The sequence below is a fragment of the Lampris incognitus genome, chromosome 11, assembly GCF_029633865.1.
Source record: "Lampris incognitus isolate fLamInc1 chromosome 11, fLamInc1.hap2, whole genome shotgun sequence".
NCBI classification, from domain to species: domain Eukaryota; kingdom Metazoa; phylum Chordata; class Actinopteri; order Lampriformes; family Lampridae; genus Lampris; species Lampris incognitus.
This window is the reverse complement of record NC_079221.1, coordinates 36,501,963-36,574,051: the sequence shown is the minus strand read 5'-3', so window position 1 is coordinate 36,574,051 and position 72,089 is coordinate 36,501,963. Positions and strand designations below refer to the sequence as shown.

Below are 72,089 nucleotides of genomic sequence, written 5' to 3'. Positions count from 1 at the left end.
TGGATAGAGAGGTTGCTAAGGCTAGTCTAGTCAGCACAAGCCAGTCGCTGTGAGAAATGGTGTGAAGGAGCAGTAATGGACTGTGGGTTCGCGACCTCTGTATGGAAGCAATTTAGTAAAGGGCTGAAAGTGTGCCGTAAGTGCCACTGTGTCTATTCAAATGTCGTTTAAGAGACAAATTAATCCTTAACGGAAACGAGATACATCCTCTAAAAACAAGCCATTTACACCACGAGTCTTTCATTATTCTCAAACTTTGCTGGTTACGTTGTGCACTCGTAGTTGTGGGCTGGTCGTACAGTCCACACCTGTAGTGCATTAAAAATGTTCATCAGTGCTTGGTTATTTATGTATTTATTTATTTATTCATCTTCTCATCCAGCAGTCTAACACAAATGGATCATTCAGTGATCATAGCACATTTCACTTTGCCTATGAAAAACACATGGCCCTGAGACGTCTTTGTTTTGATTGATTTGCAACAACCAAGAATCTGGAAAACAGATTAAGAAATAGGTTCTCTGCAAAACATGTATTTGTTTTGGTTGTATTTTGTTTAAGCGTCTGTTTAGTGTTGTATGTCTGTCATCCGTGTTGTGTTTCCTAGCTTGCTTTCCTTTTCAATTGAATGTGATTCAAGCCATGGCCCTTTGCCCCCCAAATTTCATTCAAAATCAGAATGCAAGAAAGCAAGACAATATTATCCATTAGCCTTTAAAATCAGTATTTTACACCAACATTAGCAAATGACAATATTATGAACAATAATAATAACAATAATAATAATAATGACAATATAATAATATTTTGATAATTATAATAATTAAAACAACAATAATAATAATAGTAATAATAATAATAATTGTTTTGATAATTACAATAATAATGGTAATAATATTTACGATAGCAATAATATTAATAATAATAATAATAACGATGATAATAATAAGAATAGTAATAATAATTGTTATTATGATTATGATATAATAATAGTAATAATAATTATTATTATATTACAATGACAATAATAATATAATAATGATGATAACAACAATAATAATCATCATATTGATAATAATAACAATAATAACAATAATAATAATGACGATAATGATACTACTACTAATAATAATAATAATCATTATGATAATAATAATAATAATAATAATAATAATAATATTCATGATGATGATGATGTAATGGACCGTTACTGTTTCATTAATATTACCAAATGCAGGCCTAGTAGCTGTGCATAGCAGACTTGCATATCTAAACAGCGTTTCTCTTATTACGTCATGATTATTTTGGTGGTTCGTCACTTCTTGGTTATGACAGACTGACAGTCTCCTGAAAGCATTTCAACAAGTCGGCCGTAGAGAAACTGCTCCCCGTCTGGGCCTGCATGTCAAAAGACACACAGCTTTGATTTTGGATCATTAATCCGAGTGGAGACCTTGTCCATCCAATCGACCCCTTTTTCTCTCTCTCTCGCTGACAAAATGGCTGAACATTTTGGGAACAGATTGACTCAGCTGAACACACTATTTAAATTAGTTCTCGTTCCCGTCACGTGCTCCCGTTTGCATTATTTTGCCGAGTGGTTTCATATACAATATAAACAGGGTTCTATGTGTGATTTATTGTGAGTTTGGAGCTTCCTCAGTAAATCTCTGGCGTTGTTTCTGCCAACACCGGAGGCTTAATATGTTGTTAATGCATTATATCAGTGCAAGCCAATGCAGCCATTTCTAAAGCCGCTGGGGGGGAAAATAGCATGCAATTTGCTTTTATGTGTGTGTTTTCCCCCCAGATCATTTGTTAGAAGGTCTTAAATAACATATTTGAAAACAAACGTCTTAAACCACCGTGATTTGCAGCGGCAGGCTACAAAACGTGAACAAGTTCATTTTTAAAATTGTCTCGCGTCTCTTTTGGTATAGGTTATAAGCCTTGTCTCCGCTGAATATGTCCCTGTAGCTATGTTTATTACCAGGCCGATATTCTCATGTGTGCACTTTGATGGTCAAATGTATTCGCTTTTTGGGGTTTCTTTTTGTGCAGAGGGATATTTATACAGAGGAGACTCAGTAGGCGTCATGTGGGTTGTGTTATGAGCAAAATGTCTTCTTAGCAAAAGCATGTTTGGCTAAAACACCCTGGATGTGAATCAGCTTCTGGTTCCGATCCACGCGTGTTCTGGATCGCCTGTCCCGTTTCACGTGTATGAAATCCCCAACGGAGCTCAGGCATCAACGCCGACGGTGCGATATTAGACTACAGTAGAGTAACAGGCTTCTATTTAAGCATGGCCTCTGCGCATAATAACGTTCAACAAGGCTCCAGAGTTTGCACCTCTGTTCTGCCTTCGTTCATCCACCCACCCACTTCTGCATTCTTTCTATCCTCCGCCACATAGCCGCGCTGTTTGCACAAATGATGCCTCGGGTTGTCTCTAGCGCGTGTGTTGTGTGTGTGTGTGTGTGTGTGTGTGTGTGTGTGTAAAAGAGAGAAAATGCATGAGTGTGGGCTTGCGTCTCCTGTGTGTGTGTATGTGTGTATGTGCGTGTGTGTGTTGTGTGTGTGTATGTGTGTGTGTGTTGTGTGTATGTGTGTGTGTATGTGTGTGTATGTGTGTGTGTTGTGTGTGTGTATGTGTGTATGTGTGTGTGTGTTGTGTGTGTGTGTAAAAGAGAGAAAATGCATGAGTGTGGGCTTGCGTCTCCTGTGTGTGTGTGTGTGTATGTGTGTGTGTGTTGTGCGTGTGTGTGTGTGTGCGTGTGTATGTGTGTGTGTTGTGTGTGTGTATGTGTGTATGTGTGTGTGTGTTGTGTGTGTGTGTAAAAGAGAGAAAATGCATGAGTGTGGGCTTGCGTCTCCTGTGTGTGTGTGTGTGTGTATGTGTGTGTGTGTGTTGTGCGTGTGTGTGTGTGTGCGTGTGTGTGTGTGTGTGTGTGTAAAAGAGAGAAAATGCATACGAGTGTGCGCTTACGTCTTTGAGTGTGCGTGTGTGCGCGCGCGTGTATGTGCGTGTGTGCGTGCGTGCGTGCGCGCGCGTGTGTGAAAAAACGGTGTAATAAAGGGTTTGTTCGTTGCCCGAACCCGAGCCTTATATATTTGCTTACCATTACCGTGTTTTGGTTGACACACGCCAGATGCATCTTCTCTGCATTATTCTGCTGACTTCTTGAAATTTAAATGCGCTTTGTGCCGTAGGTGCGCTCTGCGTACCATCACCCAATCACCTCCTATGAATGGGCCCGGCCCTCCGATGTGAAAGGAATAAACGCATGTTATTCTTATTTAGGGGCTGCTGGACGCACGAGGCTCCCCGGTGCTCAAAGATGACATGCGAAGACCAGTCCGCCGGTCCAACACACGACGCCCGTTTATTCTCCCTAAACACCCCCCCCTCACCCCCCTCCCCGTGTTCAGCTCTTGCCTCTTATCCTATTACCTCGGATACGCACACGTGCGAACCCACGCGCGCACTCATACCCGGTCTCTCCGCAGGAGGCTTTATTCTCAATAAATCTTAAACGCCTCCTAATTACTATCGGCTTGCTTTAACTCACAATTAGTATCATGTTGCGCTAAAGCGTTACGGATATAGTTTTATTTCAATTATTTACAGCGGACCCCTGAATTTGTGTTCCCATGGGACTACTGTAGGGATCCATTTTTTATTTGTTTCGGGGCATTGTGGAGCTTTCCGCTTGTTCGAGCACACGGGCCCGGGGGCTGCTGAGCTGCCTCCGAGCAGCACGCACTCACACGAGCCCGATCCCACGTTTCCCCGAGAAATGCAAAATACATAGATAGATGAATGACGTAGCTGAGGGATGCGGTGGGGAAAAAAGGCATTGGGGCCAAAGGATTCCCCCAACCGGGCTTTAATTTTTTAACAAGGCCTTGCTGCACGCGGAGGTGAGACGCATCTGATGCAGGATGAGCAAAACAATTTCTTGAATAAATATATTCCATAACCCCGCATACATGACTCCCCCCCCCTCGTCCCACGGCCTTTCATTCCCCTGCAGGAAAAGGTCAAATGTGTGGGCGCAGGTTGCCTATACTATATCCCTCAGCTCTGAAACGGAAGTTATAATGTCGTGTACTGAGAAAATTAGTCCAGTGGGTCCAATACAATTGTATATCATTTTTTAATTAATTATGGAGTTCATGGAGTGTGTGTGTGTGTGTGTGTGTGTGTGTGTGTGTGTGTGTGTGTGTGTGTGTGTGTGTGTGTGTGTGTGTGTGTGTGTGTGAAGGTTATATTTTGATTCTCTTTATTGAGGTCTGCGGCTCCAACAGACCTAATGACTCCGCTGTCAGTGTGAACTGTTTATATTGAAACAAAGGGGGACTATGTGTAGGCCTGCGAGGACTTGAAGACGAGGACATACGTCATAACTTTTACCTGAGCATTTTATAACCTAAAGCGAAACTCCAGACTGGTCTTGCTTGTGAGCGTTTCTTAAAATAATGGCGGAACGAGGCACCTCGGTGAGGTCCCTGCACGTCCAGGACACTGGGTATGGGTCACATCGAATTTCATATTGTGCTACAATTAATATGACCATAATTTTCGATCCCCCACCCCCCACTTACACCAACCGCTAGGTGCTTTATTTTAGCGGCGCTAAAAATGTACTTTCAAAATAATGTGTGTGTGTGTGTGGGGGGGGGGGTGAAACGAAAAGCTGCCCTTTGAAAACAACCAACCACTCGGTGCTTAATGCCGCAAAACACACAACGCGTGGCTATAGAAAGCTTTACTTATTCTGGGTCTTTATAGGGGGCCTTTTGTGTTGGGATTCGAACAATACGCCGTGCCAAAGAGACGCCACACACCTGCAATTAACCGCTCCCCAAAATGTACCCGCACGCACGGACGCACGCAGGCCGCAACGCCGCTGTGAAGCGGGGCATTGCGCCATGGGTTCAGATGCCAACACAACACCAGGCAACACCACGTTACAGCCTACCGCTCCCCGCGTGCCCCGCGCCCTCAGCCAGGCGCAGTGACATCCTCATCCCCATGGTCACGCGTGTGGTAACGTATTGAGTAGCGAGTACAGGACTGACCCCGTCCCGGCCGTGTTGACTCTAACGAGAGCAGTACCATAGCCGGCTCATGTCGGCGTCCCGGTCCTGCCGATGGGCCTTTATCAGAAGGGCACAAGGTAAATTGACGTTGACACATGACAAACAGCACATCTCTCAGCAGTCTGTTTGGATCTGGGGGTTTGTCGAAACTGGAAACGTCACGCCTGCTGACAAAACTCTAGAAATGAAATTGTGTCGCGGTGACTGAGCGTAATATCAGCCGGCCTCGTCTCAGAACAAGGTCATCTGCAGGCTGTTTTTGCAGGGACTCACTTCGACAGCAATTGATGAAAAATTAAAGGACTGCGCAGCAGGCATGTTCTCCTTTACGGAGGTACAATTGAAGTAAAGGCACCTCTTTTCCACCGCTATCCTTTATGGTTTATTTTCTTTTCTTCCCCCCCCCCCCGACCGACGCATGGACCAGTACACACTTGGAACAGATCCAGCACTTTCCACCGGCCCCTGTTTGTTCTCCATCAGCGTGTTGACCACGTAGCTACAAGGCAACGTGAGCTGCAAACCATCCTTCTCTTTCACCGTAGTTGCCATTATTTCCCACTATGAGCTAATTACTGCGCTGGAGAGGAATAGTAGATACCAAGCACAGACTCGTTTCTGCAAGTCAGATCCACTGCACAGGTCGCAGACCAGTCTCTTTAATTGTGTTGCGCATGACATACTGTTTAAACGAGGCTCCATTAGGGGTTCCGTTTTCCCATTCCGAGGCTACAGATGCGAATTTTATCTATACGGACACCAACAAGGATGCAGCAGAAGACTCGTGGAGATAATGGCTGTTCTATGTAGTCGGTAAACACCTTTAAAATCGAACAACTCAAACGATTGAGCACGAAGGATAGCCGGACTCAAACTACTATTAGGCTGCATGCTGCTCCCCGCTGCCATTTGACCGGGCTGCGTTATCTGTTCGGTACATTGCAGTGACATCTGTCTATCAAGTCACAGGTTTATCATTAACTGATATCGCCCAGCAGTGCACTGCCGTCGTATTGACTCAGGGTACCTAATAACGACGGTGCGAGAGAGAGAGAGAGAGAGAGAGAGATGAGAGAGAGACGAGAGAGAGAGAGAGAGAGAGAGAGCGAGAGAGAGAGAGAGAGAGAGAGAGAGAGAGAGAGAGAGAGAGATCATCCTGAACTTCTTATTAAGCTACTGATTAACATATATCATGGACTTCAGCTTGGGCGTATTGATACAGGCATGTCCGAGGCCTACTGGTTATTATTAGAAGGAAGCCGCAACAGTGATAATAGCAACGCGATAAGTTATTGCTGCACGAAACAGACAATACTCTGTGTGTGTGTGTGTGTGTGTGTGTGTGTGTGTGTGTGTGTGTGTGTGTGTGTGTGTGTGTGTGTGTGTGTGTGTGTGTGTGTGTGTGTGTGTGTGTGTGTGTGTGAGTGTGTGTGTGTGTGTGTGTGTGTGTGTGTGTGTGTGTGTGTGTGTGTGTGTGTGAGTGTGTGCGGGGGGGGGGGGTATTACCAGTCCCTGTGTGCACGCTACAGTGAATAGACTCCCATTTGAGGCCAACACATATCGACGTTTCTATCTGCAGTGCGCGAGATTAGCCTCCACACACCACAAAACGTTTGCACGGGTCAGATTAGTTGTGAAGTCCCTGTAACCCCCCCTCCTTTCCTCTCTCCTCCCCTGTTTCCTCCCCTCCTTCCTTCTCTCCTCCCCTGTTTCCTCCCCCCCCCTTCCTTCTCTCCTCCCTCCGTCGCACACCCGCTGTCAGTCAGCGCGCTCGTTGGCACGAGCGAGATTGAAAGTGACGTGCTGCTGCGCGCGGGAAACCGTTAACATTCACGCCGATCAGCCGGGGTTTTTTAACGGACACTTGGTGTTTTATGGACGCGGCTTGGTTCGTTCGTTTGTTTTGTTTTGATTTCTTTGTCTTCCTCTTCTTCGTCTTCTTCTCGCTTTTCATTCCGACGTCCGCATCGCGTCGTGCGCTCGTCCCCGGTGTAGTCCCGTCGGCGAAGACGATGAGTTCTCAGGACAGACTGGTTGTAGGCTAGCGCCGCCGTGTTTCAGGTAGATATATTATATATATATATTTATATATATATATATATTTAAAGAAAAGAAAGGACCGGGGGACCAGAAAGACACGAACAAAGAAAGACAGAAAGAAGAAAAAGAAACGAAGAGCTTTCAAGTCCGCTCATCACACCAGCGCAGCGAGAGTCTCCGCTACCGCTCAGTCTCTCTCTCTCTCTCTCTCTCTCTCTCTCTCTCTCTCTCTCTCTCTCTCTCTCTCTCTCTCTCTCTCTCTCTCTCTCTCTCTCTCTCTCTCTCTCTCTCTCTCTCTCTCTCTCTCTCTCTCACACACACACACACACACGCTCGCCACTTTTCCACAGACGGAAAACACACACGCGCGTCCCCTGTCCGTCCCTCGGTTCTTGCGGCACTCGGGTCGAGCGACGACAAAGTTGCGGTGCCGAGCCGCGGTCCGACTCCCCGCCGTCCCCCCTGCACAGTGTTCCGTCCCGGAGCCGAACCAGCCCAGCCCTGGAGTCACTACTGCTGATCAATGGACAGAGCCTCCTCAACGGCCAGCAGCACTACAGACACGCCGTAAACAGTGAGTACGAGGGCGAGAGAGAGAGAGAGAGAGAGAGAGAGAGCGGCTGCCAGCCTTCCCTCCATTCACCGTGTTTTCCCACAGCTTGACACGCCGCCGCAGGTCCGAGGCTTCACGCTCCTCCGCAGCGGCCCGCTGCTTAGCGGCAGTGCTGGTCAAAACAAAGCCATTTAGATTTCACTGTACAATTACATGCTGTACCAGCCTGCAGCAGACACGCCATTTACTGGAGCTAATTAGCCTTCGATTGGATGAAATTGTCATCATCATCATTATTTTTATTATTATAACTGATAATTTAGGGTTAACGTTATCCTATTTAATTTTTTGTTTTACTTTGACTTAATTGCCAAAAGTTTACTTTCCTGCTGATTGGTTGTAAAGTTATTGCAAAGAGCCGCCACTCGAGTCAATACAAAAATGTGGTTTCTCTCAGCACTCTGCGTTATTGGCTGAAGCCTATTTCTATTTAAATTAGCTTTACAAAACAACATGACACCATTAGTGCGCGTTGCTACACATATTATTAAGGTTTTTAATAACAGGGTTACGGTTTAATAATATTACGGTGATTACGGTTCTGGTTTTGCTGTTAACCTTTTATGTCTGAGCACTTTTAGAGCAACGTGTTTTATGAGTTATGGTTTTAACGCACACGTCAGCCGCAATAGCTCGCACACTAAATATTGAATAGCCTGACTAGGAATTTGGATTTGGAAATACTTTCTCCCTCGTTTTTCTGTTGGGTCTGCGTGTGTGTGTGTGTGTGTGTGTGTGTGTGTGTGTGTGTGTGTGTGTGTGTGTGTGTGTGTGTGTGTGTGTGTGTGTGTGTGTGTGTGTGTGTGTGTGTGTGTGTGTGGCAGACAGATTTCAAGAGCTGAACCCATTCAAGAAAATACCCGTTTGTCGTCAAAGACACTAATACAAGAAAATGGGAATCGAAAAAAAACAGCAACAAAAAAAAACAAACAAACAAGGTAGTTAGTGCAAAAAACACAATTTTTGTCCACTGTTTAACTTTTTAAATAATTACCGAACCGTTGAGAGGAGTTATTAATTAACACTTTCTGAGTTCGTTTTGGGCGAGAAATAACATCCTTTAATTGTACACTGCAGGAAAACGTATATCCATCACCAGATTATATAGCGAAATTCACATTTAGAGAATTAAAAGATTTATATATGTCTTTTTCAAGCGTTAACCACGCGCCACGGCAAGGCCTCTTACAATGGGAATATATAAAACAGGCATTAATCAAAAACACTGATTGGAAAAAACCCCACCGTGGAAATGATTCGATCGTTGCAATGTTAAGATGCTATAATATTTCAAAGGACACAGAAATGCTCGTGCTCAGGTCTAACCTCCTCTCAGGTTGGGGCTGAGGGGGTCGGAGCCCACTGCCAGAGAGCAGAAGCACGGGTCCGAGGAGGCAATTTGGAGAAGTTGTGTACGTAAAAAAAAAAGTGGGGGGGGGGGGGACCTCAGTCTGATCAATACAAACTGAAGCCAAATACGTTTGCTGAAATGAGAAACAGCCGTTCCCCGGCCGTCACGTCAGAAGCACTAGTTTGGAGCGGGCTAAATTGTGAAAGCTATTTTTAGCAGAGATGAAATTCTCCGGTAAACAGCGAGTTAAAGACACGCACAACTTCGCTCGAGTAACACGAAACCTGCACGAGGCATGTTGCAGGTCCACGGGCGACCCCAGAAGAAGAACGGCTCGCTCTCGAGTCGACCGTCTTCTTCTTCTTCTTCTCCTCCACATTACAGGCTGCGTCGCTGACCCCGCGGCGAATCCCGGTTAAGTTGCGCGCCAAACGAGGGGGGGGATGAAATCGCTTCAGTATGATGGGATGGGGAGGAGGGGGGGGGGGGTCCTTCATTTACACAAGATCTCTCTATTATACAAGTTCCCTTAGAAGTAAGGAAGTAAGGGCACAACGCAGGCACTTCGTTTGTACCTGAAGAGATTGGCCTCTTACAAGGAGAGAAAACGCCGTTATTTTCACGTTTTGTACCTCCGTTTCTTCAACCCTCCCCTTCAGGTTGAAGTCTGAAACATTAATCCATGAATCTTATGCACATCATCTATGGTTGGCCATTTCCTACACCTCATAAGGACCTTGTAAAGACCACCCGTTAGGCCATGCCGTTGAACTTCGCAGATAATAATCATCTCAATTTCTAAATATTGTAAAATGAGATGAGATATATGTAGGCTGTTTTCCATAAATAAATTAATCTAACGCCAAATAAAGCCATTAGTTTCAATTCACACGTTAATTTGTAGGTCCACACTCTTAGTCCAAAGCAAATCCTTTCCAAATATCTATTCATTCAAAAACCGATATCTGTGTGAAGGTCCTAGCTCCCTTCTCCCATCCTTCTGTCCCATCCTTGATTTCTCGTGTGGACCTAGTTGTCTGTTCACACATATGGAGGGTGTGTCTCCTCTATTAGACTGCAGAATAGATAGTGGACAAGGCCTGTGGGGATAGAGAGGGCTCACTGGTGATACTCTACTATCTGGCTGGTGGTCCCATCCCACTCCACTTCTCAGATTACCATAATCTGACGTCTATTAAAATGTGTCTTTATGCATGCTCAATAATCCAGGTAAGAAAATCATAAAAGCTTGGCTTAGCTCATCTGGATACAGATGTGTTTCATCATTGTTCTAAGTGACCTCTTCAGTCTAAACTGACTGCAGGTATCCCCACCCTTATAAACAACACAGTGGCATAACGACCGAAACCAACGACAGATTAACTCTTAGCTGCCCCCCCCCCCCTTTCAAGGATGAGGATGTGCACATCCTTGACAGGGAGGAACGCTGGTTTGAACGGGGAATCAAAAAGGCCGTCAATGTGAGGAGGGACCATCCCTGCACCAAGGGGGGGGGGGTCTAAGAGTACATCCCTTGTCATTTTACAATGCTGTGATTGCAACCATTCCCCAATCCTCTGTAAATAGTACACATGACCCTTGTAACTCTAGTTAATGGTCACGGTGATTGGCATATGAAACTGATCGCTGGTTTCTGTCGTTATGCCGCTGTAAGGGTGGGATACCCGCAGTCGGTTGAGACTGAAGAGGTCACTTAGATGAGTGAGGAAACGTTTCTCTCTCAATAAACGTTGTGTTCAGATGAACTGATTCAACTTTTATTTGATTTATTAAGATTTGTGTGTATTTGACTCCATGCCTGCTGGGTTGCAGTGTACACTAATGGCGATTTCATGTTCTATAATGGCTATTGTAACGGAGGACTACAGTATGGGGAGGGATATAAAACCTGACTCTTTTTTATTATATGTTCTTGGAGTTGGTTCCACCTCTCTCTCTCTCTCGCTCCCTCTCGCTCTCTCTCGCTTGCTCTCTCTCGCTTGCTCTCTCTCGCTTGCTCTCTCTTTCTAACACACACACACACATGCACACGCACACTCAAACACAGCAAATCCCACTATGTTGAGGCTACAGTGTAAATTGAGGCAAGGTTTAGTAACCATCTATACTCATACACATGTCTGTGTGTGTGTATATATATATATATATATATATATATATATATATGTGTGTGTGTGTGTGTGTGTGTGGTGGATATGCAATTTACCCCAGATTTGTTGTTGAGCTTCTTGTGTAGTGGCCATTTTTAACTCAGCAGCACATAATCTCCAAAATATCCAATGGGCTATTCCTTAAACCTGGGCTGTGTGTTTGCAAAGTGTGCATATAACATGTGTGCATGTGTGTGTGTCTGTGTGCGCATGCACATCTCCGCGTATGTTCACATGTGTTTGTCTCTCAAGGTCTTATTTGCCTCTTATGTGTGTGACAGTGTCGTGAGTCAGTGTGTGGTCCCTGGAAGTGTCGAAGCAGAGTCTGTGTAGTGTGCTGGCTGTGGTTTGTGTGGCTGAGTGTCTGTCTGTGTCTTTGTGTGAGTGTGTTTGTGTTTGTGTGAGTGCACTTAAGTATGCGTGTGCATCCTTTAGCTGGAGGGGTGAGGCTATAAAGCCCCACTGTTGACTCCTCATCCTGTATTATCAAATGAGATGTTTACGAGAGAAAAATATCTTCCCCAGAAGGCCTCTCTTTCGCCCCCTCACACTTCCCTGTGTGTGTGTGCGTGTGTGTGTGTGTGTGTGTGTGTGTGTATGTGTGTGTGTGTGTGTGTGTGTGTGTGCGTGCGTGTGTGTGAGGGAGTCTTTCAGCCTGCACACGTTCTAAAGCACAAAAGTTGCCCAATCATATTACGTAGTGTGCATGTGTGTTTGGCATAAAGGTCCCCCTCATCTCTTACCCATTTCACCACATCACAACTCTCTCTCAGAAACACATCTGATGGCCATAAACAACAAATTCCACAATAATGTAACCTTCCCTTTGAGCAATTATTTTCCTCATAAACAGGCACATAAAAAAAAGTTTAATTTTGTCCTCCATTTTGTATTTGAGACGTTTTAATTCCATGACCCACAAATGGGAGCCAATTTGCTTTGCGACGCTTTCCTGCCATTTTGAGTGAAGGTGCGACGCGTCACACAGACACAGAGCTCAGCGGGCATCCGTTAAGTCAAGGCGAGTTTCGCGCTAACGCTCACGTCACAGTTGCAGTCTCGGAGGGCTTTGCATTCACACAATGAAAAACAGGTGGATCAAGTAGACGACTATAGCGGACTCCCCCCGTCCTTGGACCCCTGATCAGTTGTTAGGGTACATGTGGGGGCGTGTAAATGTGCAGCATTGAAAGTGGTCTAAAGGAGATTGTAAGGATGAGTTGTTATTTAATGCTCAGAAATACTCCTTTGTTTCTGCACACGTGTGGGTTTGTGCACACGTGTGTGTTTCTGCGTGCCTATTATCTGCGTCGTAGGGCCAAGCGTTAGCCAGTAGCTTGGCAGCCCTGTTGCAGAAACGGACCTTCAGTGGCAACACAGCAGCCACTCTGTGGACATTTTCCTACGGGCGACGCTTCTCCCATTCTCCCCTCTTATCAGTGTTAATAATGTGCACAAAGGCATATCTCATCTTTCTGGTTTGCATTTTTAAGGCACGGCCTTTTATTAGCGGCGCCGTATCACAACGGTTAAGGGAAATACTGAGCTAGCCAGCTGAGCTGCAGTTGGGGCAAGACAGACCACCGCAAGGCTTCAGGGGTGTAAGTTTGGCTGTATTTATCCCTTTGTTTACACCCGCCCTTTATTCTAGGCTTACTGCAGGCCTTTGTAAAGAGAGGTTGATTTTTTCTTTTTCTTTTGAGGACATTATATATCTGATAGCTTATATTAAATTACTCTTTGCTTGATTATGCATTGTACATTGTATGGGTCGGCCATCAGCACTCCTTGTGATCTGCATATTTGTGGTGTATTTCCGCCTAGTATCCCTACCCTTCTTATTCTGTTCTCTGTCCTTCATCAGCTCTGTGTTAATGTTGACAGGTCACTCCGGCACACAGTTTCACTCTCCTTAACGGATCGTGCACCTACACTTCACAGCAGTAGCAGGAGTGCGGGTGTGTACAGCTGCGTGTCCGTGTGCAGTTGCTGGGAAGGTGTGTGTGTGTGTGTGTGTGTGTGTGTGTGTGTGGTGGGGGTGGGGGGTTATCGTCTCAGTTGCCTCTTAAAACTGATTATGCATCGATGACTAGGGCACATATTGTTTTACTAATCTTGAGTCAATGGCCCATTGTCATACCTTAACGGTTATAGCGTGTCATTTATCTGACTCGCCTCATTGAACACAGACTATTAAAGCCATCGAATACCAACTCACTGTGGAGTCATCCTTCTTTTCTTTTTTTCAAACTGGAAATCCGGATTTGGAGAAAACAGGAAAGATGGGAGGGGGGGGGGAGAAACTGGTGGCACCATATATAATAAAAGAAAAGAAAGAAAAAGTGAAACGTTGACAGCTTTCGCAGACCCTGCCAAATTCTTCAGCGTACTGGCCTGATTGCAGACATCTTGACAACAGTCTTCATTCTGGATGGGACTACCGATCAGTGTTTGTCAGCCGTCTGATTTGTGGAGTTTAGACTGGCTCAGAATTACATGTTAGCCTCTGTGTGTGTGTGTCTGTGTGTGTGTGTGTGTGTGTGTGTGTGTGTGTGTGTGTGTGTGTGTGTGTGTGTGTGTGTGTGTGTGTGTGTGTTGACATCTTTGAGAAGCGACACGTTGTTTATAGGTGTATTTGTCCTACTCTTCCATTTCCTTGGGTGTGTCCGCATGTTCCCTCCACAGTCTCCTCTTTGGCCCTCACTGTGTATTTGTTATGTCTAAAACGCATGTATGTAATAATGCGGAATATGGTGGTATCTTATCTTCACATCTTAGATAATGACGTAGCATCAGAGAGAGACGTTGGGAAAAACAAAACCCTGGGAGAGTGTTTTAGTGTTTGTCTGTGAAATGGGATCCGTGGTCACAGCAGAAATGACATGTATACGAGGGGTGTGCTCCTACCAATTATTATCACAGGGGCAATGAGCGCGCAATAACGCACGACGCGATAGCGTTATCTCCCGATCTCGTCGATAACAGCTTTATATCAAAGTAAATTGCAGGATAAAAAAAAAAGAAACAGTGAGACTTTTTTACTGTTTCTCCGATAAGTGTAACGTTTGCCCCGCGGTGCATAATGCTGGGAAATGTGACATTGTCCTTGTGTTATCAAACAAACAAAAAATGGTATTGAATTTGTTCTTGTCTTCGGGGCACTAATGTAGCCACTCTTCCCATCAGCTCATCTATTAGCGGCCTGTATACCACCCCCGGCCCCGGCCCCGGCCCCGGCCAGACAGCCCTGTAACGTGGATGTGCTGTGGGGCATCAGTGATGGTTGGAGCTGATAACGAGGCTTGTGATTGAACAAACTGCCGCTGATAACTGCGCGTTGCTTAACCAATTACTTTAGTTGTCACCAGAGCCGCTGATGTACGATGCACAGTGTCTGGAGAGCAGCAGCTCCCACTTGACGACAGCGTGTCTTTGCAGTGAAAGGGGTCGCTGCTGAAAATACCCACCAGGACTCTGGGTTGCGATTGGTTCTGCACAAATCCAGACTTGCGTCATCCCAGACGAAGGAGGTCCACACCCCATCGGTTAGTTACACGGAAACAACACCCCCTCCCCCCCTTTTTTTTCTCCCTAATTGTACTTGGCCAATTACCCCACTCTTCCAAGTGCAGCCCTGCAGCCCTCCCGGACTACCACATGCCTCCTCTGATACATGTGGAGCCGCCATCCGCTTCTTTTCACCTGACAGTGAGGAGTTTCCCCAGGGGGACGTAGCGCGTGGGAGGATCACGCTATTCCCCTCAGTTCCCCCTCCCGCCCTGAACAGGCGCCCCGACCGACCAGAGGAGGCGCTAGTGCAGCGACCAGGACACATGCCCACATCCGGCTTCCCACCCACAGACACAGTCAGTTGTGTCTGTAGGGACGCCCGACCAAGCCGGAGGTGACACGGGGATTCGAACCGGCGATCCCCGTGTTGGTAGACAACGGAATAGACCGCTATGCTACCCGGACGCCGGAAACAACACTCTTGATGTGCCCCAAAACTCAGATGGTGAGAGAAAGAAAGAAAGAAAGAAAGAAAGAAGCCATTAATAGTTTACACTAATTTGTACTTGAGGGCAAACTAGAAGATATGCTGATGGGGTGGAGGACATCCTAGTTGCAGGGAGAGACAGGCCCTGTAAGCCCCGGCCTTGTATCTGCAGCCAGAGAGACAGGACCCGGCCATTGTAGAGACGACAGTAAGAGATCAGGACATCCTTCGAGCTTGCTCTCGAGACTACGAGAGGCTGTTGTCTCCCTCATCCACAGGCTGGCTCATCACATCGTCTGGATCCCTCTTTAATATTTAATTACTGCTGCATTCCCACATTCCACATGCTCTTCACCAAAACACAATGCCTCACTGTCCAAAAGAGACTTATGTTGCGAGAATTTAAGTTAAAGGCCGTCTTCTTTTGTTTTGTTTTTTTCTCCCAAGGATGAAAATAAATGACACTTTTAGGATGGTCGTGGAACAAATAGTAAGTTTAATCACCGAGGATGATGAAAATGGAGAACTACGTGGTAAAAAAAGAAGAATACATGTCGTCCTAGATGACATTACCTCATCCGATTGAATTTCAAAACAGCGGGCCGGTGAGAGGGGGTACGAGGGGTGAAAACAGCAACGTCCTGATACCACCCACGATAGAGAGATGAAAATACGCAACCTTAAACTTGATTTATCTTTGTTCGAATACCAAAATGTACGACTTGTGGATCGTACACCGTGCTGAAAGATTACAAGACGCCCATAAATCATGCATATACACACATATGCATGTTTGTGTGTTTGCATGCATATGTGCGTGCGTGTGTATGCGTGCGTCTCTGATGAGATAGCAAGATGTCGGCAGGCCTTGATAGGGATCGTCAGTAGCGGGAGCATTGCAAGGGCTCAGGTTAGGACCTGTTGGGGAGCAGATAGATCCTCCTAGATGAACCCGGTCCCTCAGATGTTCGGACATGAGCTAATGGAGGAGGTTGAAAGCCCTGTGATGCTGAGCTCTCAGATTAGCGTTGTGGGACCTCATCAGATAGCTTTGCTGCAGGCTTCTCACACTCTTCTTTAGCTCATTGGGTGAAATGGTGCTGAACAGATGGCTATCAGGCCTTGGCAGAAGACGTTTCCTCACATTTTTTTTACATCATAAAGACAAGAGGCTTAAGATTCGTTCACTGACTGTAAATGCCACTTTTGCTGTCGCAAGTGGCCGTTTTATTTATTTTCGTGTTTCATTGTATTGCTGAAGCTACACTACCGTTAGTGCTTGGATTTATATGCAAAGGCTGCCTAGTCCCTTGCAAGCAGCACACTGTGAATTATCGCTAACCCTGCACGCGCACTCAAACACATTTTGTGCCACTCTTATTAAAGTCTGTCGCTCGCTTTTTGGCCTCTGCCTCCCATACTTTTTAATCACACCAATGCCGATGTTTTTAATTTACCATTCATTTTGAAATGTGGCCCGAGCTCTTAATTCTTCTCAGATTTTTAAGACAGTTTTTTTTTTTACTTTTAATACTGGAAGGTGATTTTGAGCCGAGCAAAAGTGGAGAAAAATGAGGTCGATGCGCTATCGGCAAGATGGAGGCAGTGAAATGGAGCGAGGGGGAGAGAGAGAGCAGGGGAGAGAGAGGGAGAACGGGGAACGAGGAGCGACAGAGAGGGAGGCCGCAGTGTGAAAAATGTCTTTTTGTGGGGACTCGTAGCTGCAGAAGCTATTTGGGACTCCAACCGAGCGCTGTGGAATACGCCACACTCAAACAACAACCACCGACTCCTCCTCGTTTGTTCTGGTGAAATGCAGTCAGTCAGTAAACTGACCCTCTGTGTTTTTCCATTTGAGAAGCTGCTCTCCAACTCAATTTCCATACTCTAATATAAAAAACCTTCCTTACCTCCTCGCCCCTCCTCTCCCCCCTTCACCAGTTTCCACTTTACGTCTTTCTCGCTTTTTTTCTCATTCTTTTTCTCTACACACCCCCTCTTTGTTTAGGGTCACACATTCTGGCGATGGTGTGTTCTGGTGACTAGTGTATAAATAAGAGAGGTCCATTTGGCCTGGGTGAGCAGGCTGCTCTTTGATACTTGGCAAGTGTCGTCCATCTAGCCTGGCATGCATTCTAATGGCATTACCTTTATTAGATATTTGGCCGACGATCTCTTATCAAGGGACAGTAGCACTTCTGGGCCACACGGGTTAGTGTGCTCTACTACCTTACACGAGTGTGTGTGTGTATGTGCGTGTCCATACAAGACTAGCACAGATATGTGTGCACAAAAACACATGCTCACGTATGCCAACATAGACACCGAACGTTAATATGCAACCGTAGTTTCCACGACGCACACATCCAACCCAACAACACCCCCACCGCGCCGTCATTGCCGAGTTTACATTCCCCATTAACAACGATGCAGAACTTGCTCTCTTCCACTCTGCCCGTGTCTCCCGGTGATTCATCCCCGGCGTTTGTTGACAACCGCGCTCCTCTTACACCAGATTTTTAGGGTAGGTTGAATCGACCCGCCGTTGCTTTGTTTATCTGCCGATCATCTCTAAATGGGTTTGTAGCTTCTTGGACGTATATGTAGATGCTGTGAAGCTGGAGCCATGTTCCACTTTACCAGTCTTCGATAGATACCATCTATGTACACCTTCTGCCTCTGAGCAGAAGCAGAGAAGGGCCTTCAAGCAGCAGTTTACAAGTGAGAGGCCATGTGTAGCCCCTCACAATCCCCCTTTAACAACCTCTTCCTTTTTGTCCCTCCTTGTTTTTCCCCGTCCCTTTCATCCCAATTCCACACCTTTATCTCTCGTTCTCTTTCTCCCTTTTCCTTCCCAATCTCTCTCTTCCTTTCTTCTGTATATCCGTACAGACTCATTCCCTCTGGCTGGAGCGCCCCCAGGTGTTTGGAGGGGGATGGAGCGCGGAGGGGAGAGCCCCGTCATGCAGGACAGTCCTGAGAGGAGGGGGAGCAGCCCGGACCTCGGCAACCTCCCGCCACCTGGAAAGAAGGGCCGCTTGGAGCTCAACGGGAGCCCCACGGGGCCACGCCCGCGCCACAATGGAGCTCTGCAGAGGCCCCATGGAGGTAAAGAGACACGCTCTGGCGGGGGCACACACGTACATGTGGTCCGGATTCGGAACATATATCACTTTCCATGTTGTCCTGGGGATGGGAACATAAGCTCCCGATTGTCTGAGGGGCAACGAAAGCCTGTTGCTGTTTTTATTCATCACGGCAGACATCGATCCTTACAAAGCGAAAAAATTAAAAACACACAAAAAGATAATGCTGCTAGACTCTACCAGCATTGCAGACTATCATTCAGACTGAGAGCAATCCAAAATCTGCTATAAAACGATGAAATGTATAAGGATGCCTTTATCTGCATTCTCAGACATATAGAGCCACGACAATCAGGCAGTTGCTCTCTCGATCACATGTGCTGCCTGTATCGAAAAGAGAAATATACCACGCTTACGAGTGGTGCCTAATAATGCTAAGTATTAATACACCAATGCAGGCCAAATCCTGACCTTTGACAGTGGCTGGATTCAACTGCATGTGGCGTTTGCTGCATGTCCGCCCCGGTGCCGCTAACCCACAGCACTGATGAGAGACGTAGACTTATTTATACACTATGTGGTATATTGTTATAATCTACAGGTCTAGTGGGAACTGTATAACACTCGGCTTACCAAATTAAGGAGCTTGCGCCATATAAACGTGATTTATGCTGCTCACTTTAAGCTATCGATCTCCGCATTTATTGTGAAAGTGTGTTTGTTGTCTGAGAGCGTCTGCATGTGTGTGTGCTTCTAAACAACGCACACGCACAAGGATTAATATCTGTACCCTCGTCTATCACGGTGTCAGGGGTCTTTTGGCAGGGCTTTGTTGCTGAGGATCTCTGGTTTCTACCAAGGGGTGAGAGAAGGAGAGAGAGAGAGAGAGAGTCTGAATGAATTGAAGATGAATAGAAGCCCTTGGGGGGGGGTGTAAAAAGTGAAACACCTATGTGAATCAAGTGGGGGGGGGGGTCAGCAAAGAGGTGGTGAGGAGAGTTGGGGGTTGGGGGGCAGGGATTTTGATGTTCTCTGCTGAGCGGAGGGGGTGGATGGCTGGCCTGTAATAACAACGGGTTGACTTTGAGGAGCGGAAACTCAACGTGTCTCCTCCAAACCACACCGCAGCCGTGAGGAGGGAGGATGCAGGGGAAGGGGGGTGGCCACACACATACATGCAAATGCTAACAGGCACAAGGATGTGGACACACACACACACACACACACACGGCAGAGCCCCTCACATGTGCACACATGCATGAAGGTGCACAACCACACACACACACACACACACACACGCTCACACACATAAGCACACACACACAATCACACATACGCACAACCACACGCATGCCCACAACACACAGTCTCACTCTAATAACCTCATTCACTCTTCTCCATCCATATAAGAGGGATTAGAGGTTTGAGGGAACATCATATCATCCAAGCCCTCCCAAAGTCAGCAAGTAAGTCAGAAAACGCTGGATGTAAACGAAGAGAGACTGAGAGAGAGAGAGAGAGAGAGAGAGAGAGAGAGAGAGAGAGAGAGAGAGAGAGAGAGAGAGAGAGAGAGAGAGAGAGAGAGAGAGAGAGAGAGAGAGAGAGAGAGAGAGAGAGAGAGAGAGAGAGAGAGAGAGAGAGAGAGAGAGAGAGCTGGTCTGAGGGAGTCGCTGTCTGTGTTGACAGTTATATTTCCCTGTTGGGGGAAATTCACTTACTTGAATTGGCACAGTGCTCCAGTGTGTAATTCACTCCATGAGAGCCAGGAGGACTGGGAGTGGGGTGATTAATGAGGAGGAAATAGAAATATAGGAATTGACTGATTAAAACTGTGGGGGGCTGGGGTTGGGGTGAGAGTGTAGCGCTGCTGAATGAATGTGTTCAAACTCTGGTTTGTGTGTGTGTGTGTGTGTGTGTGTGTGTGTGTGTGTGTGTGTGTGTGTGTGTGTGTGTGTGTGTGTGTGTGTGTGTGTGTGTTTATTTGGTATTGTCTGGTATGCATGTGGTGTTGCACATTGCTGTGCTCTGTATTATTAGTGCTGGGACGCTGCCTAATGCTCTCAGTCCATCATTTCTTTGGAGGGCCTTAATTAATTGCCAGTCGACAGGTGGCCCAAAACCAAAAGCCTTTTAGGAAAAAAGGCTGATAGTGGAGAGGAGAGTTGCTGCAGGGAGCCAAAAGGGTATGAAGCCTGGAGTGGAATTTTGGGAATGGTGCCCATGGATACTTTGATACTCTTTATAAATATCGAGAAGGAACAAGAGGTCGTCCCCATCTAAAATGTGTGCAGCCTCGTTTTAACAGCCTTTATTATCTTGTGTTTTAGGAAGTGAGTGGGTTACCTTATACAGTTCCAGGTCTTTACTGTCACCGAGTCACCGTTTTATTTTGTTTGCCAGTAACCTTAGACTTGGGTTACCATTGCCACAGGGAATGGAGTCGCCCTTCTGTGGGAAATCGACTCAGCAAGATGCAGATAAAAAGATAGTCAGTAAAAAGTTCAAATAATGGAAAAGACAATTTCCATGTAAACAAAATAATGCAAAAATCATAATTGTGCTGGGGAAATATCACGTCGAAAGGTTTTCAGTACTATGTGAAGGAACAGGGGCAGCACGGTGGCTTGGTGGTTAGCACTGTTGTTTTACACGATGAGTCCTGGGTTTGATTCCAGCCCATCTGTGTTCTTGTGCGTTTCCTCCGGGTACTCTGGTTTCTTCCCACAGTCTAAACACATGCATGTTCAGGCAATTGGAGTCTTTTATTGCCCATAGGTGTGAATGGTGTGTGCGTGACTGTGTGTGGGTGGGTGCTGAGATGGAGTGGTGATTTCTGCAGGAGGTCCCCCTGCCTTCCACCCAATACCTCCTGTGATAGCTACCAGCCCCCTGCGACCCTGAACTGGATTAAGTAGGTTTAGATAATGGTTAGATGGATGAAATAAAAGCTGATTTATGTTATGTGTATTCACAGCAGTGCATCTGCATGCCTTCAGCCAAGGGCAAATACAAAATGTAGGCTTCGGAGTGATCAGAAATCCCAGCATGGGATTAAAGAGCAGTAAAACAACCAGCAGTTTAGCAGTTTAGAAAACTCGTCAGCATGGCAATGACACGGTCGGGGTTAGGAGCTTGGTTTTATCTAAAGAAAATTATATGCACTCATTACACTGAGAGTACTTTGGACAACAGGGTAGTAGTATACCGTAAGCCCCCCAGGTTGGGAGTGCAGCAGCAGCTGCGAGCTCCACCCTCTTATAAACTGTAAAGTTCTTCCTAGGAATCCGCTTCAGCTCTTACCTGGCCTGACATTTTTGCATATCTTCCAAGAGCACCGTCAATTGAAAGATAAAAAAAAGCTCTTTTAATTATGGCTTTTGCATATTTTTTATACGCCGTATGGTAGCCATTATGCTCTGTGCCTATCTAACATGCCGTTTGATAGTTTGCCTGGTAAATGTGAGCCGACAGTAAGCAATTGTGTCATACAGCGCTAATACGGCAAATGCGCGTCATTCATTCCACGTCTTATATTATTATTATTATTCCCTCAGGAGGGATTTGCCAGTAAGTATTGTTAAAAATCAACACTGTAAACACTAAAGCGATACAGGCTCGATTTTTTTGTTTTTCTCTGATTTTCTCCTCATGCCTCACTCTCTCTCTCTTTCACGCTCTCTCTCTCTCTTTGTCTCTCTCCCTGTCTGTCCCCCGTCCTCCACCAGGTCTGATGATCCCAGTCTTTTGTGTGGTGGAGCAGTCGGATGGAGGGATGCAGATGGAAGGCGAGGGACGAGAGGAGCACGCCGAGTTCGTCCTGGTCAGGAAGGACATCCTGTTCTCTCAGCTGGTGGAGACCGCGCTGCTAGCCCTCGGCTACTCACACAGCTCGGCTGCACAGGCACACGGTCAGTCGGAAATATGCTTCCTCTCGCCGCTCTTTAGCGCCAATCATCGTTGCATTGTTTTGTTTTTCTTTTGTCTTTTTAAAAGCAGGCTTATGTTTATTCCATAAAAATGACATGGGGGGGGTGTTGCCTCAAGAGAGTGAGTCAGGTTTACCAGAGAGCAGGTTTGTGACAGCTCATTCAACATGCTGCTATTCCATCGGCAATTCTAATTTTTATTTTGTAAATTAAAAAAAAATAATCCGTAATGACTTTCCACTTGATAGTCGGAATTTAAGAGCAGATCTCAGTTTTGGCAGCTGAATCCAGAAGGCAACATATCAAATACTAACTGGGCCACTACCCTCAACTTCATATATGCAGATGACACGGCCATCTTCACGCTGCTCAATAACAATGACTCTCTCTCTCTCTCTGCCTATCAACTTTCCATATCTCATTTTAGCACATGATGGGGTGATAACTTTCTCTACCTTCATATATCAAAAACTGAAGAACTGCTCTTTACCCCCCCTCCAAAAAATCCCTGGTCCATCCCCCCAGTCTCATCATTTAAAAAAAAAGAAGGTAGAGGTGGTGGATTCTTTCAGATACCTTGGCATTACAGCGCACAATAACCTCAGCTTCAATCGCCATACCATGGACGTTTACAAGCGTTGTCAATAGAGACTTACAGCCATCCATAAACTTAATCACCTGTCTGTCCAACCCCATCTTCTTCCTCTCCTGTACCGTAGCATTGTTGAGCCAGTCCCTCTGTTTTTTCCATATGTTTACAGTCAACAGTACAAATCAACTCTTAAAGATTAAGTCATTTAGCCAGCAAACTCATTGGTATTCCCACCACCAACTTAGTCGATATGTCACCTCATCCCTGGTCTGCAAAGCACTCACAATCACACATGACCCAGACCACCCACTCCACCAGCACTTTACCCCCCTTCCTTCTGGAGGCAGGTATGTGCTGTGTTGATTTGTGTTTCCATTACCAGTTTAAACGTGCCAAGTTATGCCAACTCGTGCCCGAGGTAGACCCTCTTCGGAGTTGGGTCAAAGCGCTCCAGATCCGCCTCCAAGCGGCTTGCAGTGACGTCAGCGTCATCGTTCAGTGACAATTCAGTGACATGGTTTTTTTTGGAGGGGGTTGTTTCCCCCCTTTTTCTCCCCAATTGCATTTTGCCAATTACCCCACTATTCCGAGCCATCCCGATCGCTGCTCCGCCCCCTCTGCTGAGCCGGGTAGGGTGGCAGACTACCACATGCCTCCTCCGATACATGTGCAGTCTCCCCCCTGAACAGGCGCCCCAACCAACCAGAGGAGGCGCTAGTGCAGCGACCAGGACACATATCCACATCCGGCTTCCCATCCGCAGACACGGCCAATTTTGTCTGTAAGGACACCCGACCAAACCGGAGGCAACATGGGGATTCGAACTGCCGATCCCTGTGTTGGTAGGCAACGGAATAGACCGCTACGCTACGCTACCCGGACCCCCCCCCCCAGTGACATGTTTAGCCTCTAAGTCAAAGCGTCACCCCATCTCTGTTTTTCAGGCAGTGTGCGGTAGATGCCAAGCAAAATCATAACAACGGCCTGAAAATCAAGTAGCTGGCTACTAACAACCGTTGCACCGTGCAATAGTAAACAGCACTAAAGAGGGCGCTGCTTTTAAAAGTCATCGACTCGAGACAAGCGCGTCATCGGTTAGACACACCTTCAAGCGGGTAGCCCTATTGTAATGGAAATGCAAATGCCAGCAGCGCTGAGCTGACACGCCAAGTCAAACAGAGTCAGGCCAAGCCAGCACATGTGTAGGCAGAAGTGGCTGTGGACTAGCCGTGTGCAGAAAGGCCCGTTTTATCGAGAGCGTTGCTCCTACAGCCGTATGAGCTTTAACTAAGCAATCTCCTCCTTTTAAGTTACAAGAAATCCAGTCTGTGGTGTGTAGCGAGTCAATCCACGTCTTTGTCTCGGTTGTGTGACCCCTGTAATTAAGTGTCCCCATATATCCTGCATTTTGTATAATTCTGTGTCTTACTTGTCTGTGCTCTGTATGCACCTACTCTGGAGAAGAATGTCTCCCTTGAAGACAAATAAACTATCTATCTATCTATTACAGTGCACTACAGCTAAAATAACCTCTCAATGACAGTGTGAGAACGCTCTCATCCATTCATTTACGGGCTGTTTGCTGCCACATTGTAGCAGCCAGTGTGTGTCCGTCACTATGTAAACTTCTGACCCAGAATGGAGTACCGTAAAGCTCCTGGCTGAGACTAGAATGAGCCTTCAATGGCGACACATCCATCTCCCTATAATCAGTTGTCCGAGGAAGAAAGCGCAAACCAAATGGAAGGTCATCTATTTACGGCAGACACAGTGTGGTGTGCATACTACTACAGTGACAACAAGCAGAAGAATGTTGAAAAAAACACAACTAAGACTCAGACAAAGCCTGTGAAAGTCATCAAAAACACAACAAAGAGCTACACTGAAATGAGCTTGGCCACTCGATAGGACAACAGTATAATCTGTGTGTGTGTGTGTGTGTGTGTGTGTGTGTGTGTGTGTGTGTGTGTGTGTGTGTGTGTGTGTGTGTGTGTGTGTGTGTGTGTGTGTTCGCGTGTGTGTTTGTACGTTCACGTGCGTGTTTGTGTATGAGTGTGTGTGTGTGTGTGTGGGGGGGTTTGTCTTGCTGGGTGTGTTTGTTGGTGTCTGACTGTGTCAGTACATCTGCCTGCGAGTGTATGTGCCTTTGTAAATACACATACATACATGCGTGTGTGTGTGTGTGTGTGTGTGTGTGTGTGTGTGTGTGCATGTTTGTGTGTGTTTATATTTGTGTATATGTGTTTGAGTGTGCACATATGTGAGTGTGTGAATGTGCACGCATGTATGTCTTATACGTGTGCATGTGCATGCACATATGTGTGTGTCTGTTTATACGTGCATGTGCATGCACGTGTGTATGTGTGTGTGTCTGTTTATACATGTGGGTGCATGCGTGTGCACGTGTGCGAGTCTGACTTCACATATGTGCAGATGTGTGAGAATGTTTATGAAGCGGAGGAAGAGAATAACTCTGTAATTTATTATTGCACACATGGTAGTCATCTGCAGCAGGACAGTGTCATTTACTGCTGTCTTTTCTTAAGTATGCAGAACATTCCGCCAGGGGAAATTGCGCCACATTGATATAAAGCAGTAACAGTAGAGTAACAGTGGGCAATACAGTTACTGATATGGGTTTGAAGAGTGAGCAACGACCAGGTCTCCACACATCTCTGTGAAGTCTGCGTGCTCACGTTGTCCCCTCATGAAGGGAACTCTAGCTCTACATTCCTGATAAAATTTATCAACAACCCTACAGATGTGCCCTCAACATATTAGAGCCTGCTTGTCTGTGTGTGTGTGTGTGTGTATGTGTGTGTGTGTTTGTGTGTGTTCACATGCTTCTATATGCATGTGTCGGTGTGCATGTCTTCCCATCATCTCATAAACGCTGCTGCAAGTGATTCTCTTTGCTGCCTCAAGGCCACCAGCTCTTATCAGGGCTCCTCGGCGCTCTTACCCATCAGCCCACCCGTAGCAGACATTGTACTCTTGACCTGAACCAATCTGCCCACCATGAATCCCCCTTCCCATGCACTACACCCCCTTCATAAACACTACAGTGTGTCATTATGGACCAACGACGGTAAGGGCAAAAGGATAATTATTCTGCAGAATTATCCATGGACTTCATCGATCATGTATCTGTTGAACAGAGGTGTGTGGACAGTCATGACCATTTCTTGTCCAGCTGATATTTTCAGATATTAAGCATATTAGATTAATATTCCCACATATTCCTGGTGCAAATTCACATTTGCAGTGACCTCACCCAGTACCAGTGTGGGAAGATGGCGGCGCGAATTCACGTTTGCGGCGGCCTCAGCCAGTACCGTCCATGCAGTGTCTTTGTTCACGTCTGCATCTAAGTTTGTCTTCATTTGATGGCTGGGAGAGCTGGTGCTGGATCGGCTGAGAGAGCTTGGTCTGCTGCATCCTGTGAGCCCAGGGGCTACGACGGCCCTGCCTGGAGCTGTGCCCGAAGAGGTAACACTGAGGGCGGTCTGACAGGATGCAGAAGCGGGGCAGGCTAAGCTAACTGCTAGCCCATGCAGACCGGCAGTTTGGATAACACCGGGGGCAGTCTGACGGCGGCCTCTCCTTGCCTTGGCTGTTTTTAGTGTCATCGTGCGGGGAGGTGTGTCGAAGGTGTCTGGCTGCGAGAGCTAGCGTTGGATTGGCTGAGGGAGCTTGGTCTGTTGCGTCCTGTTGGGCCCAACGACCAAGACCCTTGCCAGAGCTGCACTGGAAGAAGAAACACCGAGGGCGGTCTGACAGGATGCTGAAGTGGGACATGCTAAGCAAACTGCTAGCCCATGCTGACCGGCAGTTCCGACAGTCATCTTGGCTGGTGTTCGTTCTCCTGGACAGTGATTTTTTATTTTATTTTTCAGTTTAGATATATGAGTGAGTTTGGACATATGTGTTCTTGTAGTTCTTGTAGTTCTCGGACATGTGTTTTTATCTTTGTGGTGCACTGCTGTGGGCTGGAGGACATGATGTTTCGTTTCATTTCATGTGCGCAAGTGCATGAAATGAGAAAGTGTTTCTGATTATTGTTCCTCCGTTGCTGATCCCACTGCCCAGGTGACGGTACACTGAAATTGTATGACAGTGGCTTTTTTTCTTTCTTTTTAACCAGTCGAGCCGGATAAAAACTACCGTTATTGTTTTCTGCTGCAGTTGAAGGTCACATTAGCATATAACGTTCTTTGTGGAATCGACCAAAATTTAGAGATGCAATTGTCAGCCCGTGTAAGCAAGTCAGAAAGATAAACATTATATCGACGTAGTCTATTATTCCCCAGCATGCTCCTTAAAACTCCTCTTAAATTGTATGGCTAGTGTTGGGTATGTTTTGCAGATGAATACCATTAGTAGCAGTCCTCCTTGCCTTAATGTTTTTGCCAAGTATCAGGGGAGGTCTCTCTCTCTCTCCCTCTCCCTCTCTCCCTCTCTCCCTCTCTCTCTCTCTCTCTCTCTCTCTCTCTCTCTCTCTCTCTCTCTCTCTCTCTCTCTCTCTCTCTCTCTCTCTCTCTCTCTCTCTCTCTCTCTCTCTCTCTCTCTCTCTCTCTCTCTCTCTCTCTCTCTCTCTCTCTCCTCTCAGTGTGTATGGAAAAAAGACAGTGAGCCACATTGGTCCCATGTCCACATCAATGCACTCCTCTGACAAAAACACCACACCAGGAGCTTCAAAGGCGCAGCGAAACACAACATCCCAACTTGACACAAACAAAACTGTGAGAAGTGACTCGAATCCAGTTCGGGCACTTTGTATTTTCTTGTATTATTAAAAAAAAACATGCACGCACTCATAAACTCCTTAAGCCCAGCAATAGTTATATATGTATGACACACACACACACATGCACACACACACACACACACACAATCGACCACCACATTCCTACACATACAGTAGACATACAAACATTCACGCACACACCAGCTTACCATACTGTTTACTTAAAAAGTATCAGACGCAAAACTCACAGCTGCCAACTTTTTTTTTTCAGATGAATTCTTTTTGTTTTTTAAAACAAGCGTTTATGTTAAATGAATAATTTCTGGCTTAAATTATACATTTTTCCCTCTGCGGTCCACAACCAAAATTACACAGAGTCCCAGCTATTTTCTCCCTGTTTGAATTGTGTCCTGCATTCTTGTGTCCCAGCGGTGTATTTAAAGTCCCCATCGAGGACCACGGCCTTTCTTAATTAGCCTGGCCCAGTAATTAACTGGGAGATATTGGTTTATTTCAATTATAAGGGTCTGAAGGCTTTTATAGAATGGAAGGGAGCAGACCTGTACTTTATGGCTTAAGGCAGTTAACAGTTAACAGTGGTCAGTGAGAAAGAGAGAGAGAGAGACAGAGAGCGAGAGAGACAGAGAGAGACAGAGAGACAGAGAGGGAGAGAGAGAGAGCAAGAGAGGGAGAGAGAGACAGAGAGAGAGAGAGAGAGAGCGTGAGAGGGAGAGAGAGAGAGAGAGAGAGAGAGAGAGAGAGAGAGAGAGAGAGAGAGAGAGAGAGGAGAGAGAGAGAGAGAGAGAGAGAGAGAGAGAGAGGAGAGAGAGAGCATTGTCTTTGTGCCACGTCAAAAAGGGCAGAAAGGGTTCATCCCTGCTCATCATGTCGGCGATTTTACTGTATGTTGTACTTTAAAAGTATTTGTGATTTTCATTCTCAGTTCTCGCATGGTCTCATAATATCTTTGTTTCGGCCGCTGGCTTTTATTGCTGTTCCGCGGCTCCGCGTTCTTACTGGCGGAGTGCAGGGGCCGTAAGCACATTGTTTTACAGAGGTGGTTTGGAACCACGGTTTCCAGCGGAGAGTAGCTCGGCTGGAACCAAAACATGACAGATTTTCATCAGGAGGAGTTCCTCATGGCAGAATGAGGGGATGTTGGGGAGAGAGCAAGGCGTATGGGGTTTCCCTCAGTCAATGCCAGGGGTGGGAACCTGGAACCAGTTTGGAAGAAGCCCCATATGCATGTGCAGCCTGGTGTATCCATTAAGACTTATTCTAGCATGGGACAATTGGATTACTTTGTGCACATGTATGTGTGAGTCTCTGTGTCTGTGTTTGTCTGTACATGTGTGTGTATTTGTCTGTATGTGTGTCTGTGTGTCTGTCTGTGTATGTGTGCATGTGTGTGTGTGTTTGTGCTTTTTGTGCATCCATGCGTGCATGCCTGTGTCACTGTGAGTGTCGGAGGGAGTCGAAGAAGTGTGTCTGTGTGTGTGTGTCTGTGCGTGTGTGTGTTTGTGTGGATTTGGGTTTGCATTTGTGTAGATGGACACACTGAGACATAAGCCAAGCCACTAGTCGGCCACATAAAAGCATGTCTTTGGGAGGCGGAATTTTAATGTGGAAATGGGAACAATGATTTCTACTTTTAAATGTGGACAAGAAGCAGAAACCATCTAACAACAGCCCAAAATGATGAATCAATTATTAATGTATTTGCCATCACACTGCGAGCATGCGTGTGTGAGCGGGCGTGTGTGTTTACATGTCTGCCTCTCCGTGTGCTGTCATGTGTGTCGTCTGTGAGTGTGTGTTTGTCTGCTTATTCAAGCATTCGCTTCCACCCAAATTGGCATCACTTGCTATTGTTTACGGCCTTACGTATGGCGAGAGTGGCGAGGAGCGGTCGGTGTGTGAGGGCGCGTGTGTGTGTGCGGGCACGTGTGCGTATGCTCGAATCCTCTTGGAAAAGGTCGGATGAGTTAAGAGGACCAAGCAGGGCCCGGCATAAACAAGAAAACATGAATCACTTTTTTTATAGGAGTTTAACTTTTAAGTCAGGTTCCTAGTGGTTCTCCTCCTCGGGCTCCTGAGGCTCCTCCCTGCCCTGTGGGTGCAGTCCAACCTGCGGTCCTATTGGATTAGATGATGTTCCTCCTTGCATGACCAGACAATGAGGAGCACAGCCCTCCCAAACCTGGCTGGAATCAACGATATAACTGAACTATAAACACCGAAGGAGAGGAGGGGGGGGGGGGGGGAACAGAAAGGAAAAAGAATGGAGAGAGAGGAGGAAGGAGTATATACAGACAAAGCATCAAGGGCAGAGACACACACACACAACACACACACACACACACACACACACACACACACACACACAGAGGGAGAGGACTTCTCAGGGCCCTTCTGGGTCTCATTTAGAGGATAGTAATGAGATTAGCATTGTTTAGTTTTCACAGCTCCAGCCAAGTCCCGATGGTAGAACCTGTGTGTGTGTGCGTGTGTGTGTGCATGCGTGTGTGTTTTGTGTAGATGGATTTGAGTGTTACTGTAGCCATGGCTGTGCGAGGAGGTGTGTAAGTGCACACGTGTGTTGTTGGTGCACATTTCAGGTCATGCGCATATTTGTTTATTTATCGTATTCAATTAAAAAAAAAAAAACAGCTCAAGTTTGCCGGTTCAAATCCGAGGGCTTGCATGAGAAATTTTCTAAGACATCAACACATAAATACACCACAGACCAACACAAACAGTCACGATCCCGCCCACACACTCACACACACAGAAGGCCTTTTTAACGGCTCTGAAAATGGCCGAGAGATCTCGGTGCGAAAGGCGCCGACACAAAGACCCGGCCCAATAGCCCCCCCACTCATCGCCTGTGCCGTAATCCACTGTTTCCTAGCCATTAGCTTCACGGCCAGAGGGAACTGAGGGCAAGGACACTTACCCAGACACTCTGTGAACACTACCAAACACAGACAGTAAACACACTAAGTCTAGTACAGGACACAAACACAGACAGCAAGCCACACACACTCACTCATACACACAGACGTTAAACCCTGCATGCATGTTGCACATAGAGATGTAAACAAACACACTTGGACACAACACATCATGCAGCAGGGCATGAGTACACACACGTACACGTACATGCTCACACAGGTGCACCATGTTCCTCTGTTGTGCACAGTGGGCACAATACTTTCTGTTTTCTACCGTGATGACAAAACACTTGTTTCTATCAATTTACATACACAAACAACATGCAGATATACCCTCTATCTACCACACACACACACACACACACACACACAACCATTATCTGTGTGTCGGTGTCTGTGTCCGGGGTGCTGAGGGTACCAGCAAAGGGTGGTGTTTAGAGGAGCAGTTGTTCTGGGCAGCAGCAGCCTGTCACACAGCGCTGGTACTAAAGAGACTCTCATGACCTCATGGGACACGACTACTGGAAGCTCAACCAGGGTTAATGATGGCTACCTGTCTCAGTTACCCAGAGGCTAAACCCACCCCCGCTCTCTCTCTCTCTCTCTCTCTCTCTCTCTCTCTCTCTCTCTCTCTCTCTCTCTCTCTCTCTCTCTCTCTCTCTCTCTCTCTCTCTCTCTCTCTCTCTCTCTCTCTCTTTCCAAGTGTGCCTATGCCTCTCCTGCCCTCCCTCTAATACACATTTCCATTAAGATCTGTTTTTTTTGTGAGACAGAAAATGTGTAGGTTACCGTCAACATCTCCATCTTTGTTTGCTCTTTTTCCCCCCTCCTCTTATCCCCAAAGCCGTTGTTTGACACAGACATGCTCCCCCTATTCTCCCAGGCATCATCAAGGTGGGCAGGTGGAACCCTCTGCCAATCCACTTCTTGACTGACGCCCCAGAGGCCACGGTGGCTGACATGCTGATGGAGGTCTACCACATGGTCACGCTGCACATCCAGCTACAAAGGTCAGTCACAGTGAAAGGTCAAAGGTCACAGACACCTCTTTAGTCATTTTTTTGAAAACCCTTACTATCATGCAGCTTATCCAGCTCTCTTCCCTACCAGCATTTTAGAATACTGACTTAGGCGTCCCGGTAGCGTAGCAGTCTATTTCATTGCCCTACTAACACAGGGATCGCCAGTTTGAATCCCTGTGTTACCTCCGGCTTGGTCGGGCGTCCCTGTGGGTGGGAAGCTGAATGTGGGTGTGTGTCCTGGTTGCTGCACTACCGCCTCCTCTGGTCGGCCGGGGCTGTTTGGGCGGGGGGACTGGGGGGGAATAGCGCGATCCTCCCACGCGCTACGCCCCCCTGGTGAAACTCCTCACTGTCAGGTGAAAAGAAGCAGCTGGTGACGCCACGTGTACCGGAGGAGACATGTGGTAGTCTGCAGCTCTCCCCGGATCGGCAGAGGGGGTGGAGCAGCGACCGGGACGGCTCGGAAGAGTGGGGTAATTGGCCAGATACAATTAGGGAGAAAAGGGGGGGGGGAAAGAATACTGACTTAATCTGGTATAAATTGATAAAAGGAACATTTGTGAGGCATATAAAGGTGACAAAGTGGTTTCATTTAAAACCAGTGATTTGAGTTTTCCATTCACCAGCACACCTTCTGCTGAATATCACAGCAACACGGGATGATTTGCGTGTGTTTTATTGACACGTTGCAAATTTCATTCCTCGATTTTACTTTTGCTTTGCAGTTTCATTCAGTCTGACTTTTGTTCCACTGAATGACTGATGTCATTGTTGCTAAGACCCTATCTATCAAATCTGCAAAGGGGGCAATATCAAATCATTGTCGTTAGTTAGACAAGCCGGTGGGAATTTATCTATTATCTGTCTCTTGGAGAGCCAGCTCAAGTTCCAGGAACTTGCCGTTCCCCAGAAGAATGAATGAAGCATGGTCCTGATGGACAGATAAAGACAGATAGACTCCAGATGAGAGGATTATTATTGTTATTGTCTTGGCGCATACCAGCCAGGTTTGTTTACATGTTTACATCTGTGTCCATGGCAATGGTTAAGCGTTGGCGCATATCGCACTCTTGCCTAAGTGATGTATTTGAGGTTGAAATTTAAAACAAAAAACAAAACATACAAATTAAAAGAAAAATGAACTCAAAGGCTCCTGCTGGATGGGGCCTCGCCGGAAACGGTAGTTTACGGAAGAGACGGAAACAGGAAGTCTGTAAAGTCGGAATAAAAATACTTTGGTATATGACTAATATATGTCAATTCAAATATGTGTCATTTTGTGAATGAATATAAATGTCATTTCTCTGTGTGTGTATGGTTGTTGTAGTTTTGCCAAGCTGGAGGACCTGCCCTGTGAGCAGTGGAACCACGCCACAGTCAGGAACGCTCTGAAAGAGCTGCTGAAAGAAATGAACCAGAGCACTCTGGCCAAGGAGTGCCCTCTGTCACAGGTAGCTGCCAGACACCGCTGATGCATCTGCATCATTATCCCGCCTACATTCCCGTCACTACTCTCTTTCTGTCTTTATGGGGCACTTTTGGGTGGGAGGGGGGATATTTTTCCTCTTTTTCTCCCTAATTGTACTTGGCCAACCAGAGGAGGCGCTAGTGCAGCGAGCAGGACACCCACATCCGGCTTCCCACCCGCAGACACGGCCATTTGTGTCTGTAGGGATGCCCGACCAAGCCAGAGGTAACACGGGGATTCGAACCAGTGATCCCCGTGTTGGTAGGCAACGGACTAGACCGCTACACTACCCACACGCCCTTATTTATGGGGTTCTTTAAACGACAATTAATTACTTTATAACTAACACTGCTTATTGCAGAACTGCCGATAAGTTGTAAACACTGTATACGACAGTTCAGTAGCCACTCTCTTGCACATTTCTTTATACTGGCTTTTCATTGGTTAAGAATCCTTACCACTGAGATATACGTAGCCTAGCTGAGGTTCAGGAAGTGGCAGCGCCCGTTTTGGTGGTGGGTAGGGATGAGGTGAGGTGAGGTGAGCTGAGGTGAGGTGAGGTGAGATGAGGTGAGGTGAGGTGAGGTGAGGTGGGTGGGGTGGGTGGCAATTAGCAGTTGAAAACCAAATATGCACCTCAACACTAACACCCTCGCACAAAAGAGTGTTTTGGCTGTAACTCTGTCTGTGTTAAAATCCCAACTTCTTCTCTAGCTCTGCATCCTGGTCTCATAATCAGAGATGAACAGTTAGAGATTCGGCTGGAATTGCATGTGTTCCCATCATGGTGGCATGGTGTGTAAGATTTATAAGTGTGTGTGTGTGTGTATGTGTGTGTGTGTGTCTGTGTCTGTGTGTGTGTGTGTGTGTGTGTGTGTGTGTCTGTGTGTGTGTCTGTGTGTGTTTGTGCTGTGTATAAACGGAGCTCTCATTGTGGGTGTTGATCCCAGCATCAATTGCAAACATATGTGAGTGTGGCTGGAGATTCCCTCCCTTAGCTGCACCGGCTTGAGTTTCCATGGGTGGTTTCCTATTGTGATTAATGTTTGTCAATTTCTATTGTCCGTGCACGTGCGTGCGTACGTGTGTGCGTGTGTGTGTGCGTGTGTGTGTGTGTGTGTGAGTTCGTTCTTGTGTGTTTGTTTTTATATCTGCAAGCCATGTGGTTGTTGCGTGTGCATTTCATATTTTGTTGGTAATTAATTGTCTTCCCCTTCCATCTTTCTCTCCCTATCTTTCTCAATTAATTTACACTCAAGATGCCATATTGGCATGGCTGTTAAAAACAAAAATATTGCCAAAACTGACACAAATGGTACATTACAAATATGGCAAATCATAGAAAATCATAGAAAAAGACATTGTTACAGTGCTTATTAAACAAATCATAGAGTATTTGATCAAAATACTGTGTGTTGTTGATGGGGAAGAAAAAAAAACTATTCAATTTTGTCGTTTTCCTTGCTCCTTCCTTTCTAGAGCATGATTTCCTCCATAGTGAATAGCTCCTACTATGCCAACGTCTCCACTGCCAAATGCCAGGAGTTCGGGCGCTGGTACAAGAAGTACAAGAAAATCAAAGGTGAGTGGTCTAACGTGCATCAGCCCTAAACCGTTGCCCCTTCCCTCGTGCATACGTTCCCTCAGATCGGCCAACGACTGTCCAGTAGCCAGTTTAGCCATCACCCTGACTGGCCAAGTGGTGATGATGGTAAAAAATCAAAATGTCTCCTCGCTCATCAACAATGTCTGGCTGTCCAACCACTGCACCCATCATCCCTTATAAGAGGCTGTAATCATCAGATTAAAGCCAGCCCCTAACCCTAAACAGAAAGAGAACAGAGAGATGGAGAGAGGAAGCGAGACGGTGGGGGGGGGGGGGGGTGGAGAGATTGTGAAGCGTGCTGACAGAGGGAGGGGTGTTAGGTTACACTGTGTTTCCACCATTAGTTCTGCTCTCCGGCTGGCAGAGGGAAGTGCACGCCGCTTAGCTCCAGATGTGTGCACGCGTAGAGCACTCAGTGCTGCTACACCTGTCAGTCACAGTCCGAAATGCTGGGTAGTGGGAGGTTTCAGAAAGCTCTGGCCGCTTGTATCTGAAAAACACACAGATGTTTCTATCCCTTAATACACAACTGTTTGGTAAGGGAGAGTCTCGGTATGATACCCCGAAGCTTTCTTTTCTCACATGTCGTCGTTTTATAAGAGATCTTTATTTTGAAATGGTGGGTATTTCATTTGGGAATTTGATATTTTATGTTCATTTATTTTAGCTTATGTGCATCGAACATAAATACAACATTGGGTCTCTTACTCTGACAGTCTGTCTCTGTTTGTCTTGTTGAGCAGCAGACTACTTGGAGAAGATGTGGTCTGGGAGGGATCCCACCGAAATCAAAAGTAAGAAGTCCATCCATCTGAAAAACAAAAAACATGTATTCACTACATTTGACCAGCATCACTGAGCTTTTCCCTTTCTTCTCTTCTCTTCTCTTCTCTTCTCTTCTCTTCTCTTCTCTTCTCTTCTCTTCTCTTCTCTTCTCTTCTCTTCTCTTCTCTTCTCTTCTCTTCTCTTCTCTTCTCTTCTCTTCTCTTCTCTTCTCTTCTCTTCTCTTCTGCAGTAGAGAGAGACAGCCTGGCAGACTTCTGTGTTTTGGGGCAGAGACCTCCTCCTCACCTGGCTGGCCTTGCCCAACTCAGTCACCTGGGAGGAGCAGGCAGCCCCCTCCTCAAGTCCGGGTCCGTAGACCACCAAGTCCCCTCCCAGCCACCCCCGCAGCCACCTCCCCCCCAGCAGCAGCCCTCACCCCATGGCCCCCTCCACCACAGCCCGCCCCTCCGCTCAAGCCAAGTGCCCCCGCCGCCCCCTCCACCTCCACCCGGTGCCCTGCAGCCCCTGTTGGGGCCAGGTGGGCTGCTCTCTCCCCAGCTCTCGCCACAGCTGGTGCGCCAGCAGTTAGCCATGGCCCACCTCATCAATCAACAGCTAGCGGTTAGCCGCCTGCTGGCCCACCAGCACCCCCAGGCCCTCAACCAGCAGTTCCTGAACCACCCGCCCATCCCTCAGAGGTCATCCAAGGCTGGCGGGGACCATCCTGGGAGCAACCCCTCGGCAGCGGAGGTCTCCACTGACATCTACCAGCAGGTTAGAGATGAACTGAAGAGAGCCAGCGTCTCCCAGGCCGTGTTTGCCCGCGTGGCGTTCAACCGCACGCAGGTAGGAAAATCAGGGTAGGCGGTGATGAGGAGGGGCTGGGAGATGGTGAAGCGGGGGGTGAGAACTGAGATGATGCAACAAGGAGAGTAAGGGCAGAGAGACTTAATTTTTGTAGGTGCGAACAAGGAGAGGGTGGTTGGAGAGTGACAGAGCATCAATGGGCGCCATAGACAGGAAGCTGCTAAACGGCAAACCAACTTTAGAATATCTATGTTTAGTCTAGGTAATATCTCTGGTCCAGCAAGCCCCAAAAAGCTTCAGTGCCTCTCACGGAAGCTCGATTCCATCAATCTGCTTCGGCCACAGTCCACATTCAACTTATCAAAGCAGGTTGAAGAGAGACTTGCCTCATTTATACATGCAGCGTCAATAAGACGTCATTGATAGGCCCATAATCTTTCCTGCAGGGGTCGGCTTTTTGTGATCGACCACCTAGTGCTATTATAAGCAAAAGTAGCTGAAGCACAGCAAGAAACCTTGCTGGGTAGTTAAGTGTCCTCCTCCACCCTCCCAGCAGCAAACACACCTGTTGTATTCATGTTGTGCTGGGCTGGTTACTATATGCCCCATTAGAGCAAATATACAGAGAGAGGTGATTGATATGCCTAATATAGGGCAGAGGGCAGGTGTGTGTGTGTGTGTGTGTTTCTAATATCCAATTGGACTATTATATATTTGTACATGGTAACTGTATGTCTTCTGTTTACATGTCCAAATCAGACAAAAGTAATGTTCAACTATTCCATATCTATTGAAGACAGACAGTCAAAGGAAATCACTGTAATTTCTTGTGACCTATTCTCAAAATTATATTAATGCAGATGCATGTTTGCGTTGACCAGGGCCTGCTGTCAGAGATCCTTCGGAAGGAGGAAGACCCTCGCACAGCTTCCCAGTCCCTCCTGGTTAACCTGAAAGCCATGCAGAATTTCCTCAACCTGCCTGAGGGGGAGCGCGACCGCATCTACCAGGAGGAGAGGGAGCGCAGCATGAACCCTCCTGTAGGCCTGCCTGCCTCCAACTCCTCCAGCCCCGGGGGTCCTCGCCTCTCACAGGTAACACCAACCTCACACACAACTAAATACCTGCAACTCTATGGATCCCTAATTGGCCTGGCTTAAACCTCAGATACCTGTACCGAGTAGTTCACATATCCCCTGTGGCCAGTAACACCAACCTCATCACTGCACCCCAAAACATTAACTTCCATCCATCATCCAAGCCGCTCATCGGGTCACAGGATGCTGGAGCCTATCCCAGCAATCATTGGGCAGCACAGTGGCGCAGTGGTTAGCGCAGTTGCCTCGCAGCAAGAAGGTCCTGGGTTCAAACTCGTGGTCGTCCAGCCTTGGGGGTCTAACATCAGCTTGCTGCAACTAAATACCCCGTAGTTTCCTTTTTGCTTACTGTGGAAGTCCAGATACAGAGCATCTGATATTATTACGATGGCATTTTCCAACCAGTTTCCCGCTTGTTAACTAACTAGTCCCACTTCCTCTGATTACTGCTCTACTTGCCAGATATAATGCTACATCTGGCAAGCTTTTAGGTAAGCTCCACCACTTTTATGGGTTAGTTTAAACCTCTAGGTCCCAATGACATATTAAAAAGACTTAGCTAATGGTGGCTAACTTATCTTGTAATGGTGTAAATGAGCTTGTTGATCATTTCTTCATGAAGTGTGGTCTCCCACAAAGTTTAACTGCAGAAGGCTCTCCTGAAGGTCAGATTTGAGTTCGGGGGAAAGATTTGGACAGTAAAAAATAAATTGCATTTTTACTGTTTCCCTTTCCAAATCTTTTTTTTCTTTTCTTTTTTTTAACGAATCCAGGATTATTTGTCTTTGTTGCACCAAAGCTGCTCTTCACTTCTCCAAGAGGTGAAACTTGATGTGAGGGGCAATAAAGAAAATGACCAAGCACTGATTAGAGGATGGCTATGTCCATGATTATTTTAAAAATGCTCAATTCCTCTTAGAGTGAAAGTTAATTAAGTAAAGGTCATCCAGGTGGTGTGGTGGTCTATTCTGTTGCCTACCAACACAGAGATCGGCGTTTCGAATCCCTATGTTACATCTGGCTTGGTCGGGTGTCCCTACAGACACAGTTGGCCGTGTCTGCGGGTGGGAAGCCAGATGTGGGTATGTGTCCTGGTCGCTGCACTAGCTCCTCCTCTGGCCGGTCGGGGTGCCTGTTCGGGGTGGGGGTGGCGTGATCCTCCCATGCGCTACACCCTCCTGGTGAAACTCCTCACTATCAGGTGAAAAGAAGCGGCTGGCCACTCCACGTGTATCGGAGGAGACATGTGGTAGTCTGCAGCCCTCCCGGGATCGGCAGAGGGGGGTGGAGCAGCGACCAGGACGACTCAGAAGAGTGGAGTAATTGGCCAAGTACAACTGGAGAGAAAAAGGAAGAAACAAAATCCACAAAAAAACAAATATTAAAGTGGGATATTCGTGTTTTCTGGCTCCATACACAGGGTATACACAATAGTATGACTCATACACGCCATGTGTTCTGTGTGTGTGTTTGTGTGTGTGTGTGTGTGCGTAGAAAGTGTGGGAGAGGAGCTTGGATGACCAGCTAACCCCTGATGCCTGGGCCTCCATCTGGAAGAACAAGAATAAGATCCCCAACTCGGTGTGTATGTTTATCTGTCTTCTTGTCATGTTGTCCACACAAAGCACAGTACATTAAGCACTGCCTCTAGTCTGCTGTATTTAAAGACCACGCTGGGTTTTGAAGTTTTTATCTTAAGCAAATTCAACTGTTTATAATGAGGGAAACAGCCTAAAAAGCTATTATAGGAGCATATTGTAAACTTAAAGGACATTATATTTGGATAATTCTTTCCATCTGCATTTAACAATTTGGGAACATCAATGATAAGAAAACACTTGTGATGTTGGGAAAAATGCCCATTCATGGCTGTGGGTGCATTTGTGTACTGGTCTTATTATGTCTATAAGCATTTATCTCTGCATTGTTTACACTGATGGAATGTAAGCTCGCTTGTCTGTACGTGTCCTGGGGACAAGTTCAAACACTGTGTATACAAGCCCGCTGAGAGCCAATACATGTTCATTCAAACAGGAACTGCAGAGAAAGACAAAAGAGGGGGACTTAATGACTTTAATCTGTAAACATTATTCATGTAGAGACGTGCACTGCAGATGTGCAGCTGATGCACATGCAATGAACACTCCAGGTCTGTTCCAAAGCTCTTTGCCTGATTATCGTCTGATAACCGTTCCTCTTATGCAAATATAGTGAGTTTTGAGAACGGATTTGGCTGTGTGGGTGACTCTGTTGTGGGTTTAATGAACCAATCCTGTCGTACCGTGGCGAAACTCCTCGATAATTCAGCAAAATCCTTGAACGTCGCAACGCTTGAATGCCGTCACTGCAAAAGTGACTGCGTCTCCACTTCTCCCGTCAAAATATTCCAGAAAATTCCACAAATTCCGTGGAACTGATTTGTCTCTATATCCCGCTAGTGACATACTGCTCCGTCATCTCATAATGTTACTGGGATTTTACTCTTCTGTCATGTCGCCGTTCTGTCCTATAGCCCAAGCCATCGGGCCCGGCCCCCGAGCTGCCCCTGAAGCTGGAGTCACTGGTCAACATTACGTCGGGCATCTATGATGAGATCCAGCAAGAGATGAAGAGGGCCAAGGTCTCGCAGGCTCTGTTCGCCAAGGTGGCCGCCAACAAGAGCCAGGTGAGGGAACCAGCCACAAATAGTCATGGATTTGATCTCATCTTTCCCTATCCATCTAAACCTAAACTTACACTTATCAGTCTTCAGATTATTATTCAGGTATCCAATCTAAAGTGTTGCCCCAATTCGCAATAATTGCATCAAAGTTAAATTAGTGTAAGCTACCTAATGAAGGAGCTGGCGCAAGGAACAACTTGTAATGCTGTCACTGCATGTACTGAAATTTCACACCTCAAAGAGGCAAATGTGGTTAGGAAAAATTATTATGTAATTAAATGTAGTCAAATTTTATGCATTTCGTAACCATGGGTTATTTTTGACAGGAATGGCGTGTAGCTGTAAACTAGCCCTTTATGGCGTGAGAACAGCATCTTATGAAAATGCAAGCATTCAATATTTTTGCATGCCTGTGTGTGTGTGTGTGTGTGTGTGTGTGTGTGTGTGTGTGTGTGCGTACATGTGCAATGATTTGTGTGGAGGTGTGCGTCTGCGTGTCAGGTTGTGGTTAGCAAGGTCCCCCAGATTGCAGCAGAGGGTCATGGCTCACTGCACCCATCTGCTGCAGCTGGCCACAACGAAAGCAGGATGCTTAAAAAAGAGTGTGCAAAAAAAGAGGGGGAGAGAGAGAGAGAGAGAGAGAGAGAGAGAGAGAGAGAGAGAGAGAGAGAGAGAGAGAGAGAGAGAGAGAGAGAGAGAGAGAGAGAGAGAGAGAGGTGATCGGGTTATTAGCAGTGCATGCTGCTGGAGGTGGCTGACTGAATACAACAGCTGGTGTCACAAACTGGACCACTCTTGCAGAGATAATAGAATCTTCTTCACCCCCCCTTCTTTCTTTTCCCCCGTCCTCCTCTCGCTATCCTTCTATCCGATCTTCCCCTCTCTGCAATTATCTTGCACTGTTTCTCTTGTCATATTACTCTTGATTTTTTTCCCCTTCTGTTTCATCTCTCTTTAATTTTCCCCTCATACACCTCCGCGTCTCTTCGATATAAGCTCCCTCTCAATCCTCTCTCTGGCTCTGTGTCCTAGGGGTGGCTGTGTGAGCTGTTGCGATGGAAAGAGAGCCCCAGTCCGGAGAACCGCACCCTTTGGGAGAACCTGTGCACCATCCGGAGGTTCCTGGCCCTGCCGCAGGCCGACAGAGACCTGGTGTACGAGGAGGAGTCCAGACACCATCACAACGAGAGGCTCCACACCGTTCTCCACCTGCCACAGGACACACAGGTAAAAACCAGGCTTTAACACAACACACTGGGAATCCAGGACAGAACCGACTTAATGGCAAACATTCAAATGCACATGCAAATTTGTATGTACATAAGGTACACATCACTGTTTGTGCCAGTACACATGCACAATCACACAACACGATTGTGTAAAGGTTTACGCACTCACATTCATAAATATACACTCTAAATACATGAGTTTAATGGCTTTTCACTCCGGTTCAAATCTCCGTGTTACCTCCGGCTTGGTCGGGCGTCCCTACAGACACAATTGGCCGTGTCTATGGGTGGGAAGCCGGATGTGGGTGTATGTCCTGGTCGCTGCACTAACGCCTCCTCAGGTCGGTCGGGGCGCCTGCTCGGGGGGTGGAGGGGGAACCAGGGGGAATAGCGTGATCCTCCCACGTGCTATGTCCCCCCTGGGGAAACTCCTCACAGTCAGGTGAAAAAAGCGGCTGGCGACTCCACATGTATCGGAGGAGGCATGTGGTAGTCTGCAGCCCTCCCCCGGATCGGCAGAGGGGGTGGAGCAGCAGGGTAACTGACCGGATACAATTGGGGGGAAAAGGGGGGGGGAAATCAACCCCCCCCCAAAAAAAACCAAATCGCTTTTCACTGATACAAGAGCTGTTGTTAACTACGCTGGGGACGTTCATGTGTGTGTGCGTTATGAGTGACAGGATGCAGATCAGATATTTGATGTTCACATGTGAGGGCAGATCATCTGAGATGGATGAAGTGGTGCAGCTCTCTTCTTCTAGAAGCCCTGTTTATCATTCTTAGCTTTCTTCTGTCCATCCTTATCAGTCCTGATCAGGATTATGTTTGATCTATTTGTGGTGTGTGTGTGTGTGTGTGTGTGTGTGTGTGTGTGTGTGTGTGTGTGTGTGTGTGTGTGTGTGTGTGTGTGTGTCCCAGTGGACTGAGTGATAAACAGTGTTAGTGGGTGGTGTGGCCCTGGAGGAAATGCCCCATTAGTTTGTGAGGAGCGAAGGCGAGGGTGAGGGAAGACTGAGGGAGGGGAGAGATGGAGGCGGTTTACATACACCCAGGCATGTCGGCCTCTCTAATAGTCCCTCCAATAGCATGTCCCTTTGACAGGCACTCTGACTCACTCTTGAATCTCCTTTGTCTGGTCACTTGTTGATTTGTTTTAGTAATTGATCCAATTTGTTTAAAACAACAGATACATATTGTCTGTCACACGTCATATCTTACCTGCCATAAATCACAATCAAACCTGTCATTATATACTACATCTTAACACTGGCAAGAACGGTCCCCGCTTTTCCACCCGACCTCGCTCCACCAGCACCACCAGTTTCTCTGCTCCCATTCGGAGCTGTGTATGAAACGCTGATGGGGAGCCAGGGAGGAAGTTGTGGTGGCACCATAAACACATTCCTCCACTCCTGTGACACTTAACCCTGAGCCTAGCACCGAGTAAAATACAGTTTACATGCACAACAATACCCATGTCACATACCCCTCCCCCCGAGCCACCGAGACAGATGAATAGTAGTGGCTGATTGGTGATTTATTAATAGGAGACGATGTGTGTGTGTGTGCGTGTGTGTGTGTGTCTGTGTGTGTGTATGTGTGTGTGTGTGTATGTGTCGACATCCTTAGACCCCTCCCCAGATAAAATACGTGCTACCCTCAGGCTCCAGCCAGCCTGCCACCATAGACCACACATGTATACCAGCTGCCACACATACACACACGCACACATGCACGCACGCATGCACACACACAAAATTTCACACTCGCGCTCAGCAATTTGAGTGTTCTTTTGTATATGGACAATAAGATGGTTTTAAAAACTGCAGCAACCAACCACATAATAAACATAAAATGCACTGCCCGAAGAGAAATAGTTCAACATCCAACCACTGTTGTCAGTGTATGTGTGTGTGTGTGTGTGTGTGTGTGTGTGTGTGTGTGTGTGTGTGTGTGTGTGTGTGTGTGTGTGTGTGTGTGTGTGTGTGTGTGTGTGTGCTTGCACAGTACTGTATGTACAGTAGTGTGAGTCGTCTCTGTGCATTTAGGGAGATCACTGGATGTACTACATACTGTCTATTAAATGTGTGTGGGTGCATGAGCACATTTGTCTCTCTCCATGTCTCTGTCTCAGTACGTTTGTGTATGTTTGTATGTGTTGTCTCTTTATGCACATGCACACAGCGTAGGCCCTACGGTGACCTTAGTAGCCCGTGGGGCCCGCAGCGTCACATTTCTCCATGAGTGACCTTGTCCTGGAGCCTGCTCTCCAGACTCCCTCCTAAGATCTTTTTCATACGACTTTTGAAGTTAAGTGCATCCCTCAGTTAATTTGGCAGAGTCTGTCCTTATGAATAATTTCTTTATTGTTTTTGCTAAATTGATTTATGCTGCAAGTACAGTGATGTGTGTGTGTGTGTGTGTGTGTGTTCGTGCACACCCTGGACCCCTCACTGTGACTGAGACCCCAGGAGTGGTGGACTAGAACAAGAAGTAGCAACTACCCATCTCTCGCTCTCTCTCTCTCTCTCTCTCTCTCTCTCTCTCTCTCTCTCTCTCTCTCTCTCTCTCTCTCTCTCTCTCTCTCTCTCTCTCTCTCTCTCTCTCCCTGTCTCGCTCTCTCTCTCTCTCCTTCCATCTCTTCTCTTGCTCTTTCTGTCTCACTCTCTCTCCCTCCTTCATCACGTGTCTCTCTCTCTCCTTCCATCACTCTCTTTCTCTCTTGCTCTCTCTCCTTCCATCTCTTCTCTCCCTCTCGCTCTGTTTTGCTCTCTCTCTCTCTCCTCCCATCTCTTCTCTCTCTCCCTCTCTCTTTCCATCTCCTCTCTCTCTCTCCCTCTCTCTCCTTCCATCTCTTCTCTCTCTCCCTCTCTCTCTAACACATGCTTTACAGTTATCAGTGCATCCCGGTGGCCTTATTCACTGCTGAAGGGTGGAGTTTGGTTTTTCGTTTTGCATTGGTAAACCACAGTTAAAGTTAATTATTTAATTGCAGATAAATGGAACGAATACCACACAGACTGTGGGAGAAAATCCCACCGTGATCATACCATTGCACGAACACAGATAACATGCACGCACATGCACAAAATCATACACAAGAACATGCTGTCAAGTGGAGACAAATGCACTCCCACATTGCCTTGATTACTTCACGTGTGTACAGTTCATTATTTTATTATTCTGCTAGTAAAGAAATGCACAGTGTTTTCTCCTCTACTCCCTGGGCCCAGTGACACAAGAGTGAGTGAGAGAATGAGTAAGAGAAAGAGAAAGTGAGGGGGAAAAGAGAGAACACTAATTAACAGGAACAGTGAAGTCATGCAGTAAACCAACAGAAAAGTGATTTTTTTCCCTTCATTACATATTTATCTGTGTGTTAATGGTGTCTCTGGTGGTCACACACACTGTCCCTAACACACAGACACAGATGCAAACACAGACTTCAATCGAGAAAGGAGAGAGGAGACCTTCTGGTTTGACTAGTGGAATGGAAGGTATTAAATCCTTACAAAATAATAAGACACCTGGACCAGATGGCTTCACCTCTGAATTTTACAAAAAATGTGCTTCCAACTTACCCCCCCCTGCTTCAAGCCATGTTTAATGAGTCTCTGTCAGTGGGGTGCCTTCCACAAACCCTACAACAAGCATTGATAACACTTCTGCCAAAAAGGATAAAGACCCACTTCAGTGTGCCTCATACTGTCCGATTTCCTTATTAAATGTAGATTAGAAGATACTACCTACAATTCTAGCAGCTAGATTAGAGAAGATTTTGCCTCAGATTATATCTCCAGACCAAATGGTTTTCATTCTAAATAGGCATTTCAGCTCAAACTTGAGAAAATTACTATATATTATGTACTCCCCTGTGAGCCACTCCCTGAAATAGTTGTATCACTTGATGCTAAAAAAGCGTTTGATCGGGTTGAATGGCAATATTTGTTTTCAACCCTAAATAAATTTGGATTTGACGATGCCTTCATCTCTTGGATTAGTCTACTTTACTCTCTTCCTTTGGCCAGTGTGATCACCAGTGGACAACAATCTAGATATTTCTCACTCGGCAGGGGTACTTATCAAGGCTGCCCCTTATCGCCTCTTCTTTTTGCTATCACTATTGAGCCCTTAACTATCACTCTTAGACAATCGAGGGAGTTTTTGGGTGTGGAACATGTGGGCATAATTCATGAACTGTCTTTGTATGCAGATGATCTCCTCTTGTATATTTTGAACCCCTTAACTTCCATTCCTCCCATTATTGATATTTGGACTAAGTTTGGAAAAGTTTCAGGATACAAAGTTAATTTTCAGAAAAATTAAATATTCCCCCTTAATCAGGCAGCTACCCTAATTTCTATCTCACATTTCCCATTCAAGATAGTCAAAAATGGCTTTAACTATCTTGGGGTTGAAATCACATGCACTTTCTCAGCTCTTTTCACCAAGAATTTTGGTATTTTATTTGAAAAATGTAAACAAATTATGGCTGGATGGATGAAGCTCCCCCTGTCCATAGTTGGACAAGTCAATCTTATTAAAACGATTATATTACCAAAATATACTTACCTATTCCAAAATATGCCCATTCTGATCAAGAAGTCTTTTTTTTAATTCATTAGAGAAGAGTATAATTTCATTTATCTGGCACGGTAAACCACATAGAATTAAAAGAAGTGTGCTGCAGAGACCTAAAAAGCTTGCTGGCCTTGCTCTGCCTAATTTCATTTATTATCATTGGGCTTGTAATATCAAGAAAATATTATCCTGGATGGGGGAGTGTGTCCAAAACAGCTGTGAGGCCTAAGTACAAATGGAACACACTTCCAGCCCATTTCATTTATGCTCCTTAATTTGTGCCTCCTCACCCCCTCCTCAAAGCCAATTTTCTTCCAACTCAATAGTGTGCCATTCGGTTAGAATTTGGTCACAATTTAGGAGACATTTTAAGTTGCATATGACATCAGTACTTTCCCCTATCCAAAATAATTACAACCTTGAATAAGAGCCTTGTCTCTCTGATTCTACCTTTGGAGTTTGGTTCTCAAAGGGAATCAAGTCACTTTCTAATTTATACATTGATGGAAATTTTGGTTCATTTACACAACTTTACCATATGTACGATCTGCCAAAATCTCACTTTTTCAGATATCTCCAAATCCAACTCTTTGCCCATTACTTCTTTTCCAAATTTGCCAACAACCAATACAATCGATCACATTCTTTCTTTATCTCCCACACTGCAAAGGCTTGATATCAATTCTTTATGACAGAGTAAGTAATATCTCCTCTCATTCATTGCAAGTTGTTAGGAGACTTTGGGAAGAGGACCTTGGAGGAGAAATGATGGATGATGACTAGGAGGCTGCACTTGGCCTAATACATACCTCCCCACCATGTGCAAGACACAGCTTAATACAACTAAAGGTTGCTTTGAGAGCACATTTGACCAATGCTAGACTGGTCAAAATTGTTCCTAATGCAGACCCTTCCTGTCCTCGCTGTAAAAGTCAACCAGCAGATCGCACACATATGTTCTGGTCATGCCCTAACCTTAACACATTTTGGACCAGTTTTTTTTAATGCCTATAGCAAGATGTTTCAAAAAGGCATTCCCCATAACCCCATATGTGCTCTATTTGGTTTTGCTCCGGAAACTCGTACCCTTAAAGGTAAAGCACATGTAATCATAACATTTACCTCCTTGCTTGCTATGCATCTCGTTTTTCTCTCATGGAAGCAACAAGCACCGCCTAATTTTTCCAGGCAGATTAAAGACATTATGCAGTTTTTGAAACTTGAGAAAATCAGATACACCCGTCAAGGCTCTATGCGAAAGTTTATGAAGATTTGGACCCCCTTTTTTGACTATTACAAGAGCTTACAACTCCCACTCAACAAGGAAGATTAGAGTTAGATTTTAGATTGAGGCAGTAGAGAACTCCCCGACCCCCCCCCCCTTTTCTTTATTTTTTCCCTCTTTTTTGTTTGTTGTCTGTTTATTTTCCTTTTTCTTTTTTCTATATGTATGTGTGTATTATGAATAATATGTATGGCAAGACACATGTGCAATCTGTGTACTAATCTATGTATATGGATTAGGTACAATGCATTTATGGTTATGTAGTTCCATATATATTCATGTGTACGTGCATAAAAAACCTATTTTGAAAATCATTACAAATTGTTAGAGAAAGGAGAGAGAAATGCAGAGACGGCCGTGCGTGGGTGGGTGGAGGGGGAGGGGGGGACAGGCCCAGACAGGCCCAGGCCCTGGAGAACCAGAGAACCAGCTCATTAAGGAGAAGATGAATATTTCATGTTCTGTAATTCTCTCATAGTTCTGTGCCATAATTTGCCATGATTTACGTTTAAAAGAGGGCTTTTTTTTTCATTTTAATGCAATGCACTCACAACACTGGCATTTGTGGAACTGAAGGGGGGGTGGGTGGGAGGAGAACGACTCAGAAGGAGAGATGGGGGGTGGAGGGGATAAAACGTTTTTCAGGAATATTGAATCATGCCCCGAACAGAGCTGGCCTGGCCCGGGGCCTGCAGTACTTGTGGTTTTGGGAGAGCAGGGCTGCATTGTGTTACTCTGAAGTGACATGTAGGCTATTCCAAAGTACCACAATCGCCGCCAAGAGTGAGTGAGCGAGGAAGAGATGGACATAAAGCAAGGAAACACTGGAATTGGTGAAATTTGAGATGTAAACATTAAAACGTCAGCTTTTTTTTTAATTGTATGTACCTGTTACGTCACATCATTACTTATCATTATGACTTAGTTACATCGACTTTTGGTTATGCTTTCTTCTCACTACTTCTTTTTATCTATCTATCTACCTTATTTTTTACTATATATGAAAGAAAGAATTGGATAGACTCTAATCTGAGGTGGTGGGGGTTGAACTAAGAAGGGGTGGAGGTGGACAGAGGAAGAGGAAGAGGAAAGGCAGCAGGGAGGGTTGACAGACTTGGAAGGGAGGCGAAGTGACGTGTTGTGACAAAAGGTGTTCGGCTCAGCAGATGTACTGTAGAACATGGGTCCGGGCCAAGAAGGGCAGAGGAACGACGGGACAGAGGAGAGCGGCAGAGGTGGAGGACGCAGTGAGGGAGTTCTTGGCATCGGTGTGATCGGGGCTGATTTGGGATGTGGAATTGTGTTGGCTTGGCAGAGGTCCACTTCATTAGTGTCCCCATGCATTAGAACTGACGGGGGAGAGAGGGAGAGGGGAGCAGATATTGGAGGCACTGGAGGGGAAAAAGGGAAAAAAGAAGAAGCATAAGGCATGAGGATGAGAGGACTGGAGGAACAAGGAGAGGAATCATGCTAGAAATGAAAGAAAAGTGTGGAAAAGAAAAGCAAGAAGGCCAGAAGAGGAGACGGACTTCAGATGAGCCAATCAGTCCAGTATTTCTGGCTCTGCTCTCGCTCGCTCCCCACAACTAACATCATCATTAGTGCATGAAGGAGACCAGGCCCTTCTATCATGTGTGTGTGTGTGTGTGTGTGTGTGTGTGTGTGTGTGTGTGTGTGTGTGTGTGTGTGTGTGTGTGTGTGTGTGTTTGTGTGAGTGATCGATCCAAGAGTCCTTGCTGTCTGGCTGAATAACAGCAGAAATAACTAAATAAGAGTCTGTGGATGGAAGGTTGTGCAATGCCCTCTTTAGTTGTTTTTTTTCTACCCTCAATTTAGTTATTAGGTGTGTCTGTGTGTCGGTGAGCTGTGTGTGTGAGATTTGTGTGAGATGCTGTGTGGTCCTCATTAAGCCAGGGATGGATATCTCTATTTTGGCCCCTCTTCCGTTCCGTTGTTTATTTTCCGCCGTTCTCATATCTCGTCATATGGCAATATCTTAATCTACCACTTTTTTTGGAAGGTGGTGGTAGTGGTGGACATGGAAGGTGGTGGTGGTGGTGGTGGGGATGAGAAAATAATTTTTAGAAAAAAAGAACAAAAAACCTGAAAACCTTAACATTTCCTGTAAATCATTCATTCTCCCCTCTCAAGAAAAAAAAAAAGCCCCCACAAGTGAAATCAGAGCAATTTCATGGTCTGGCCTCCCCTCAATATTATTTGAGTAATACCCTGTTATTATTGAGGAGAGGGAGAGAAAGGCGAGTGACTATTATCTTTATGTGGGTCCTTTAATTTTAATGCGCCACAGATTTATAGCTGGGCATTCCAGTGGGGAGGCTCCTCCCGGCTCTTAAAGCCAGCAGGAGGGGACACGACCACAACGCTCTCACAAACAGCCACTACCTTCTGACAAACAACCCACGTCCCAACTTTCTCCTTCCACCCCATCCTGCCCTCCTCGCCTCACTGCTGTCAAATAATCACCCTTCCCTGACAAGCAGGAAAACCTCTCTCAGCACGAGGGGCTTCTTGTGAACCAGTTGTCAGGGTAAAAAAAAGCCAAAAACACACATACACATCAATTTATTTCCAAAGCTCCTCTGCTCTCCACCTCTTTGTACACCTCCGTCCGCCATTTCACATGGGCTTTTATGACCTTGTTGTCCGACAGAACGCTGGTTTCCTGGATATGCGTAACGGGCTACATCCGCTAGCTGCCATCCATCGTGTTCTGCCAATTCGCCGTTAATCGGTGTGTCTGAGCCACCGCCACCGTGGTTGTTAATGATCTAGCCTTGACCTATTTACTAACCAAAGGCCCCGAGTCAAGGGCCCTCTCTCTCTCTCTCTCTCTCTCTCTCTCTCTCTCTCTCGCTCGCTACCCCCCCCCCCCCCCGGTTATGAATGGGGCAGGTTAAATAGTGATGGGGTGTCGTAAATTAGTAAATGAGAGACAGACAGACAGACAGGTGGTTGGCGTTTTACTAGGGCTAAGCCCACGCACATCAGGTCAGAGGTATCCTGGGTTCACAGCGGTTTCTACACCAGACACGGAGCGGCTTAATCGGCCATGACGCTTTGTGAGCTGTGAAAATACTTTCTGTCACCCCTGATCACCCTGCGGCGTGGGCTACTGTGCGGCCCAACAACACAATACATGGCCGGGTCGGTTTACACCGGGGTGATGCGGGTGAAAACCACACACCTTCAACGTTTCCGTTTTCTTTTCATTAAATAAACCGAATGTGTGGGTATCTCTTTAAGGCCTGTGAATGCTTTAATGTTACTAGACGAATCAAACGTGTTTGACAGGGGCGTCCGGGTGGCGTGGGGGTCTATTCCGTTGCCTACCAACACGGGGATCGCCGGTTCGAATCCCCGTGTTACCTCCGGCTTAGTCAGGCATCCCTACAGACACAATTGGACGTGTCTGCGGGTGGGAAGCCGGATGTGGGTATGTGTCCTGGTCACTGCACTAGTGCCTCCTGTGGCCTGTCAGAGCGCCTGTTCAGGGGGGGAGGGGGAACTGGGGGGGGGGGGTAGTGTGATCCTCCCACGTGCTACTTCCCCCTGGTGAAACTCCTCACTGTCAGGTGAAAAGAAGCAGCTGGGAGGAAGCATGTGGTGGTCTGCAGCCCTCCTCGGATCGGCCGAGGGGGTGGAGCAGTGATTGGGACAGCTTGGTGATTGGGACAAGAGTGGGGTAATTGGCCAGGTACAATTGGGGAGAAAAAGGCTGGAAAACCAAAAAAGAAAAAAGTGTTTGACAAAGCATGTAAAAGTGTAATGTTTGGTCACAAAATGGAAGAAATAGAAATGAGCGCTGATACGTGGTTTTCATCCGACAGCAAGATAATGTCTTACATAGAGAAATAAGACAAAGTAAGACTAAGAATACACACACACACACACACACACACACACACACACACACACACACACACACACACACACACACACACCACACCTTACTGACCCCTAACCTTAATGTAACTCCAGGCTGCAGTCTTGATGAGGGGTCACTGTACCCCACTAATCAGCTTTTCTGTCTTTCTCGTCAGGCCCTCCACCGGCCACCCCCGGCCCCAATGAAGGAACACCACCACTCCCCAATGCGTGAGGAGCCCCTTCCGACGCCAGTGACTGAGGAGTCACAGAACGTGGGAACAGGAGGTGCAAGTGGATGCGCCCCTGGAAATATTGGTGGTGCCGGGAGTGCCAAAAAGCCACGGTCACGCACCAAGGTATGTCCTGGGTAGACGGGTTCTCTATTAGAAGACCAAATGGAAGCGTATCGTTTTTAAAGGTTAATTCCGTTGTTTTTAACAACCTTGGTCTTAGATTTGTAGTTTTTGCCTTCATGCAAATCGGTTTGATTTAATCTTGCTCACTGGCTTCATTGTGGAGCTTTTGGACACGGCTGCACTGCTGGACTCAGCTATACAATGGCGTCTTTTGGGACCATGGAATATGAGCGCCAGGCCTGTTTCAACAAGTCCAATTTAACCCGAACATCTAAACCACACATTTGGAGTTGAAAATGATGACGATAGTTAAACTTTATTACCTAAAATGATATCCAATATTATCAGTGGTTGATCGAATTGCTTTTCTTGGTTCGGCGTGCAGGAATGACCAGCCTGTACTTACCACTGGTATCGGTGTGCACACACAGTATTACTTAATATCGTTCATAAAGTGTGGGGCTCACCTTTACATAAGCTATCATGTAAAATCTAGAGTAAAATGAGAACCGATATGCACATTGGAGAAAAACGTGAAAATGAGACCCAGGTTGTAAAAACAACGTAAATATCCTTCAACATGACTCTTAGTTTAGGATTGCTGAATTTGTCGTTTTATTCATTTCCTCTCTACCCATTCATCCACCCATCTTGATCTGTGTGATCTAGATTTCTCTGGAGGCTCTGGGCATCCTACAGAGCTTCATCCAGGACGTGGGCCTGTACCCAGACCAGGAGGCCATCCACACCCTGTCGGCACAGCTGGACCTGCCAAAGCACACCATCATCAAGTTCTTCCAGAACCAGCGCTACCATGTCAAACACCACGGCCGCCTCAAGGAGCTGTGTGAGGGGGCCGCCGCCAGCGGAGGGGTGGACGTCAGCGAGTACCGCGACGAGGAGCTGCTCTCGGGCTCAGAGGACCCGGAGTCCAGCGAGGACGGCGCTGAGGAGGTTTACCCATCCATGGAGGGAGGTTGCGGGGGCTCAGGAGGGCTGGGCCAGCCTCTGAACTCCTCCGGCTCCAACTCCAGCCAGCCCTCCTCAGGGGCCGGCATGTCCCAGGAAGAGGGCAAGGACAAGGGGCACAGTCGGCCCGGTGGCCCCCTGGGCCCCGGGAGCTCCTCGTCCAGTCCCAGAGAGCAGGCCGACTACCAGAGATAGAGACTGACAAACAGAGACGGGAAAAGCAGAGAAAAGGAGAGAGGGACAGAGGAAAAGACAGGGTCCATGAAAAACGAATAGAAGGAACGGAGAATGAACTGATGAATGGATGGCATAGTAAAATAACGGAGTGAAAAGACAGATATCTGCACATCATACGAAAGACCAGCCAGACGGTTACATGCTGACGCTCTCAGGCAGACATCTGTGAATGGCGACAAGTGGTAAATATTATAGCGTTACCTCAGCGGAAGGGAACAGGTATACAGTGTGCTGTGACGTGCTGTGATGCAACAGTTGTTGTGTAACTGTGAAAGACGGTTTTGTTTTTTGTTTTTTTTTCTGAAATATTTGAATAATTCACCCCACGGTATTTTGCAAGGGGGCTGCATATCCCTGCAATCCACACACAAACCATGCTAACACACACAAACACACAAACTGTACGCAAAAGACGAGATTGGAAACCATCGCAACCCTTTTCTTAACCATCCAGTCCTGAGAAGAGGCCTTCTGCGGAGGGACGACTCTCATCTGCCTCGTCCAGCCAACTGTTCCCCTTCTCTCTCCGACGTCTCAAGCACAGCTACACGCATAGCATACTCCATTTTACGTGAGTGCAGAGCGACCCTGCCAACGGACTTTTTTGTGGACTAGACCCCGGGGCCTGCTGAAAAGTCCACAACCCTATGAACCCTTACGACGACGACACACTCTGGGCTGCCTGAGGTCTGGACGGCAGCCCCTGTTAATCATCAAACTAGAATTCATGTAAAATAAGGAGTTGACCACACTTTTACTCCCCATCCCACCCACCCTACCCCCACCGTCCCTATCGTCCCAACCCCAAACTCACTGCCGATCCTAAAGTGCACCTCCACACAGGCAGACACCAGTGTAACGGGGGTGTAATGTACTCTCCTTCCTCTCGGCCCAACGCCCTCTTCCTCAGAGTAGGCACCCGTCCTTAAGGGGGGGGGGGGGCTTGGGAAAATAAAGTGTGAGATTTAAAAATGACCTGAGAGCGATATTCAGGATGGCGGCAGAAATGTAAAAAATAAAAGGGTCCGAGGGTGTGGCGTGGAGGGACACTCACACGGGGGCTGCGTGCACCGCCCTCCTCGCACGGGCAGCAGGGAAGAAAACGTTGAGGAAGGGGGGGGGGGGGGAATGGGACGGAGTGGATGGAGATTCAGCAACCAAACAATCAGTCACTTTATGTGCGGTAGCCCACCCCTTCCACTCTTCCTCTACTCTCTCTCCGTCTCTCTCTCTCCCCTCATCCTGCTCTCTTCCCTCTCCCTAATTGGTGCCCGCAGTCTCGTGTTTCACCACACCTACCCCCACTTAAACTCCACCAAACCCTATTTATTGCTATCTTTATCCATGATTATTATTATCATTATTGTTATTATTGTTGTTATTATGGTTGGAATGGCTGTCATCACAGGCTATTTTTAGGTTTTTATTTCCACGGTTCTGAAACGTTGGCTTTGGGAAAGCAGCGGTCGTTTGGGTAACAAGAGACATAAGAGCACACTCCCATTAAAGAAAAAGAAAGAAATGAGCGCATACTGAGAAAAGACACGAGAGAAGAAAAAAGAAAAGAGAAAAAAATAGAATCAGTTACTGAGTATTACTGAGTAGAAGTCCAGTTGTGTTGTATTATGCTGCCTATTATTCCTGTTCTTTTGCAGTTGTCTTTCCCGAAGACGGTAAATAAGAAAGGACAGAAACCAAACCCAAAAGGGGGGAAGCGACACGGGGGAGAAGAGCCGCGTGTTTTCTCAACACACGTCGACAATCTACTTTTTTTGAGCCATTGGAGGAACATGGAGGGCAAGACTCTGTTTTCCACTTTTGATGTGTGTAAATACCAGATATGGGTCAACACATGGGTTGTACATGGAAAAACTTTGATTTTTGATTTTTTCTCCCCCCCCCCCTCCTCTTGCAGAGTGACTTAACATGTTTGTTTGAGCCGGGCTGTTTTTGTTTTTTTTTGTTTTTGTTTTTTTTTTGTTGGGAAGGGGGGTAATTCAATAATTCAACTAAATCTAATTCATTGTGTCAGTTCACTCGACCACGAATATTTAAAAAGAAAAGTATTTTAACTGTATTTTATTTCATGTCTGGTGCAAACGTGTACAAAACCTTTGTCCCAGTCCGTATCCGAGCATTGGATAGCTGTATGTCAGAGGGTCTAGTGTCGGACTGTCTTGATCGGCTGCTACACTCACACAGATGGCCTGCCTTGTAATCTTATCGTTGACTCCAAACACTTTATTGTGCTCTTCTGTTTGACAGGAATCAGGGTTCGTCAATTGCAGTTCAGTTGAATTCTTGGTTCATTCAATATTGAGCTGAATTAAAAATTTGTGAATTCAAAATGGTCTCCTTTTCATTCGGATCTCGGACAGTTTTAATGGCTCGTTCACACCGCTCACCCCGCCGCACGTGCGCGCGCACGCGCGCGCGCACACACACACACGCACACACACACACACACACACACACACACACACACACGTTGAGTAGCTGGGCCAAGCCTTACTCCAAACCAATCAATTAAAGGTCTGTGTAAAGCCACAGAGCCACAGGGGCCAGGGTTTCTAATAAGAGGCAGTGCGTAGGGAGTGACAGTAATTCACACGCAGACCCTGCCAACACCCTCAGAGTGTCTCTCTCTCTCTCTCTCTCTCTCTCTCTCTCTCTCTCTCTCTCTCTCTCTCTCTCTCTCTCTCTCTCTCTCTCTCTCTCTCGTTCTCTCTCCCCCATCTGTTTCTCTCTCTTACCCTCTCTCTTGCTCCTCTCTCTCTTTCTCTCCCCCTCTGTCTGTCTCTCTCTCTCCCCCTGTCTGTCTGTCTGTCTGTCTGTCTCTCTCTCTTTGCTCTTTCCCACAGGACGAAGTGGCTGCAGGAGTTTCTGCAGAGCGTCTGGCTGAGCGGCAGGCACCAGAACCAATAAGCCGTTCCCTGACAATGTGTCTCGGTCTCTCATTGTTCACATCAGGCCCTGCTGCTTGGCCTCAGTGTGTAAGCACCAGAGGCAGTGTGTCCGATTTAAATGAGGGAATAAATTGATGCCGAGCCAAAACCTAAATAAAAGGGCTAACATGGAACAGTGGTATTGTGAAATATATACAATCCCACATTCTGACTGGGTTTTTTTTAGGGTTTTTTTTTTATCCTACAATATTTTTGCTGACTCCACAACAGCTAACAATTGGCATCTGTAGCTGCAGACCTGGTATCAGTACATAATAGATCTAGGTCTGTCTTTCTGGGGACCTCTTCAAAACTTTGATTTTTTTAAATTATTTTTTTACAGTCAATACCATCCAAACACAAGTGTATTAAAAACAACAACTAATTATAGTGAGCAGGCAAATCAGAAGCTGTTCTGATTTTTTACTTTCCAGGCAGAAAGAGGACGAGCGTTAAAATATGGGTTCATCATTCAGTCAAGCCACATTAGATATCTCAAAATCAGTCTTCGTGTAAGCCATTAAATAGCTCGAGTGCAGGGCTGTTGTCACAGGACAATCAGCTACACGGGGACACACATGTAAAACACACACACAGACACTGGCATAAACGCACACGCTCATATAAACTCACACACACACACACATTCACACAAGTACTCTAATGAGCCTCAAGTCTGATGAGAAGTGGCAGGCAGAACAATCCTAGTGTTTAACCTGCCACCAGGGGTTGGGTTACCGTTTAGGGAAAGAACAAGTGTGTGTGTGTGTGTGTGTGTGTGTGTGTGTGTGTGTGTGTGTGTGTGTGTGTGTGTGTGTGTGTGTGTGTGTGTGTGTGTGTGTGTGTGTGTGTGTGTGTGTTTAGCTTCACAGCACGTGTGCGAAGGCTCCTCTTCTCATTTTCCTCATGCGGAGACTTTTAAGATGGACTCCCTGAGTAAAAAATAGAAGCTAAGTGTCGGTGATGAGCCTGGGGGTCAGCGCCCTCTCCCATGCCTCAATTTCCTCTCCCCGTCTTTTCTGACTGACTGACTGGAGACAATCAACTCAAACTGGGATGCTGCGGCAGAGGAATAATTACACCTGCTGAGAAACATGGCCGCCTCTTCATACACCTCTGTCTGTCTGTCTGTCTGTCTGTCTGTCTGACTGACTGACTGACTGTGTGTGTGTGTGTGTGTGTGTCTGTGTGTCTGTCTGTCTGTCTGACTGACTGTGTGTGTGTGTGTGTGTGTCTGTCTGTCTGTCTGGCAGTCTCTCTGTCTGACTATGTGTCTATTTGTGCATCTGTCTGTGTGTCTGTGTGCCGGTGTGTCTGTCTGTTTGTCTGTCTGACTGACTGTGTGTCTGTCTGTGTTTCTGTTTGTCTGTTTGTCTGTCTGTCTGCCTGTCAGTATGTCTGTCTGTGTGTCTGTCCACCTGCCCGTTGATGTAAATCGTTGTAAACCTCAACAATAAAAGAACAAAAGAAAAACGCAACCAGAAACAAAGAGAAAAGACAGAAAAGAGACAGAAAGAAAGAAAGAAAGAAGCAATACAAACAAACAAACAAACAAACAAACAAAGATATACCAGACAGCTAGACAGGATGTGACTATCTTATCAGAGGAATGATGGTGTGAAACACACCTTCTTTTTGGTTACTCTCCCCCCCTTTGGTTCATGTCCAGATCCTCCTTTTGCTATGTGTTGCAGGGGAGGTGGCCCACGCCCGGCACACAGAGAGACGCTGCAGCCATCCCTCGAACCCATCACCCGTGTTTCATCGCCGGTGACACGCATATTTTCAGTTTCGACTCTCGTTGTTATCGTTGAAATCCGGCGCGTTTAATGAAATCAGACATTCAAGTCAACTTCTTCCCTTTGGGTATGAGGAGCCTCTCTGTCAGTCGTTTGTCTCCCCGCCGGCCGTAACCTTGGACTGACTCGTTTTGTGATCCTCAAGCCTTCCACATCACTGCAGAGCAGCAGGCCTCCTGAACAATGTTGTGTATTGTGTGTAAACTGGAGGAGGGGAAGGGGGGGTGGGGGTGCTGCTCAACGGCGTGGCCGCAGGAACCAAATACTGTTTCATTCGTACACAAGGGCAATCAAAGGGAATGAGGAATGGAAAAAAAATATCACCCACGAGACCGTTTTTTTCTTTTTTAGGTGGTATTTACTGGAAATTGCGGATGACAATGCAAGTTTCCTTGTTTATTCAGTGAAAGAACACTTCTTTAGAACAGCTAAGAAGTAAACCATAAGTGACGCTCCAGAGAATCCCAAACTTGGTCAAGCCGTCGCCTGGCCCCCTCGCAAGTGATACGTGCTTCCTGCAGACTGTTTAATCGGCCCAACCCGTCAACTGCCGGGCCGCTAAAGGAGGACATTATGCAAAACACGCCTTTTAAGTGGCCAACAACTCCATTTGGATGGAGATGTTATCCTCACCTGCGGATTCCTCTGAAAACAAACTGGTCTGGGTATTCTGTTGAAAAGATATTATTTGTTGGCTCTGATAACGTTTTATCCGCTAACAGTATTCGGCGTGACTCTTTGCAAGTTCGCCTCTCGCTGCCTCCCCCCAAGGCCTTGTGTAGAATACCGCAATTAAAATACTTTATGGGTAATAGTGATCGTATTCGATGTCATGATCAATCGAAGAACTTATACGTTTCATGTGTTGAGTGTGCTATAAGAGTGTAGCGGGATATGATAATGATTTTCCTCACAGCGCCCCGTGTTACACCCCTGGCCACAAAGGCCCCCTACCAGCAAAGTGCCCCCTCAACAAACACACCACCACCACCCACCGCATCCCCCCCCCCCTATATGTGTGGTTTTATGTGGTGAGCACCTCTGGTTTTCATTCACCCACAGTCCCCTTCTCCTCCCACCTCGGCCCAAATCTCCTAATTCAACTCATTATTCGCTCAATTGGTGGGCTTTAACCCCTCCTGCCTTAGGTCCTATAGAGCTGGTAGTCATTAGCAGAAAGGCTTTGTGATGGAACAGAGCAGAGGAGAGCAGTGAGCGCTGTCTCTCTCTCTCTCTCTCTCTCTCTCTCTCTCTCTCTCTCTCTCTCTCTCTCTCTCTCTCTCTCTCTCTCTCTCTCTCTCTCTCTCTCTCTCTCTCCTCTCTCTCTCTCTCCCTCACACCACACACACACACACACACACACACACACACACACACACACACACACACACACACACACACAGTGGCATGAGGAGCCTTGAGGGCATGCAGGGTGTCACTGAAGTGAAAAACCTGCATCTGCCAGCATTAGGCAGTGGGTCTGTCTGAAGCTGGATAGGAGTCAGGTCTGCTTGTTTGGGTCCAACAGACAGAAAAACAAGACACAGAAACAAACAAGACAAAAGTCAGTCAGAGAGATGGACAAACAGACAGAAAGACAGTCATTTAGACATGTGGACGGACAGACAGACAGACAGACAGACAGACAGACAGCGTACAGTAATGCACACGCGGTGAGACCACCCAGCGCTCTGTGGTTCCCAGAGATGCTAGCTGTGCTCGGAGTACAAGAGAGCTATGCAGCAGCCTATCTGATGGTTTCTGGGAAATCTCCAAGGGAAAATGGAGACATTAATTTGGGCTCTCTTTAAGGACAAATTCTATTTGAGCATAGAGACGTTTGCAGTTCATTTGACAACAGTAATAAAGATCTTGTTTGACCCTCTTCCATTTATGCCTGCCTTCAAAAGGGAATATGACATAGTGGAAAATGAATAAGTAGGAGATTTATTGATCTGAGGCAGTGATTACTGATTGTGTGTGTGTGTATGTGTGCACATATGTACATGTATGTGCATGTGTGTGTGTGTATGTACGCATGTATATGTTTGAGCATATGCATGTCCGTGAATGCAATCATATGAGAATGCAAAGGAAACAAACAAGTCCGAGAGACAGAGAGAGAGCGAAAGAGAAAGCGAGACAGACAGAGAGACAGACAGAGAGAGAGAGAGAGAGAGAGAGAGAGAGAGAGAGATTGACAGGTGTCTTGATGCCCAGGGCCCCTCAGGCAGCTGTGAGGGCACCACTGCAGGGTATTAGGCCTGATAGAGGGATGATTAGAGGCCATTAGAGGTGAAGAGGGAGGGAGAAAGGAAAGGAGGGGGTAGAAAGACGCAGCTGTCAGCGCTAACTATCATTACCCACAATGCAGGATCAGAGTAGAGGCTTTCTGTATAGCAGGCTCGCACACCTGTGGCCTCCCACTGCTAGGAGAAGAGATGCCCGAATACACATGCAGATACCCTGCAGGGGAAAGGTGCCTGCGTACCAGCTCCCCCTCTGACTAGTATGCATGAGTTTCACAAATACATGTGCACATCATGACAAACCGCAGAGACAGGAACTTGTCGCTTTTTTCAATCGACTGATTTCCCCCTCACTCAAGTTGTGTGAGAACCACACCAAGAAAAAAAGTACAATAAAAATGCACAATAAAAAGTGCCTGACTCTGAATTTTTTGCATATATATATATATATATATATATATATATATATATATATATGAGAGTGACGTCGGTGACCTGGTGCACAAGTGGATTCCACCAAATCCAGCTTATTCGGATCAAGACTGCAGAAACAATGGACGGATGCATGCTGGGCGCAGATGAAAGGATGGAAGGACGGTCGAGGGCACAGACACAAGTTTTCAGGGAACGGTCTCCCAGGGGGCCTTGGCCAGGAGAAATAGCGGGGCAGCTGGTGGGCTCATGGCAAAGCAATGTTGTATGTCAACGCTAATGCACTGCAGAAACAGAAGGCACCGGCGGCAGCCGCTAGCAAGGGCACACAGATACAAACAGTAAACAACATCAAATACTCAATTAGCCGAATGGAGCGGGAAGATTAACAGCCGGTTGTCAAGTCCAAACCGTACATCATGGTGTATCTGATATGGCCGTGTTGGTGTTGTTCCTACGACACCATAATTAATGTTGCAATCATCGTTGCAACGGACCAATCACGTTGTTGTGATGTCGTGTGTCTGCGACATGGGGGAAAAATACGGTTGTGAGATTAGGTTGTGAGTTAGCGTACGTTAGCTATCGGTTGGGTTAGGGTAAGGTAAGTAAGGTTAGGGTTACTTTATGTTAGCTTAGTTTTGGTATTTTCCCACTCCTCCCCGTGTCACAAAGGCACAACATCACAACAACGTCATTGGTCTGTTGCCATTACCCCCCCTTTTTTTTCCTCCCTAATTGAATCAGGCCAATTACCCCACTCTTCTGAGCCGGCCCGGTCGCTGCTCCACCCCATCTGCCGATCCGGGGAGGGCTGCAGACTACTACATGCCTCCCCTGATACATGTGGAGTCGCCAGCCGCTTCGTTTCACCTGACAGTGGGGAGTTTCGCCAGGGGGACGTAGCGCGTGAGAGGATCACGCTATCACCACCACCCCTCCGACCAGGTGCCCCTCCCGACCAGAGGAGGCGCTAGTGCAGCGACCAGGACACATACCCACATCCGGCTTCCTACCCGCAGACACAGCCAATTGTGTCTGTAGGGAGGCCCGACCAAGCCGGGGGGTAACACGGGGATTCGAACCGGCGGTCCCCGTGTTGGTAGGCAACGGCATAGACCGCCACGCCACCGGGACATCCGGTGGATATGATTTCTGAAGTTTCCAGTCGATCACGATACTTTCAGATGCTGCTTTCAGAGGAGCACTCCTTGAAACCACGATTGTGTTTATTTGACTGGGTGTGTGGCTTTATTTGATATGAACCACCTTCGAGCCCGCTGAAACCCAAAATACTGTTACTTCAACCGGAAAAGAAAAGTTGAATTTTAGTGGGATTAAAAGTGGCGTGGGTTGCGTAGGGCCAGGTTTGTCCGATTGAATCAGGGTCTTTGTCAGGCCAGATCTTCAATACGAGAAGGCAAACAGCTGCTGTGATTAAAAATAAATCGCACTCAGCATTTCTCTAAACCCTGGAATAACTAATCTAGACTGGGTCATGAAAGATACATGAGGGCAAATGTAATGATTTCATCCATCAAAGAATCTACTTGAACACTTTGAACAAAAAGTCAAGGACACACTCTGCATGCCAAAGCCGGCCCGTTCAGGACGCTACCTCGACCAGGAAGTCACCTGACCAGCCCTCTCACTGCAGCCACTTCACATGTTCTGCTCTTATTTGATCTCTAATAGCCTGCAGATGTTAGCCAGTCATCATTTACAGAGTCCTGTTTACAAGAGACTGATGATGTTTCAAGATGTTGCACCCCCCCTCCCCCAAAGGACACACACAATAAAACCCTACATGTATTCGCTGTTGCAGCAGCATTGTTAACTGTGTGTTAACGGATCGTCGTCCTTAGAGTCCATCAGAGAGTCGGCCGCTGGGTTTCAACCAGCAGCAGCGAAATGACCCGGCCAAAAACTGGCACTGGGAGAAAAGTGAGCAGAAAATATAGAAAGAAAGACGGAGGCCATCGGCATCATAACCATCTCCTTTTCTCTTCCTCTTCCCGAGAGAACCCCCCCCCCCCATCACACACACACCATTCCCCCCGCGGGGCCGTGAGAGTGGGGTGAGTGGGAACATGGGGGTGGGGGTGGGGGGGCAGGTGTGTGTGGATGGGAGCGGCCCGGGGCTGTCCCATGGTGACCGTCTCCACCCTGTACCGGCACTGATGCCAGCTGACAGAGAGGGTGGCAAAACTTCTGGAAAGAGACACAGACGAGAGCGACAAGAGTGTAGTGGGTCGGCGGAGGTCACTGCTGATGATAAAGAAGCTGGCCCAGTTAATGCCCCTGTAACGCAAAGGCTCTCATCCAGCAGGCCGCGGCCCACTGACCCAGTAGGGTCAAGCATGTAGTGAAGTATTGCTTGTGAAATTATGACGTTTGGTGTTGTGCTGAATTCTGCATCTGTGAAATCTTTGACAGAGTTTACGCAGGTTAACTTATATATTGGTTAACTTTACCTTTAATAACCGTGATCTTCTTGCTAACTCTCTCTGAGCCCTTGCTGGGTTCTCCTCCGGAGGGGTCATGGAAGTCCTACCAAAGACTGTGTTGTAATTTTCCTGCACTTCGGCTCTATGTTTGCATGTTGCCTCTCCATTCCCGTCCCCATTAGGTATTATTATTTCAGGCGGTAGCCGGCCCCTGCAGCATTTCCGAAAGTTGGCAGTGTATTCTCATCAGACATTAACAGCTTCGGCAGCCTATTGAGCACCGTGTCCCGGCTGAATGGGTGCCTGTCACTTATTCTCCCCGTCTGTTTTTCTTCATACATCCAAGTGATCAGACTGTAGATTGGCACACTCTCAATGTCCTACCTTGCTTGCATTTTAAGCTATTCATTCTGAAAAAGCAAACAAGAATCATTCAAATATTTACCACTCTGTGAAAATAAGTAATGAGAGTTAGTGTACACACTTTGGGTGCATCTGTGTGTGTCTGGTGTGTGTATACTATGTGTGTGTCCGTTTCTGTGTGTCTCTCTCAGTGTGTCTATGCGTGTGCTGATTAAGTAACTTCCATATTGCGTGCGTTGGCCTCAAACCCACGTAATTATTCTGCTCATCTCCTATTTAACTGACACAACACACACAGACACAGACACACACATGCAGACATTAACATGGGCACACACTATATTCAATATTCATCAGCACAAGCTGTCACATAATGGGCTGCTGACGGAGCAGTAGTCAACACACTCACACACACACACACACACACACACATGCACACACACATGCACACACACACATACAAAAGCACACACACACACTTTCTCTCTCTCAAACACACACACGTATGCACGGACACACACGCACACACACACACACACACACTTTCTCTCTCTCACACACACACAAACACACACACACACGTATGCACGAATGCACACATTCGCTCTCTTGCTCACACATACACACAAATATGACCACAGTCTATCTCAAACAAAAATAAACATGCACAAATATACACCCATACACACATTCCCTCTCTCTCTCTCTCTCTCTCTCTCTCTCTCTCTCTCTCTCTCTCTCTCTCTCTCTCTCTCTCTCTCTCTCTCTCTCTCTCTCTCTCACACACACACACACACACACACACACACACACACACACACACACACACACACGCAAATACATTCATGTTGAACTGAGATAGGAATCAAAGAGAAGAGACCCAGTGACCCGGGGTGTATTCAGAAAAGAGACAAACCTAAAAGAACTGAATTTTTTTTTAAAAACGAGAGGAGAAACAGAAAAAAGAAGGGTTTGCATGTTGATTAATGATTGACACGGGGGACATCTGGTGTTTAGACAAGCCTTGATCCATGACCCGACACCCGTACAATAACGTCAACTTTTTCTCTGTACATCGACAGCGGAGGTTAGTGTGAGTCTTCATGTGTACGTGTCCTGTCTCACCTCTGCACGTGGAGGGTGTATTAGCTCACCTGCTCAACAACAATGCCCTCCATCCCCGCTGTCATGCCAAATTAGCTTTAGGTGGGTAGGTTCAGGGCATCCCCCCCCCCCACACACACACACACACACACACACACACACACAGACGATATACCAGTGATTGGGTGATGACGGCGGCGATATGACTGCTCCCCCGTCTGCCAGGTAGCGATGCCTGTCTCTTGATCCCAGGGCGGATAACATTCACAGCTCCACGTAGGAAGCCCTTTCATCCATTCCCATCTGGAATGCCACACACACACACACACACACACACACACACACACACACACACACACACACACACACACACACACACACACACACAAACAACTCCCACACACATACACGCTCGCTCACAAAGATAAACGGTTTGTTTCTTGTGTGTTTTCCAGCGGGGTGTCGAGGCAAATAACTTGTTGTGCCGGGAGAGAATGGGATTGGAAAGCTTGAGAAAAAGACATATCAGCGCGGCGGCACAAAGAAAAATGTCGTTCATCTTTGGGGGCGAGGGGGAGTCCAGTTGCGTTACTCTTAGCAGCTCACGTAGGCGAGCGAGTCGGTGTTTATGCGCCGCACAGCAGCGCCGGCCTGCTGGGCTAATTCCGCAGCGGAGCGGCCCGGTGACGTCATCGCCGGAGCGACGCGTTGTGATCGGCGACTCAACCGTATGTGACGTGGGCTAACTAGCCGGAGGCGAGAGAGAGGTAAGCACGGAAAACGAAAGAAAGAAAGACAGACAAGGGGAAAAAAGAGAAAAGAAATGCAGACGTCCGTTGAGTTTGCCACAACATACACACCGCCAAGCTCATAACTCCGGCTTGTTTATATCGACGCCCTCGCACTTCTCTGTTCTTAACGTTTAACCTCATTCGTTCATTCCGCATTTCTGGCCGTACCTCGACCTCTGCTGGATCTTTTCGGTCACTTTGGACGTTTGCAGCCTCCCCTACGCCCCCCGTATTCAGCCCCTCGCCCCACACTTCTGCCGTTTTCTATCCCTTCGTCGACGTTGTACCTGCCCGCCTCTCCCACCTCCCCGGCTCTTTCTTTCCCCGCTCTCCCCGTCTGCCTCGCCCGCGCTGCTCGCTCCCCCTCCGCCCACAACTGCTGACTGAGTCTCAGGCTCAGTCGTGGGGATCCGACGCGGGCCTCCGAGCCTCTCAGACAACTGCAAACAATTAGGGAAATTAGTGGCTCCAGCATCACCATCATGAGGCCTGCTTGTTTATAATTTAATCGGGCGCATGTCAAAACAGTCCGGGCTTGAGAGAAACAAGATGCGTCGGCGAGATGAAATTCAAACTGCCAGCCAGCTCAAAATATTAGGAGTGTTTGTTTAATAGCGTGCAACCAACTGGGCAAGAGCGAGGTATAGAGAAGGGTAGGGGGGGGAGAGAGAGAGAGAGAGACGTGGAAAGCAGTCAGGGGAAAGCAAAAGAGGAAAAGGCGAAAAGAAAGGATGATATAGTTGTCCAGATTTTTTAATCCATCTCGAATTGTTATATATATATATATATATTATATAATATATATATAATATATATATATATGTGCGCGCGTGTGTGTGCGCGTATCGCTGCATTTTCATTTCATCCGTCCTTTTCCTTTTCTCGCTCTCACTAGCTCTCCCTTTCCCTCCTCCCCGCCTCTCACTTAGTAGCAGCGCACTGGGAATTTCAAAGCCTTGGATCGGTGCCGCCTTTCAAATTCATTATAAAAGCTTTTTGCTAACTAAATAGGGAAAGGCCCTCCTCCCCTCCCCTCCCATGCCCCCCTGACAATGTATAAATAAACTAGAGTGACCTGATTGAGATGTAAAAGGGAGGGAGTTAGCGCTGGGACCAATACATTACTCGCCGACGTTAACGGTAGTCTGCTCCGCCGACACATGGCGGTGGGAGCGCGGCGGGCCCCTCCAGGGCCCACAGTGAGGTTAGAACTAATGCCCTCCTCTAACCGCCCCGCTGGGCCCGGGCCCGTCGGAAAGTATGGGCTACGGTTGGCGGTGTGACGGCACTGCCACAAAATGGACATATTTCACACAGACACTCCCAACACTCCCAGACTTGTGGCGTGCATTAAGGTAAAGAATTATCCCATGCAGAAAACACGCCCGCTCGTCATGTGCAGATTCCAGTGTGACCTGAGAAAAGAAGAAAAAAAAGCACTGCCTTCTCCCTCCTCTTCCTCCTCCCCCCCCCCCAAAAAAAAGGAAAGGGAAAAAGAAAAACATGCCGTGATGTGCACTAGCCTTTATTGTGAATCTAGAGCTAGCAATTGCAAAGTATATTTTAAAGAATTAGTTTGCGTCGTTAAAAAGATACAACCTCCACTACCCAAACCCCCCCACACACGCACACACATACACACTTTTGGCTGTTCTGAATACTTTAACCATTACTCATATCTGTCTACAAGGAAAGAGGGAAAAAATAATTCAAAGCATAATATTCCCTCTATATGAAATACAGAATTGATTAACTCCTGGAAAAAATGTGCTGTGTGTGTGTGTGTGTGTGCACGTGCGCGTGCGCATGTGTGACTATAGCTTGGGAAGAGGAGCGTGAGGGGGATCATGGAGTCCTAATGATGATGGTCTCGGCGGAGCATCATTAAGCTGATGGGAATCACAACAGGGCCCTAATTGGTGATAAGCTGATGCATGGTGTAAGTGATCCAGAGCCATGGATCATGATAGCAGCACAGACAGACTGACACACACATGCACACACACACTCTCTCTCTAGTTCATTGTCGTTCAGAGGCTGACCCCAGCGAGCACACTGGCAGCCAGACAAGCTGACTGATTGAAACGCACACAGACAGATAGGCAAACAGACTGTGTGGCTGGCAGACACGGGGGGTCCTGGTCAAAGAGCATTATTTAGAGCACATGACTGCATGCAGTGCAGCACCAAATGGCTTTCATTACGCTAGCCTGCTAGCTGCTAATGCTCCATCCCCGGCTACCGCAGCCAGTCAGTCAGACAGACACGCAGGCTCTGCCTATCAGCCGCCAGCCTATGCAATCAGCCGCCCGCTATCAGCTCTCTAATTGGATCAGTGGCACGAATGTGATTACAGCAGGCATATTTATTTACATAATAATTATTACCACCCTCCCCAGAGGAGCTGGGGAGCTTCAGGTTCTGGGGGAGATGCAGGGTGGGAGTGAGGGGAGGAAGGGAGGAGGGACAGGCAGCTTAAAAACAGCAAGAAAGGGTGAAGCGTCATGTCTTCCTGTCCAGGAAGAGATAGACCGTTTCAGCAAAAGTGGGAAAAGGCGTTCGTTGGAAGCACACAGAGTTGGTTTGATGAGCGATAATGAGAGAAAAGAGCACAGAGGTGTATATATTGAAGGTGGGAGAAAAGGAAGCTTGCAGAAAGGAAAGATATAAAGTAGTGGAGGGAGAACAAAGCCCCATCTCTAATCAACAAAAGGACTCTGTTGATCTGTTGGGGGGTTATTCTGTTACTGGCTGAGTGTGAAGTCTGATGTGAGGCTAACCAGATTAGCACGCAGGCAGAGACCAGATAGGATGGAACCATGTTAGCCATTAGCATGCTGATGGCAGGGCCCTAAGTTATTACAATTTTTGTCTGGGGATGCAGTTTGGCATTGCGCCACTCCTAACTTGCCCCTGCTCTTCCTTTGCACAGACAAGCACATGTGGATGCACACAGTGCAAAAACGCACACACATCCATGTGCACTTGATTAATTCGGTTTCGTAATTTTATGGAGCGACTGCGAGAGATTTCATATATTTGCTCCGACATGGATTTCCCATTTGGCCAATGGGTAGTGAAGTGATTCATTCTTACTGCTTAGACAAAATTCAGATAAAGTTTGGCCTCCTCGGAGTCATTTTCTCCAAACCAAATGTAAATACAACCTTCTCACTAGCCTCCATCTCAATAAAAGAAGCAGAGAGAGAGAGAGTCAGACAGAGGAGGGATGGAGCGGCTCTGGGGACTCAGCTGAGTTTACATTTGGTACCATTGAAGTTGTCCGAAGCCTGACTTCGGTTGCTGCTTAATGGTGCTTAATCACGGACCTCCTAAAATAAGCCATTATATCAGCGGTGAGCTCTAGCGTTACATGGCGCCTTCAGGGCCTGAACAACGGAGCTTTTGTTAATAAGCTGCCATTAATCAGATCCATTACGGAAGCCACCAGTCCAAAGGACCGCATCATGCTTGACAAATACTTTAAGAAAGAAAAAACATTTACTCACCTAGTCTAAACTGCAGTCTGTGTGTGTGCGTGCGTGCGTGCGTGCGTGTGCATGCATGCGTGTGTGTGTGTGTGTGTGTGTGTCTCTATGCGTGCATTGGTGCATGTTTGCATGTGTGTGTGTGTGTATGTGTGTGTTTCTTTATGTGTGTGTGTGTTAACACAAGGGTTGGGTGGAACAGGAAGCACGCAGGCTGACTAAAGAGACCCAGAGGACCGGCACACTGCAGTTTTGATCTTCAGTAAGAATGCCTAGCGAGCTGAAGATACAGATTAATGGCATGTACAGATTATTACGGCGCTGAAGCCTCAGTTACCCGGGAGCGTCTTTGTCCCGGGAACATCTTTTAAGACCCGCTGCTGACTCGATAAGACGGTCGATGCCATCGTGTCTGCTGAATTGAAGCTCTTTACCATGATGGACGCCCATCAGCTGCTTCCTGTCATCACAAAGGCTCCTCTGGGGGCAAACATTAATGTCCTCACTGACGGGGGTTAATCAAATATCTGGCAACCCTGCTGTCACTAATAGCTGTTAGACTCTGTGCAATTGCTTTTGCACCACCAGTCCTTCGTCAATACTTGTCAATATGCAAAACAAACGGGCCGCTAACGCGACCATAAATTTGAGACTCTATCAGAAAGAAGTTAATTGAAATGCATGCTGACCACTGCTTTAGGTGTAGTCGTGTTGAAATATGAAACGCTGCGGCTCTCCGGGATTTTCACAAACTTTTCATTTATTCTTGCAGCCATTTTTCTTCCGGGCAGCCTGTGAATCAACCCTATCATCATGTTCACTTTCCTCAACTCTCACCGCTCATTACTGCCACTCTTTTTAATCACTTCTGTCTTCCCCATCAATCTCTCCCTCCTTCCCAGCCGTCTTCTTGCTGTCCTTCCCCCCTCCTCCCCTTTCCTTCCCCCTCCATCCTATCTGTCTCTCCCTACTCATCCCAAGACACAGGGCTCTTCATGGCATCTAAAGCCGCTAATTTCATTAATTATGAACCAATATGTTGCTCTGTGTGTGTGTGTGTGTGTGTGTTTGTGTGGCGATAAGAGGTTGGGGGGTTGGGGGGGGCCCTGAATTGGCATCTGCTCCGCTTTGCCGATAGGGGAACAAGGGAAAGCAGAAAAGTGAGCACAGCAGAAGGAAAGAGAGGAGAATGGAGGAGATAAGGACAAAAGAGAGAGAGAGACAGGGGGGGAGAGAGAGAGAGATGGAGACAGAGGGAAAGAGAGACACAGAGGAAGAGAGAGACACGCACAGAGACACAGAGACGGAGAGAGAGACTTTAAGGTGTATGTTAACAGTGGTCAGTTTGGGTTCAGCGGGTGAAAGTGGATGTGAGCTGATGTTGTGCTGTGTGGCCCACGCACCAAAAATTCATCCATTTGAATTGGTCCCGCCATGTGTCTGTCTGACATTTGTTAAAACACAAAAGTAAACAAAGGCGACACTGACCGTATTATCTGGCTTATCTCGACAACCCACACAATGCCCGCCTTGCTGCAGGCCGGGAACCGTGTTCTGCAGAAACCGGATGTTGTGTGATCACCTTGCCCGTGAAAGGCTCTGTGTGTTTGTGACTGTTTGTGTCCATGTCCATGCTTATGTGTGTCCCTAACAGGTGTGTCCCTCTCGCTAGGCTGCCTCTCACCACCCCACCCCCCCGCCAGACACGCGTGCGCGCGGCAACACAGATGCCTAATCAGTCGCGCTTCACGTCCAAGCGATGGCACAGTGTGAGCTGGATGACTAGCGGAGGCACATGTGTCTTCGCTATTAATTGTAATTGTGTGTGTAACTGTTTCACACCAGCCCACTTTCTACAACAGCTGCCCTGAAAATCACCACAGGCTGTGGCAGCTGATGACTTTTATTTGCGTGTGTGTGTGTGTGTGTGTGTGTGTGTGTGTGTGTGTGAAACCGAGAGTGAGATAAACTGGCGTTTGCATATTTCTATGAATGCACCCGAGGCGCCTTTTCATTTGATATTTGAAAAAGGTGAGTCAGGACAATTTTATCAGATCGCCGCCGGTACACCAGCTGATAAATACAAGTTTAACAATGTGGATACTGGGAGGGAGCGAGAGCGCCGGATAGCAGCGCTGTGTGATCTGTGAGCCGTGTGCTCCTACTGTATATGAGGACGGCCCATGTTGTTAAGTTGTACTCATAAGCCAGCAGTTAAAAGTTGGGTTAATGATGCGCCCGCCCGGAGACACAGGATCAGACAGCCAACCAACCTTTGGACTCCATTGAGTGTCCTCTGGATAATCCCCGGTCATAAATATCCCCCCTATCCATTCTGCACGTACACACATGCATGCATCGGTACAAATTTAAGCAAGTGTACTCACACGAACGGACGCGAGTACAAAAGGGACCGCATACTTGCAGGCACACACATACATACCCACATACACATGCAAAAACCCGTGTGTACACTGCATATATGCGCATAACATTCATGCATAAAGACAAACACGCACACGTATGCACGCACGCACACACACACACACACACACACACAGTGTTAGTTTTATCCTCTTGTGAGAGGCCTTTAGTCCACCAGGGTCAATAATAGTTGTGACATTTTCTTTGTACAAACACGAACACACAAAAATACACACGCATGCAGCGAGCGCACACACAGCACCACCTCCACCACGCTGGCCACAGACGCCTAGCCAGTCCTCATGATTAGTGTTGCCTGGCCCATGCTTTTGTCTTTATGCTTTGTTTGTTTGCCACTGTGCAGAAATATTTCTGTGGACTGTAGCGTGATTGCACCGTAGGCTAGCGACACCCATCTATTACAGCAGAGGAGAGCCTTGTATTTAGACTGTCTCAGCGGCAGCTATATTTATCAAGGCATGCCTCGCCGGGGCCACTCTCAGGCCTACAGGCTGATCTTTACTGCTGGGAGGCTTTGCCTAACACTCCAACACACGCGCGCGCGCGCACACACACACACACACACACACACACACACACACATACCAACACTGACCATAATACACAACTAAAACTGGCCTAAAGATGAACCAAGCAATTCTCCCTGTGTGTGTGTGTGTGTGTGCGTGCATGCGTGTGTGTGTCCATGCGTGTGTGTGTCCATGCGTGCGGGGTGTGCGTGCGGGTGTGTGTGTGTGAGATAGCAGAAGACCAAAAATGGTTGATTAGAAGACTGCCAGTTTATGTAAACAGAGGACACCATGAAAAGTTATTTCATTCAGGGGGCGTTTGGAGTTTGAACGCCATGATGGTGTAGAAAGGAGAGGTGTGGAGGTGTTTTGTCTGATCAAGACAAAGAGCCCTCCTCTGCCTCGATGCAAGGCCGCTCGGGGGACACCAGAAACTGTCTTGCCCAGCATCACCTCACACAACCCAATACACTCTTGTTTACAATGTCAGCAGCCGCTGATTCCCTAAATAATGCAGAGGCATCTTGATAAGTCAGGCTGAGATGGTGTGTGTGTGTGTGTGTGTGTGTGTGTGTGTGTGTGTGTGTGTGTGTGTGTGTGTGTGTGTGTGTGTGTGTGTGTGTGTGTGTGTGTGTGTGTGTGTGTGTGTGTGTGTGTGTGTGCGTGTGAAAGTGGACGTGTGTATACTGCATGGATGTTTGCCCATGTGTGTTTGTTAAGGTGGACTGTGTATATAGTGGACATGCATGTGTCTGTACTGCATATAGGTGCATGCATGTGTCTCTACTGCACATATATGTGCATGCATATATAGAAATGTTAGAGCGCATGTTAGTCTATATGATCATGCACATGTGACTGATTCGATGTATGCACGCAGGTCAGGTGTATGTGCCTATGTGTGTACAAATCCGCATTTGAATGTGTGTGCATGGCACGGGGGGTGGGGGGGCAAAAAATGA

The 72,089-nt window shown here is 47.0% G+C and overlaps 1 protein-coding gene across 1 annotated transcript; it reads left to right on the top strand.

Moving 5' to 3' along the window:
- Positions 1–18,214: 18,214 nt before the first annotated feature.
- Positions 18,215–52,590, top strand: satb2 (SATB homeobox 2). The gene is made up of 13 exons (XM_056288915.1): positions 18,215–18,386; positions 22,090–22,272; positions 31,467–31,593; positions 32,933–33,056; positions 34,553–34,659; positions 35,437–35,441; positions 35,695–35,816; positions 35,874–36,290; positions 37,133–37,345; positions 39,861–40,013; positions 41,043–41,237; positions 51,167–51,349; positions 52,019–52,590. The coding sequence occupies exons 1-13, from the start codon at positions 18,215–18,217 to the stop codon at positions 52,511–52,513; spliced, it is 2,496 nt and encodes an 831-aa protein (XP_056144890.1). The 3' UTR covers positions 52,514–52,590.
- Positions 52,591–72,089: the final 19,499 nt, after the last annotated feature.

What these genes read in the sequence shown, in the direction of transcription:
- satb2 (XM_056288915.1), top strand. Translation starts at nt 18,215, where the DNA reads ATGGAGCGCGGAGGGGAGAGCCCCGTCATGCAGGACAGTCCTGAGAGG. An exon ending in AGGAGTGCCCTCTGTCACAG is followed by an intron (nt 33,057 to 34,552) that starts GTAGCTGCCAGA and finishes CTTCCTTTCTAG; the next exon opens with AGCATGATTTCCTCCATAGT. An exon ending in ACCTGCCACAGGACACACAG is followed by an intron (nt 41,238 to 51,166) that starts GTAAAAACCAGG and finishes CTTTCTCGTCAG; the next exon opens with GCCCTCCACCGGCCACCCCC.